This window comes from Haliotis cracherodii, unplaced genomic scaffold (genome assembly GCF_022045235.1).
Source record: "Haliotis cracherodii isolate W230 unplaced genomic scaffold, xgHalCrac1.p SCAF_7, whole genome shotgun sequence".
Taxonomy (NCBI): Eukaryota; Metazoa; Mollusca; class Gastropoda; order Lepetellida; family Haliotidae; genus Haliotis; species Haliotis cracherodii.
This window is the reverse complement of record NW_027266330.1, coordinates 16,978,163-17,050,251: the sequence shown is the minus strand read 5'-3', so window position 1 is coordinate 17,050,251 and position 72,089 is coordinate 16,978,163. Positions and strand designations below refer to the sequence as shown.

Genomic DNA, 72,089 nt, shown 5'->3' with positions numbered 1-72,089 from the left:
CTGAATCGCGACCACTGTATTGCGAGGCTTGGATACACCTTTAGTGATCAAAACCCAATGATGATGTTTATCGCTAAACGGATATTTCTTGAAAAAACACACTTTGTAATTTTTGTCATTACTGTTGGTAATATTCCTTATCGGCGGAGTGTGAATGAATTTAGATTTATAGTCAAATCGGCAGTATTTCAGCCATATCGTGACAATATCAAGTTGTACAGAAATAATGCATTATCATAAACTATAAAATATGTCGACGAGGGCAGTAAAAGCACTAGATTATTATAGTGTAGATTTAAAACTAGTATTTTACCATAACAATGTGACCATTCGGAACAATACATACTACAAATTGGCTAGTGATCACCAAAGTTAGGCCACCACACAAGGGGCCATGGGGACTTACGGTACATCTGCTTCCAGCATGGTACCCATCCTATCCACGGAATGGCTTGTTTTCCGTTATAAGTATTAGCACACATGCAGTTATCTTCGTTAATTAATCAGCAGGTGGCGATGACTGTAGAGTTAATCTGTCAACTCTGTGTATATTCCAGTTCTGATAGCCATGCTTGTGCGTTTTCTTGTGTTGTTTTACGCCGCACTTAACATTATTCCAGCTATATGACGTCGTCCTGTTAAGTGTTGAGTCTGGACCAGACAATCCAGTGATCGATATTGTGAGGGTTGAATCAGTTCGGTTCCTAACGGAAAAAGTTTAACTTGGGTTTAAGTGCCTAGGTCCCGGTCAGTTCGATATTCACAAAAACAATACAATTCCTTACTTATAATGCAATACTAGAATAAGGTTCGTTATAACCGACTATTCGTATTAACCGGCTATTCGTTGTAAACGACATCCGTAGTTGCAGTTGGATTAGGAGCGCTTGCTTTCAGGAGGGCCTTATGAAATTAGTATAAAAATAAATATTAATATTTCGCATAATGCTGACATTATTTGTTCGTAAGATAAAGAAATGGGATTTCAATGTGACGATTTCATGAAACAAACAACATTGTTCATCATCTAACACCTTTTCACTGGCGACACCTGTGTAACGATACCTGCGAAACACCTCTCAAGGGATGCTCTCCACACCTGTCTCGGAGCTGTGTTTACCTGTCAGTTTATTCATGAACCGCTACCGTATGTAAGTAAAATTATACTTATATATTTACTTGTACTTGATTGAAGTTGACGTGCTGGCAAGGGAGAGTTGACGTGTTAGTTACTTGAGCTGGAACTCGGCGCACGTACTTTGGAATTTGACGGTTGTGAAAAGCAGTTTCACCGAGAACAATGTTTTGCAAAACGGAAGTGTGGGACTAGATATTCTTCTGAGCTGATACATTTACCGCTTGTTTGTTGTTTAACTCCGCAATATTCCAGTTATATAACGAAGGTCTGTAACATAATCGAGTCGGGACCAGTCAATCCAGTGATTGGCATCACGAGCATAGATCGACGCAATTGGGATACGATGACATGCATCATTCAGGTCTGAGAGCCTGACCACAAGATCCCGTCTTTCGCCTCTTACAAATGGGGTATAAGGTCGCGTCCAAGATTATTGCACTTATATAGCGACGCGCATGCACGTGTGTGTGTGTGTGTGTGTGTGTGTGTGTGTCAGTGTGTGTGTGTGTCTTCTTGTACTTGTCCGGACTGATGCCGATTTATAGTGCTAGCCCACTGATATACCATGCCGCAGTTTAACATAAACACTCAGACACAGTAAACTGGCTCCGAGCCGACCAGTCCTTGTTTTAGCCCATTAATGCCGAGCACCAGACAGGGTAACAACAAGTACCATCTTTTAACGTCTTTTGGTATGACGCAGCCGGGGATCGAACCCCCGACCTTCCGGAAGCGGTTTCATCTTGGATGTAGATCAAGGTCACAATATTGTTTGGCTAAGTAACATGATGAAATTGTTTGAACATAAAAAGTACGTAAAATGTGTTTCACCATCAACAATATGTTAGGATTGTCCGTAGTCAGATTTATGTGACAAGACAACGTTCAATCACGTTTGACTCGCAATGTTCACTCTTAGCCAAAGATTCCTGTGGGATAGAAAACGTGAAACGCGTGCATACTGGCTTGACCTTTGAAGTACCGACGAACTGCGACCACCTGCCAGAACCTTCGCCTTGTGAAGCACGCGCAGCACGTGCAGCACGCGCAACACTTACATATTTTACCCAATCAATCACAAAAGCTCTTAACGCAAAATGCATTGGTAAACTTGCAGAAAACTACACTCTCAACCAGTAAATCAAATACGACCCGCATCATTCACGATCCTCACAGCCTCATCCTGCTTGTCGGGTCTGATGAAGGCGCTGCTCAGGACGAGATGGGGATGTTCGTAAATGCGCCCGTATCATTGACTAGATCGTTACGCGGCACGGAAACTGAAGGCGACAAATATTTGATTGTTTCAAAGTCGCGAGCAGGGCTTGGTGTGCGTGTGTCAGCGATACGACAGAGGGGCGGCTTGATCTGCTTTTTGCGTGCATTAATAAAATTGCAATTATTGCTAAAAAAACATAATCTAATATTTGTTTGCAAAAACATGGCAAATAGTCAATTGTTACACGACAGGTAATGAATGTGATGTATTACATGATGGAAATATAGATTTATCTGAAGGAATGAAACACAAGACAAAACAGACTTGGGTATGGTAAAAAATTGTCATTAATGATTTAGGATTAACAATGAATAGCTCTAAATACAGAGAGTATTGACATAAATGTATTTTTAACAAATCAAGGAAGAGGATGATACCATCCTTATGTCCTGCAATTGAAGCTCAACGTTTGAATCAGTGAGTGAGTTTGGTTTAACGCCGCTTTGAGCAATATTTCAGTTATACCACGACGAGTCGACACAATAGTTAAGGTATGCTCGACGTTTATCACTTTGGTGAAATCCAAGAGCTCTGGTATGGTGCTGATAAATCAAGAATTATTAGGGTTGATTTGGGATTCGAACCCTCGATTATGGGATTCTGGTTCGCCAAAGAGAGGCAACTCTTCTAATCGAATTGAGACTGACCGTATTATGTTTGTTGTTTAACGCCGCACTCAGCAATATTCCAGCTATATGTAAATAATCGAGTCTGGACCAGACAATCCAATGATTGATATCATGAGCATTGATCCACGCAATTGGGATCGATGACATGCTTCAACCAAGTCAGCGAGCCTGCCACCGGATCCCGTTAGTCGCCTCTTACGACAAGCAAAGTAGTCTTTTACGGCAAGCATGGGTTGTTGAGGATCTATTCTACCCCGGATCTTCAAGAGTCCTGACCTTATGACATTGGGTAGAAACAATATGAATGTAAGCAAACACGGTGTATGATTCAGAATCGATTTGGGGACATTCCTGTAACAAAACACGCATCACCATCAAATACTCACAATGTATCCACTCTTGTACGCTACAACTGTTATGTATGTGATATAAAGACACGTACGATGTGAGGAAATTGTAAAGGATGATATCATAAAAGTATTGCCCTTCTATCCATATCCTGATTGAAACTATTATATATTTGACGAAAGCCCCGGGCCTCATAAAGTCCAGCTCGATAACATGAACACATGAAACTGTCTCCAGTGAAAGACTCAATTTTACTATTTGTGGAATCAAAAGAAGGAATGTCATAACTTCTAAAACATATTTGCAATATCGCTTAGTTCATTAATATAAAACTGAATAATAAGTTACGACCTATTGGTAAATATCATCGAGTCTGATTCCATTGTACAGCAGATCTTTTAGATTCTGCGTTACGCGATATTTTATCATCCTGCTTTCTCAGTCAAGGACAAAAAAAGCCCAAACACGCTTCGATACAGGACGTGTGAGTATTCCCTATCACTTTAATTTGTCTTAAAGAGCCTAGTCAGAAGGGAAGTGGTCCAAATTTCATTTCCAAATTATTAAACTAAAAGCACTTTCATGCTGCAGCGATAATACGATGGTTTAAGAAATAAAAACCAGGTTTAAAACATGTTAAAACTTCGAGAGCGAAGTTGTTGTGAAGCACATTTTTGTCTTGACCTCATCGCCTATTGTTAACGGGCATTACGATATGACCGGAGGAAAATTGCTCGGTATTCCTCTATTTTTATTGCATCTTAAATCTACGAGTGCGCACATTACAGATATGAAAGGGTATAAAATCTTCTCTCAGAAGGATCCATGATTAAGACGTATCCATATTCGCAATGATTAAACTTGGGAAAATACCCATCACCTACTTGGAGCGAAAGAAACTTATTAAAATAACAAAACCTGTCGTCGAATTGGCTGGTAGCTATGGGGGGAATTGCTGGCTGTGATTTGGTACGTGTAGCGACGGCGGGGTTGTGTTGAGGCCTTGTCATAAACTGACGGCAAATATCTCATCTTCTCGTCATCTCACGTTAAGTCCACGAGACGTGAAGCCACTTGCAGGTTCTAATCGTGCGTGGATTGCGCATCGTTGACGTTGCTTCGTTATAAACAACGCGTTAATATGCGGGTAATTCGGATAAAACACACTAAATGGGTGACTTTGTGACCCAATGTCGCGGTCCCTGACTTTTTCATCCTTGGCAATCTCCCTCGACTTGATTAATTGCCCAGCACGCTGGATTAACACCAGAAATCACGACGGAGGACTCTAATACTCGATCTATTTATTGCGAATTCGCTGTCATCGCCTCTTTAACGGGGCGACCTCTGACCCGACAACGACCTGACATCTGACCCCATGTTTGTAAATGTTTTGCATTCTATTCTGTGTGAATCTCTTTTCAAAGGACTGGAAAACGACACGAAATTTATCATTTTGACATTTCAGCAACAAAATGCAACCCCCATTGTTCCCTGTTTGTGCATTTATGAGATTCTTTTGAAAATGCGCCGTGTTAAAATTCAGACTATAAAAGTACAAAAGGAGAAAATCTTAAGACCTCATTCCATTAAAAACACACTGATTTACCGTAGTGTTACAGCTTGATGCTAACGGTGGGGTTCGAGTACACAATTTCTCAACAAGGGTCTTAAAACACCTTCACTACTCTACTTTGTGCTCAGTGTTTAATCGTTGGAATAATAATTTCGAAACAAACCTGTTTCCAACGGAATGTCGCTTGTTATTAAAACTCAATTAGGTTTCTATTGTCAATATAAATTCTGACATTACGAGCAGACAGAAACCTGATCAGAACGCACGTACGCACATTCACACCGGCACATGTAAACATGCACACTTTAACATTTATAAATGAGATCAACAATGATGATCAGTGAGATCGAACTTCAGGCTTTGAAGCCGACATCTCGATTAAAAACGAATTAGAGATAAGAACCTTCGAAAGAAGACAGTACTAATACATTTTGTACTTTATCCCATTTCAAAAACAAAATACGGGAATAGTAAGTGTTTTTTTTGTTGTTTGTTTGTTGTTTAACGCCGCACTCAGCAATATTCCAGCTTTATGACGGCGGTCTGTAAGTAATCGAATCTGGAATAGACAATCCAGTGATTGACATCATGAGCATCGATCAACGTTATTGGGATACGATGGCATGCATCAACCAAGTCAACGAGTCTGACCATCCGATCCCGTTAGTCGCCTCTAAGGACAAGCATAGTCACCTTTTACGGCAAGCATGGGTTGCTGAAGACCTATTCTACCCCTGATCTTCACAGGTCGAATAGTAACTGAGTGAGTGGCACCTATGTTGGGAATCGAACCCTGGCTTCACCGTAAGGAGCCAACGCTTTTACCACTAGGCTAACCAGCTGTCCTCTGTGACTGAGAGGAATACACAGAAAGCGTTTTCTTACAGAAAACACTGTGTCACCCCCCCCTTGCCGAACAATAGAATCTAAATCATTCTGTCCCCGCGGTTCCCCAAGCCATAGGTTTGCTCCACGTTATTGTGAGGGTAACGAGACCCTTGACTTAATCAGAAAACCATATTATTGAATAAAGTGCAAATGTTATTGGTGAGACTAATGGTGAATACATGATCAAAGAGATTTGATCGTACGTGATTAATGATTCTCGTATGACAAGAGATGTTAAGAAGGATTTTTTGCAAGATCAGCAAATTTCAACAACTGCTTCAACAAGCACAGGTTTCATCCAATAACATTAAGCGCGATGATCTCTGATTTCAGGACAAGTATTGTATACTAGAAAGGCTTTCCACTAGCTTTCCCAGCAGTTTGTATCTTCCATTTTCTCGGGAAAAGCATGCTTCACATATTACACAGAATGGAGAAGTCTCTTTACATTACTTCTATAAGTATTTTACGGACTACAAACGTTTTTTCAGAATTCACATTTTCCGGCTTAACCGAACAATCTGAAAACAACAGTCACTGTCTAGGAACGAAGGAGTGACGACAAGTGACACTTTTTTACGGTTTTTGAACAGTTTCAAATGTTTCAATGTTCAAACAGTGTATGTCATTTTCTATCTCATGTTGCACTCGTGATATATTCGTAATGTTGTCCTTTTCAAGTGATAATGACAAAACAGACACATTGAATGTGGTCGGGGAATATGGCCAAGGAGAGCACTCTGTCTGTTTCAAACCATTAACCAGGCATCGTTTGAAGTAATATACTTCAAATATCTTTGTCGTTACTCGCAGGAGAAAAAGTGTTACACCGTAAAGTTGTATTCAGGATGTTAAACTTGACAATGTAATTGATTAAATTTTGGGAATAAGAAAAAAACCTACACATGAAAAGTTGTATACTAAATTGGGTTTCAAGCTTTCATTGAAGTCGAGTGATTTCATACATATATAACCGTTATCAGGTTGGTGATCAGATAGAGAGAGAGGGAGAGAGAGAGGGGAGAGAGGGGGGGGGGGGGAAAAAAGGGGAGAGAAGGGGAGAGATAGAGAGATGGGGGAGTGAGAGAGAGAGAAGGGGGGGGGGGAGAGACATGCTTGTGCGTAGGTGTATGGATTACAGAGAGACCGGTTTGGCGAGGGTGTGATGTGTACGTCAAATATCTATGTCAGGTAGACCAGAAAGGTTTTAAAGATGTAACTTAAGATAAAACATAAACACGTCACGAGTTCTATCAAGAAAAAAAATCATAATTTGATACAGGGGGCATTGTGTAAAACGACATCTTAGAAGTCCATGTATTCTTAACTAAAAAATCCATTTCAGTCCCAGTAAAAATACATACTATCATTCATAGACAAACACTGAAAATATAAACCGACACAGATTGGTCCAACATGATCGGCTCGGCTAGAGTCCGCTTTATTGAGGCGATTTAAACAATAGGCCACCACTGCCAAAACCTTCAAGAACTGACCATTGTTCTCACATATATCTCAACTCTAGGTTCATCAGATCTCCTCCACCTGACCTTGCGAAGCTTGTTACATAAAGCTGTCCGACCATTACTTCGGCCAGGTCCGTATCTTTATCAATTGTGAGCACAGCGGGTTCCACTCCCTGTTGCATGTCTTAATTTGCCTTAATTCGACAATACTTCAGTTTAGACCATTAACTGTGTGTTCATGGGGTACTTGGGATCACTTGCGTCGATATTGACGCGTTGGATAGTGTGGCAGTGGACACTTGCAAGTTTTCACGGATGGTAATAGTTTTGCGCAGCATGACGTCATCAGCCGGCACCTGTCAGACACGTGAGTGGACTGCCGATGTATGCGCGAACAGACTTAATTGCAATTTTACATGACGCGGGACTTGAAAACAGATGTCCTGGAATCGTGTTCATCAAAACGGAGGGAATATATCGGCCAAAGTGTTAATAAAAGACCACAGCTATTTAACCTCTTGACGGTTGCCAAACAGCGGAGACAACGCCAAAAGCAGTCGAGCAACTAACTCGGTGTCAGAAGCTGGGCGCGGACCTCAAAGAAGACAACTTGATCAGGACCAAAATAAAATTAGACAGCGAAGCTGTGCGGTGATAGGCCTTCAATAGCCACGTCTTGAGAAGGGAACGATTGACAAGGTCGAGGAAACTGTTTTGTACGCCAAGTTGGCAGACATCTTGGATTAGATGTGAATTTCCCGAGAGGGGAGAGCAGTGTTTAAGTGATCGCTGATTGCATTGCTTATCAGCCTCTCGCGCCCATCATGGCCGACCCGGAGATGTCAATTTCACTCTATCAGGTTTTCTGCTTTGTTACACTCCTTTTCTTTCTGTCGAGATTCCTCCGGCCCCGACTTAGGGACCTCATGACAAACACCCTCTCCCCCTAACACCCTTTCCCGACCTTGTGTCAACGAAAAGAAATTGCTTCATTCCATAAATTTTATTATTTTACGTACCATGTCCCCTTTCGTCCCTCCAATGTCAATCGGAATTGACTCAAGGCTGCCCTCACCGACACTGTCAATAGCACGGATTATTAATTTTATTCCCAAATTAAAATTGATGCAGAGGTAAATATTAGCCGAAAACGAGCCGAGCGGGACTGACTCGCAACGTAGGCTTGACAATTGGTTAAACAATGGCTGTAACTGTTTAATTCCTGACACTCTCTGTGGTCACAGAATCAATCTATGGCTTGTCCCTGTTTGTTCTAATCTCATTCGGTATGGCATATTCAATTACGATTGTGTACCAAATCCGACTACTTGCTACTGTTTAGATTTTACGCCAGAATGTTTATCGACTAGTCTCGGCTATCGCACAGAATACAAATGTTTCCTCAGAAAATGACACCTTATTCAGAGCGGTGAGTCCTTCACCGAGCACCGTGTTCTTTTCGTGGAGCTGGTAGAAGCCTTTGTCAACTAGGAGGTAACGACTAATCGAAAATCGGAGAAACAAACAAAAAGATCCCTTGACGTGGAATCCAGCTGGAATGATCTGCAAGTCGGATGGAATGGTTTTTCTTGGCATCACATCGTCTCTTGAATATAAATGACATTCCATTTGCAGGAAACGACAACATTAGACTTACGCTCTGTGAGCTAAAGCTGTCCCAAGTCTAGACCACATCACCAACAGGTTTACAATCCGTTTCGTTCTCAACGACCACGGAGAGATATATGGGAAGCCTTGTCAATGACGTCATTGCATCAGGTAATCATGTGTGTGCAATTTCCCAAAGAACATGGCACCAATGGTTTTGAAGGGTATACCAAATGTGGAACCCGTCTCGGTAATGTGTGTAAATAATTAAACCAGGCAGTTTACTTCGGAATATTCACGTAATCCATACAAAACGTACAGCCACGTATCGGGTCGAGGTTACGTTGCCCTGTAGTGTTTTTTCAAACGACATTACATGATGAGTTGACCTAGTTCTAAGCACTTGAATGAAATTGGCGCATGCGTCGTGTTTACAGTACCATCAACTGAAGCTTTGTGCGGCTCTACAATCAAAATCACCATTTCTTTGGCTTCTTGTGGGAAAAGGGGGCGTTCTTATGCTACCGCCTGCAAAATCGATGTACTTTCTAATCATCACCTCAATGAGTTTGAAACTTTGAAGGATTTATACACCTATCAAAGGCGTTTGAACACGCCGAACGTTCAAAGAAATGGATATTTTATTCACGATGAGGACTTTGTTGTACATACGACCTGTCTACCGGCTATCATCATGCGATACCTACTGTATCCAAATTACTCTATATCTGTTTGGCAGTCACTCAAAAATATATGGAAAAGTATAAAGTTTCAATTAACTTATATCATATCCAGAAATGTAGTATGGGAAAGAATATATAGACCGAAATGTAGAAATGTCAACAAAACATTTTTTGGATAAATTCTATCAAAGAGATGAGGTGAGGTGAGGTGAAATGGGATTTAACGTCGCGTTCAAGGTTATTGAACTTTTGGCGTGTGTGTGTGTGTGCGTGTGTGTGTGCGTGTGCGTGTGTGTGCGTTTGTGTGTGTGTGTGTGTGTGTGTGTGGCTGTTGTGACTAATGCCGGTTTTATAATGCTAGCCTACTGAGATACCATGCCACAGTTTAACACGGATATCCCACTCAGACTCAGTATTGTGACTCAGAGACGACCAGTCCTTGTTTTGTCCCCTGATTGCAGATCGATAGGCAGGGTAACAACAAGTACCATTTTTAACGTCTTTTGGTATGATACGGCCGGGGATCGAACCACCAACCTTCCGCTCTCCGGATAAACGCTCTATCCACTAGACCACAGAGGCGGTCGCGACTAATCGTGAGGAAAACTATTCGATAGACGTTTCGTGACTTCATTCCCAGGGAAGTAAAGCACTCTTTGGAAGAAATCAATCGAACTGCTACAAAGCTGAGAAAGAAATGCCAAAAATATCGAAGTGGCAGTGGGGTACTACCCTCGTGGTTAAAGTATTCGTCTGCCACGCCGAAGGCCTGGATTCGACATCTCACATGGGTACAAATTGTGAAGCCCCTTTCTGGTTTCCCCCGCCGTGATATTGCAAAACCATACTGAACCACTCGCACTCACTCAAGTGCCGAAGATCTCTTGTGACGTCATAACGATTATTACTGGGAAATGACGTTTTTTTATATTAAAATACGACAAATCAAATTATCCAAACCAGGATAAAGGGAAGTATTCCACATAAATCACAGAAGCCGATAAATTGTTTCATCCGTGCTAATGGCAGACAAGTCCTTGGGGATCCGATGCCATTTATTTCATGAAATAACCGGTCCCCTGGGATGCCGGCTGATCTCTGCAGACGTGAGTCAACTAAAACAATGAACTCCACCTCGCTCAGGTGTAACATGGCTTGCGACCCGAATAACTGACGCTGGTTTCGTTCTTGGGATCCGTTCCCACTTTTGAACATCAAAGGGAGGTAACTCTCAAATCAAGGGAGGCAACTTATTTCGTGTGTTACCTGAGCTTGTTTGAGGGAGATTAGAATTAGCGATTTTCTCATTTTACCCAGTTTCTCCCCGTTGCGATTTATCTCCTCCCTGGCCTTTCATCGCCGAGACTAGACCTTGATGTTTGGTGCACGGCCCAAAACGCTCGCTCATACATCTAATATGAGATTACGCTCTCGTGTCCGACTCGGCTGCCAATGTATACTAATTTCGCCATGGCTTTGAAATTGAAATAAGCTGACGGATTAATTTTGTTTTCTATTAAGAACAGAGGCGTGCTAACTACACGTGAATACCTGTCCAAAACACAATCAGAGATTAACAATGGTGGTCCCGCGGAGAACTGTCAAGACGGACAATAATGCTTTGTCCATCGTATCCAGCCGTAAATGAATTTTATAGACAGACAACACTGGGCAGAGAGAAAATCTCGACCCGTAACAGGGGGATGGTCAGAAAATCTCGGGGGGTCAGAGGCCAATTAATGCCGAGAGATTGGGCGAACGGTTCGTCAGCACATTCTTACAGAAAAAGCTTCTGCAGAAACAGGTCAGGCCGCGCACTATATCTCGAGCGGATGATTTAATTCCAGTATGAAAAGCTATCAGGATACTGATTTTGGGAAAATTCCTCCGCAATGGAGGATTACCTGTATACAATGGTGGTACGCTGCAAGGATGACTTGGTGGTGTCGGTTTCTAGACGCGTTTTCTTTGATGTTACCACGGAGCTGTTTAATTCTTTCCTGAACCCCCGTTTCCTCTTTCGTATTTGTGTGAATATCTTCCTTGTGATTTCTTATCCGTTAAATTGCACACAGAACGCAGATGCAAATATGAATTAATTCCCTCTAATCTGTTTGATTCGCAACGATAGAAATGAATTCATCAACGAGAATTATATCGATTTTTTAATCCCCGATAATCTGCAAATATTGCACGGATATTCCATCCGCTTCAACTGATATGGAAGATTGCTTTCGTCGCCGGCGAAGATTTAGTTTTGATCAGGTAAAAAGTTAGCAAATAGACTAAGTCTTAATTCGGGAAGTGTCATCATAAATTCTTCATCTAATTTACTAATGCATTGATAAGTGTGGCAATTCGATAAATCAAAATAAGTTATCCTTTATCGTGTATGCCTATGATATATATAACACCAGCATGAAAAGAATCTAAAATGCTTGTCGATGTTGTTTAATCTTCCACGGGGTATTACAATAATTTATATTGATTGTGATTAATAGAATAAGAATATTTTATAATAAAATCACAATAAATAGTTCGATGAGATACCTCGTTAAAATAACTGAAAGAAGTGTTTTCTTTGAAGATCTTTCATGATCATTTGTTATTTTTCATAATCAACCCTGCTGAAAAAATGAGAACTTTAGTAAACATATTCCTATTTCATGAAATTTTGAAACTATACATCACGCTTACTGGATGTCAATATGTTATGATTTCATTTTGTATTTTTAATTTATTGGTTGACTGACTACAATCAACGCGGATTTTGAATCAGTATTTCTGTTAATAAAATTTCGTATTAAATTACCAATATGGACGGTAATCTTAACAACAGGTGTTTGTGTAAACGATGGTATTACCTCGACCATATCGCGGTATTAAGTTACCTGCACGGACAATACACAAGCATACGTACATTTTCACATACATTTCACCAAAGTGATTGACACATAGTTGACAGCTCGGTGATAAATTTACGTCCTCAAGTCAATCACAATAGATAATCTAGTCTTTAGTTCTTTTCATCTATCCCGCGGTATGTATTTCACAATAAACAGATAATCGATCCGATTTTCAAACGAATACAAGGCATAGGAACGCAAGCAATGGCACTAGAAGCATGCATTTGTTTTGAAATACGATATTTCTTTCACTCGTCAAAGAATGGACCATGTCGATTTCATAGCAAAGGGAACCACGACGTATGAATGAACTGCTTTGGTTCAGCGATGAATGCTTGTAGCCGCTCAACGACTCGGCCAGATAAATTAGGCCGCGGTTGGGTTAGGTCGTCAATGGTACATCGCGTTGATGCTGGTAAGTTTCAGTTTGATAAATTTATTTCCCTTCCGTGTTCAGTTTGTTGTTTTTGGTGCTGTGATTGTTTCAAAGCTTGTTTTACCGTTTGTTTTTCGCATGCCGTTGTAACGTGTATTACCGATGATGAGGTCTTGAGTGTTTTCGTGAAGCATGTGTGTAGTTTGTGATTGGTTTGTAAAGTTTCAAACAGTTACAATACTTGATTATTTAGAAATAAAAATATTTGCGTGTATGTTCTTTTTGTAGGGAAATTTGAAAAGAATATAGATGTGATATTTACATGATACCTAAGGCTATAAACAGATTGCATTTTACATCACAGACAATGAACGTGAAATGAATGTAACTCGCACGCTCTTTTTTATTCTTTTTGTTAAATACCTTCACCGATATTCGATCAGAATTGTGAAAATATTTATGTCGTGTTTGGCAAAAAATACGATTTGTATCTGCCTAATTTGCATCGTTATCAATACATCGTTGCTTTTTTGTCCCCGTTTCAAAGGTTGTGAACTGATTGATACAGGACAAGTGTTCTATACGTATAAATATGTATGAAATACAATCTCATCCAACTGCATGTTAATGAATACTTTGTATAATAAAAAGTGACAGGTATAAAACAGCATAAGTTAACATAATAACGAACGACTGTCCTTATGACATAAAACACAAATCAGGTGATGTAGTGAATGAGACATTAATATTGAGAGCCACACTTATTTGATAAGAGACAAACTTTGATTCAGATCGATTTCAAAACAACGCTGATATAAATAAAATTTGAGAATCGATTTAAAGCCAAACCATATCCACATAAAAACAATACGCTCATCACAAGAACAACTGATCTTCAAATATCGTAAATATTGAAAATCGTTTGAAAAGAGGCGTTTAAAAACTTGAAATAAAATATCAGGTATCAACATGGTTACTAAATCAAGTATTAACGACCTATTAATTAACAGATTAATTTGGCATCAATGTGTCATTAAGTTTAAAAATATGGAATTATTAAATCATAATTCTTAGTTCGAAATTTATGATGAGCGACATCCCCAAAGGCTGTATGACTACCGTGGCATAGGACAGACTAAAGGTATATAGCATCGAGGGCAGTCAATCACAACCCTGTCGACCCCATGTTAACATCGGATGATGGGGGATTATTGTCACCTAGATTGTTTATTATCATCTGAATTGTTTTAGCAATTTCAAGGCCCATAAAACGGCATTATCGTTGACGTCCAAGAATAAATTTATCACAAATCATTTGGGAAGGAAAGTAGTTGAAAACAAATGGCTATATCTTCCCTAGGTTAGGACGTGAACTCTAGCTGTTCTCGGCTTGCGGAACATAAAAAAACATTATTGATCGAAATGCAGTTCCACTCATGTGAAATAAATATAAACTATTTTAATCTGTTTTTATGAAATTTTATTATATCCGAAAATAATATGTACAACATTGTTGCATGTTTCAAAATGTTATTACTTGAAATGCAACTTAATTATATATTATTCTGTTATGAATATGATTATTTTCCCCTTATATATATATATATGATATTTCAAACGTATATATTCATATATACAGAGAGAGAGAGAGAGAGAGAGAGAGAGAGAGAATGAGAGAGAGAGAGTGAGAGAGAGTCATATTCGACAATCATATACACGCGCCTCTAATGAATATGTGTATTCATTCATCATAAATCATATGTCGAAGATGTATTGTTGTAACGTTAGATAAATACTTTAAGCCCCTATCAGCAGCTTACAATATATTGACGATATTTCAAACGTTGTTTTAATTATTAACACAGGTACATAACATTCTGACAAACCAACGTCAATATCATCGTCTCGTCCTGTTTGCTGGCGTAAAACCGTGCAAATCAATATGAAAATAAATCTAAAATGTAATAAATTAACCCTTGTCTACACTAAGACACATGTAAGATAAAACAAATATATCTGGTAATTTATAAGACAAGGGGAGGGAAATCTGCTTCTTGTCAGTGTGTTGGTGTCTCACTGGCAGATTTACTCGCTGAGGAAAATGTCCCTGTCATATGAGTGATGATGTTAGACGCGGTGGCTCGTCTTGTTGGTAGGGGACTGGAATGCGTATGCTCCACCCCCTCCCCCTGGCAGCCGTTCGGCTAACGAGATCCAAATGGCGATCTTTATTAGTGATTCAAAGTTGGCATCAAAAACGCATTAATTCAAACCAACGCTGAAATGATATACGACAGTAATGTAGCTTACTCTAAACACCATTGAGGCGTCCGAGAACACTGCCAGTATAAGGCGTGCAAATTAATTCGCCATAATTCACTTTCAAATCTCGTTCAAACGTGATGAGACCAATGATCATGGGTAGTTGCATTGGGGTCTATTTCGGAATAATTTTAATTGAAATGGGCGCATCAACGAAGCAATTAATTCTTTTATTGCTCAAAGAGAACTCTATTTCGGCACGGTAATTGGGGAAATGCTTCACAATATTCAATAATCATAGGAAGAGGCCCTTCATAAGAGCGACACGTTTTTCGGGAGCTTTCCATCTCTGATCCCTCTTTGGCTCAATTGAGGCTAATTTACCATTTTCCTGATTCCACTAAAAATCGTCATTATGAGGAGTGGATTTAGAAACAAAAGCACGTGAGGTTCGCCGGTCCGAGCGCCAAAACACGTCCATCGGCACGAAGCACGTGGCACGTGCAAACACTGGATATATGCTGGGTGGGTTTGACATTTCTTCTTCTAGTATGGTAATGTTATCGGACGTCGGGAAGGATGTGGGGGATCTTTGATGGAAACCAGACGCGCCCCTTAAATCCCCCGATTTTCAACCAAACAACACAGTGATTCCCAAACTGTCCTTCCTTTTACACAAAGCAACGAATATGTTTGCAGATATGAATCATACTATGTTTAATTCCACTGATAATATTTACAGAACATTTCATAGCAGTATATCATTTTTGGAAAAATGGAATCATTTTCTGTATTATCTCTACAGAAGAGTGCAAATAAAACGAAATATGTTTCAAGAAACAGTCATAAAGAGAGAATATTATACCCGTCAGAAGAATTTTAATCACGTCGTATGATCCAAGGCTTTTTATTTGAATTATATGGATATTTGTCAGGATTGGGAATCAGGAAAATCAGATGTGAGAAATCAATACATTATTGTAGGCCCGCATTTGTATAAATAAAGATTTCCTTACAAGCTAATCAATAACTACACCTATGAGAAATAACGGTATTTCTAAATGTTTGTCATTTAAGCACGTGTTGATATTGATGTTAAAAAGAAAAAAAACACCTAATCTATTGTTAATATGCAACATGAATAGGTGCATCACCCTTTTACCTATGGTTACCTGGTACATTGGAGAACACAGTCCGATATGGCTGTAAATGGTGTCAAGTTTGTGACGAATTAAACCTTTTGTACTCCGTCAATGTCCTGCCACGCACATGTTGAAAACCGCCATTGAAGGGCTGAACATTTGCTTTTGAATGGCAATTATCACATTTAATAAATTCTACATCATTGACGACGAAAGAGTGGATGGTCTTAACAAAGAACGTTATGACTTACGTGTGGTTTCTTCCAAACCAGCCTTAATCCGGCGTAAGTTTAACTTTGCGTGAACGCTGGAAATTGTTTACTATAAACCACACTTGGTGGATGAACAATAATATAGAATATGAGGTAAAATATTATTGCTGTAAAACATATTCATTTCATTCAGTGCAAATTTAACAGCCATTTCCGGACACAAGTTTTGTTGAAATTCGGTATCTGTATTTTGAAATGTTCTTAACACAGCCATCCAAACAAGGGACGCCTTCCTTTTTGGTTTGTCCATGTCGGGGAGACAATTTATTAATTCTGTCACCTAGTAAACTGAATTATGATGTTGTTCGGTTTAACGAGATGTCATTTATCCGGATAGGGCGTCAAGGTTCAACATGCAATAACAGTGATAACTGTGTATATTGATGACTTTCTCCCAGGGTTGAACTGATACCATATTGCAATGAACGTGTAAATGAATACGACTATCGAATTACATATATTATTACGTATCACCTTTTCGACTCCAGCTTGCTCAAATACAAACACCACTTTAATAATACTCCGCAAACAGTGAGCGTGTTGGATTTCATATTCAATTATGCACCCAAAGCAAAATAACTGCATGTTCTGCAAATGATGTTTTTACTTCAAATATCTATTTTGTATTCGTAAATGAGGTTTTCATATTAACTGTTATTTACTCTTTTGTCATATTTGTACACGTGTTTCAGTAATTACTGTCATAACTTACACAGTTCATAAACAGGCTCCTGGCATTTGTGTTTCAATATAATGAGAACTGTTCCATTAAGTGCTTCATAATTATGTCTGAGACAGTCGCCAATCAAACAACGAAAGGTGTTATTTTTCTCCTAAGCCATAATTTGTTATCGAAAATCATTATTCACTAGTTTCAAAGTAAACCGATAACAAATATTTATCCCACCCCATGTGAATTTATGAATGTGAACAAATCGACTAGTAACACAGACACACACACACACAGAGACACACACACACAGACACACACACACACAGACACACAGACACAGACACACAGACACACACACACACACACACACACACACACACACACACACACACACACACACACACACACACTTACACACACACACACACACACACACACGAAACAGCTAATATCAGATCCCCACACCCTCTGATACGTTAAACGATGTTCAAATAATCATAGTGGAGGTCTGCTGGACAAGGGAAGAAACCTGTCGCCGAACAGATATTGTACACACAACCATGTCAAATATATACACTCATATCATGTACACACACGCACACACACACACGCACACACGCACGCACACACATGTCCTATTCGTCACCACGATCCTTAATGTTATTAGTGACACGTTCTTTTTGTCACCACTATCCTTAATAATGTTTTTAGTGACATGTTCTATTTGTCACCTCTATCCTTAATAATGTTATTAGTGACATGTTTTGTCACCACTATCCTTAATAATGTTTTAGTGACATGGTCTATTTGTCATCACTATCCTTAATAATGTTTTAGTGACATGTTCTATTTGTCACACTATCCTTAATAATGTTTTAGTGACATGTTCTATTTGTCACCTCTATCCTTAATAATGTTATTAGTGACATGTTTTGTCACCACTATCCTTAATAATGTTTTAGTGACATGGTCTATTTGTCATCACTATCCTTAATAATGTTTTTAGTGACATGTTCTATTTGTCACACTATCCTTAATAATGTTTTTAGTGACATGTTCTATTTGTCACCTCTATCCTTAATAATGTTATAAGTGACATGTTTTGTCACCACTATCCTTAATAATGTTTTAGTGACATGGTCTATTTGTCATCACTATCCTTAATAATGTTATTAGTGACATGTTCTATTTGTCACCATTATCCTTAATAATGTTATTAGTGACATGTTCTATTTGTCACACTATCCTTAATAATGTTTTTAGTGACATGTTCTATTTGTCACCACTATCCTTAATAATGTTATTAGTGACATGTCACTACACGTCTTTAACCATGTGTAAATAAACTATCTTTTACTAACCACACGATTAGCTAACTCACTTCATCAACTAAATCTGCATCCATTGTTTTCTTTAGTGTGAGTTTATTAAAGACAGTTAATAAAACAAAGTTGATATGCAATGTCTCAATAGCCACGTGTTTATCAAATACATTGACTAAGTTCTTAGCACATGACTACACAATGCCATTTAGAAAGTGGTCAAATGTAACAAATGTTAAATTTGGGATAACATTTTCTTAGTAAAGTACAGATTCTCGTACCTTTTTTAGGTTGAGTCCCGTCCGGGCTCCCATGGCCGAAAGCTATGACTACACAATGCCATTTAGAAAGTGGTCAAATGTCAGAGGGGTACTCAAAGTACGTGATCTAGACTACCGGTTGTCGGACTTTCATTTTAGTGGAAGCCTCGGTGGCTGAGTGGGTTAGATCGCTGACTTTTGTGTGCTGGCGATTAGGTGCCTCACTCTGGCAAGTGTGGGTTCGAATCCCGAACGGGACTACAGCCAAAAGTACGAGAATCTGTCGTTTACTAAGAAAGTGTTATCCCAAATATAACATTTGTTCTTAGCACATGTAAATCCAGTATGTCTTAACTCACCAAGTGTTAATCTAGTATGTCTAACCACCACGTGTTAATCCAGTACGTCTAACTCACCAAGTGTTAATCCAGTACGTCTAACTCACCACGTGTGAATCCAGTACGTCTTACTCACCAAGTGTTGATCAAGTTTGGCTAACCTACCACGTGTTAATCCAGTACGTCTAACTCACCACGTGTGAATCCAGTACGTCTAACTCACCAAATGTTGATCAAGTAGGTCTAACCCACCACGTGTTAATCCAGTACGTCTAACTCACCACGTGTGAATCCAGTACGTCTAACTCACCAAATGTTGATCAAGTATGTCTAACCTACCACATGTTTATCCAGTACGTCTAACCTACCACATGTGAATCCAGTACGTCTAACTCACCACGTGTGAATCATGTACGTCGAACTTATCAACTTCAATTAAAAAATCAAGTATATGTCCAATGTGTAACCACCCAAATTTTCTTCAAAACATGAAACACAAAGTTCTTTTTATCAAACATGTTACATTAACCAAGTCTTTATCCCATGTCTTACTGACCACGTATTACTCCAGCATGCTCGTCAAACCAGGTGTCTATCCAGAATGTCACACGATCCACTGTATAACAACGGGAACACATGCTGCATGCCAAGAATGGGCAATTCTAGCAACTATTCATCCCCAGCCGGTACAGCTTGGCCAATTGTACTGGTACCATTGGATAGGTCATGCCGCATGGTCGATGATAGAGCCAGGAAATAAACTGAATCTGCTAAAAGCTGTAAAAGACACTGTAACAATGGAAACAAGGTCAGCTGTATTGAAGTCGTAGGTTCATTGACAACTGTACAGAAGAATGTCGCGGTTGTAGGTATTAAATGGTTGTAGGTATCATCAGGACAATTTACAACCGTCATTCACAAATTAGGCCCCATCAATGACTTATGTTACAGTATAGGCGTGTGTATGGACGTTTGGGCGAGTGGGCTTCATTGAAAGTTGCCATGTGTTATAGAGGGTAATTTGAATAAAGCTTTAGGAAAGAGTTGGAATCTGAATTGAAGCTGTTATGAATGACATTGAATTATCACTGGAAAAAAGTCGAGAGAATCGACGTCGGTAAATATGAATAAACGTTAAACTTAGTTGTGGTTTCACTTTTTTGTATGTTTCGATGAAAACTTTGACAAAGGTATTTCCTGGTTGAGTTAATATTAAAAGAATGAATGATATTTTACGTCGAATTAACAAATATTTAAGTGTATCACACCGGATTGATATTACTGAGTATGGGCGACTGTGTTTGTTAAATATGTCATTATAACACAAAACACTGGAATAAAACAGGTTTTCTTATTTTATTAAATCACCACAGGCAATCCTAATTACATTCTCCTATAAAGCAAAACTATGATGTAAAAAACAAATTTCCTGATGTCAGCAATTTTATGTCGAGTAATCGGGTTTTAGAGATCAAGGTGACATGAAACCTAATAAAATAAACACATTTACATAATCTTAAGTTTGATCTTGTTACCCCATAAATGTGATTTCCAACAAAGGTGTAACGCCAGGTGTGAATATAAACACATATTGCATATTTTCTCATCAGTTATGTTATGATTATTTTATCACAAAAAATAAATCCCAGACCTGAGATAGTGCCTTCGATGAAAGGAGGCAAAAGTTTCATGCATATTGTACATAACCTTCAGCAACATCTAATCCGACATATCGACATATCCATGTTCGTTACACCTGACTTCTGATTGATAAATAAAGGCGAATTCTGTTGAACCACTACGACAAACACAATATAGACTTACTGAAGTTTGAGTTGGCACTATACTGAACGAATAAAGTTAGGGATCATGAATATCTTTACAGACATTTCTATGATATGTGTGTGTTGACTATCAAAACTCCCCCAAATATTCATGATCCCTAAGTTTTCTTGTTCAGTATACAGTCGAACCTCGTTCTATCGAACTCGCGGGGACCTGGGAAAAAGTTCGAGTTATCCGGGGTTCGAGACACCAGGGGAATTGTATGCTTAATGTGATAATTCGGACTCCCAAATCAGTTCGAGACACATCCATGTTCGACACAACAGGGTTCGACTGTATATAGTAACTGCAATACGGTTGCAATGCTATGGCTGTATTTTTACACACTCGCTTGTTTATCAAGCAGAGAAATGACATACTCCGAGCGTGTCATATATTTTCGGTATCAGCAGTTTAACCTGTAAAAATAATCAATTCAACGCGGACCCTGAGGTGATTGAAAATTATTAACAATTAGCAAACAGATGTCGTCGTACGTGAACCCATCACGCGTTAACTACAGCTGTATAGGTAGTCAACATGACATGTTGATACCCTGTTCATTGTGTCATTCCGAATGCCGTGGCATCTTTATGAGTGCAGTACACCGGACGAAATTGGCCATGAACCATTAATCAGAATAGATTAATCTCAATAATTAGAAATATTTCAAATTAAAAGATACGTCAATTATGTAGCTATCACCAGTATCCTTCCTGTTAAGTTCAACCTTGCCGTCGCTGATCGCAGTCGCTCATGGACTCTTCGCAGGGGCTCGGCCCTAACACAAACTGATCAGGGGAATTATCCGCAATTATGCCTTAAAACAAATCCTGGCCTAGAACTCGACCCTAGCTCCGACCCTTAATGTCCAGGGGATTGTACGGGGATCGCTAATTCTCTTAATGATTGATGTTTAGCATCGCCCTAAGACACACGGCTCTCAACAATCTGCCAAACGTCACTTCGTGTATTAAGCTAGTTTATTAATAGTTTCTCTAATAACCAAATCGCAATAAATTCGTTAACATGGTTCGCTGTCGACATGAGCTTGTCCAATCGCCAATGAAGGCTTCGAGTGCCTCACACAAGGGAGGAACACATTGATATGCATATTCATAAGTTCTTTTCAAAAGGTTAAAAGCACCTGTGTGCCTGGGAGATTTAATAAAGTCTTTCCAGCACAAAAATAGCATTTTTTTCTCTGAATAAATCTTTTTTGGTGAAGGGTTTTTTCATAAGGGACCCTCATATTGACTTGACAGTTGGGAAAATCGTTAATTGACGAAATGTCTTTCTAGTGACACCTGGTTGCCGGGGAAGATTAATTACGCCAAAAGTAATAATTATCATAGAAAGGTGTTGAATTCGTTGTGGCAGTTCTAAGTGGCTATTGTGAATATTATTCCCTTTTCTTTGCAATTCCAAAGATTTATCAGTGAGAAATACGAGTAATTATTATTTGATAAATCAGTCAATATTTGAATCCCAACGCGTAATTTAATCTTCTCTGAAATCAAAGAAGCCTTTTGTATACTTTATCGAATGACAAACTTTGCAGAAAGGTCTCACCTATTTAGATATATTTGCTTAACAAAACAACACACACTTTTAATAAATATCCAACAAACACTACAGCAAGTATTTTGTTCGTCCAAAAGAATCTAGTTAGATTCTGATGATGTTTTCGGAAGTCATTTGATTTGCTACTTTTTTCTTAATAAACAGTTGCCTCCATTTAAAGGGAGAGGAAATATAAAATCAACATTAACAACAGCCTGAAGCAAGAAAGTATACCACGTGTTAAAAATAAAGTCAGATATATACTTGTATATAAATTAAACCGGTAAAACCATTTCCACAATCATAAACATGTGTTTATGAACTACTATCAATTAGTGATGATACCAGGTGATGGCAAAAAGTTGGGTTATTCAGCTCCACAAGTAAACCCTTATTAAACACACGCAAAGGCAAGTCAAGTATTTACCTCAACACATCCTGGGACATGTAGTGATATTTCTTTAATACGGACACTTGAGTTTTAACGTGTAATAACACGATTCCGATATGATGAGGTAAACTATGTGTAGTGATGCGCAATATCCGGATGGATTTTTATTTATGATAATTAATAAATTGCGCCTTTATTATATGGCAGAAATTCTGCCGATGAGGTGGAAAGTGTGTGCAATGAGTGTACACTATTTGAATCCGAGCCAATTTCCGAGATTACATGAACGATGCTTATTGCAGCTGAACCTCAGTGGAAATCATGTACATTTCGTGTCTATTTCACTCTCACATAGCCTCTACATGCTACATACATTGCATTGGTAATAAATATTTGATATCGATTTCACCCAGCGTATCATTCAGAGCTGACGTACCCAACCTCTGGTACCGAACTCACCTCGGTAGTGTTAGCGAGTACTCCATGATTGATTGAAAAATATACCATACAGTGACTGTTACATTTTCTAGTTTCAGTATAACATTGTGAAAGGCGATAATATGAAATCAATAGCATTATATTGAGTTCCTGAAACAGGTGGTTGTCAATTTCAACCCACTGGAACATAGAGTTCACAAATTTACAACTATGCTTCTGACAAGTGCATGACAATAATACTGACCCAAATATGTATTTCAATTCAAATATATCAGCCCATATCAAATGCCTCAACTTGCAAAAAATCCAACATGTGTATACAAATAGCTTTGAAATAGGAGGCGTGTCCATTATTTGCACACTATAAACAAACAGTATAGTTCCTCTGAATATAATATATGTGCAAATACACAAAAACGACAATTTTCCTGCTTCCCTCTTTAGATCTTGCTGCAACTGATGGTTCAAAATTTAGTTCGATAGAGAAAAATGGGCGTGGAATAAAACTGCATAAAACAACTGTAACAAGTCGTATAAAAGCTATTTAATGTATTTTAGTCATCAACCCTTATTATACACACAGCGGGCATAATTAGCGTTTACATTTTTTTAAATATATCGATACCGGTGAAGTTAGCAATGTACATTGTGGCTAAAGATTAGATCTAAGCCATTAAACCATTTCCTGATCAACGTGTTTACATTTCATCTTCACGTGTTATTAAGGCATATATAATTAATCATAACAATTACTAGCGAAATTGTTTGTTTCCCAAGCGTAACGTTCCAAGGTTTCTGTCTGAGGCTAACGCTGGCATCAAATAAACCGTCTACACCAATTAACACGATCGATACCTTAACGGAATTCGCCAAACAGGAACTGAACTTACATTCGGACGGAAAGGGTGGGTGGGGGACTTTAGTTAGGGTGGGGGTGCATTGTACTTTGTCGGGGGCATGTACACAAGGCGATGGACATTTTTAGTTTCTGATAAACAGAATATTGTGATTATTGGGCCATACGAGTGCATGGACGGGCCGATATAACACGTTTATTTTCAGGGGCAGGTGATGTTATTATTAATAGAGGCTTATACAGTTATACTCGGGTACAAACGTGAGCTATGAAAGAGAATAAATGTTTGAATGAATATTAGCGGCATGTATGTGCACTTAAGTGTTCGAATATTGGAGGTGGTCAAAACTCTGTTGTCATAAACTGTCCTGTCGGCCAGATGGCAGAAAGCAGTGAGGTAATTGCTTGACGAAGGGGAGAGGGGGACAGGCTTACACATTTCGCGAGCACCTGGTGTCATCACTGATCCGTGTATATCATTTTCACCACTATTTTGCCTTTTACGCCCAATGGAATCTGTTTCGGCAGATAATCGAGTAAACTAGTTAAAAGAACAGAGCTTGTTGGTTTAAAGGCTGTTAGTTTACATTTTTTAAACCCTATTAAACGTTAATTGGTAAAGTTTAGATTTTATACCTAGAAGAACAAAAGCATCAATGGAGATTGTCGACAAGCATGTAGATATAGGAAGGTTTAACGATGTAACATTTGCCTGATTATATCGAACGATTCAACATTTTCCTGATTGTATCGTTAAAGACAAATGAGGATTCTGGACAAATGTCGGATTTCTTATTCAACAATACACGAAAGTGGTTTCCCAGGACAATATTTGAACATAAAAACACACACACACAAAATTCCTAACCTGATAAAGATCACGTTGAAGGCACATTATCCCCGTCTTAGTATAGAACAGCTTGAATTGTTATCCAAATTACAAAACAATATTTATTAGATAATTATTAATGTACGTACACTGACCATTACCGTGGTCGAATGCTGTAAATCCCGTACGTAAAAAAAACCCAGGAGTCAACAAAACAGTAATGTCCTTTGTTCCCAGCATTAACCGCCCAAAATGTTGCGGTTTCCAGACTAACAGGTGTCAAAACTAATGGGATTTAACTGAAGGGAAATCGCAGTTCGAAAACGAAACTCCCAAACGGAAAGAGAAACAGGGGAAATAACTCTCATTAAATGCCCGTATCAAGCCGTTAAAAAATCGCAATTGTTTTAAACTGCGTAGCTCGTTGCCCGGCATGATGTGAATTAACAACCACTGAAATAATCTCAAATAGTTTATGACACCAAAGAACCTACGGCTGTTGTGACGACAGGTGGTGCTTGTGATCAGTCTACAATTTGGCGGGAAACATCCCGTGGTGACGTCGGCAGCAGGTGTAGATTGCCACGTCGGGTGAGAACATTACGCTCATTTGTGGATATTATCTCCAGGACACTCCATTAACGTGATGTATAGATAAGGACTTCAAAAAGGTTTATAATACATAGATAACATAATGGCACAAGCAGATAAGCAATCTGGACTGCCAGTAATCTGATAGTGTGGTTGTGTACAGATGGTGAGAATAGTGTGAAGACGGAATATGAACTAGTGAGTGAGTGAGTGAGTGAGTGAGTGAGTGGGTGAGTGAGTGAATGAAAGGTGTTCATGCTGCAGTTAGAGATATTTCATGGAGAAGTGGCAAACGTCTGAAACCTGCACCACTTCGGGCTTTCCTCCCACATTAAGCCGATACGCCGTGATATAACTGGAATATTGTTAAAGCGGCGTTAAACCCAACTCACTCACTCACTCACTGGATATACGGGATTGGGATCCCCAGTTATATGCAAATCCCTTTAATATGCTCGAGATACCTTTATATATTCCGATATCCCTTAATAACTACCGATATATTTCAACATATCTCGATATCCTTTAATATTTACCAATATCCTGAATATTTCCCTAAATATCGAAAACCCTTAATACCTTAATGGATGCTGATATTACAAACTATAACGCACCACCCCTTTTCCTATCCCAATAGGCTTAATATTCCTCGATATTTCGGAATATTCCTACACACGGACATACGTCTGGTTGTGGCAATGTATGTTGCCTATAAACGGACAACTGTCTTGTGGCAATGGGCGGTGCCTATACACGGACAGCTGTCTTATGGCAATGCATGGTGCCTATACACGGACAACTGTCCTGGTGCAATGGACGGTGCCTATACACGGACAACTGTCTTGTGGCAATGGACGGTGCCTATACACGGACAACTGTCTTGTGGAAATGGACGGTGCCTATACAAGGAAAACTGTCGTGTGGCAATGAACGGTGCCTATACACGGACAACTGTCTTGTGGCAATGGATGGTGCCTATACACGGACAACTGTCTTGTGGCAATGGACGGTGCCTATACATGGACAACTGTCTTGTGGCAATGGACGGTGCCTATACACGGACAACTGTCTTGTGGAAATGGACGGTGCCTATACAAGGAAAACTGTCTTGTGGCAATGCATGGTGTCTATACACGGACAACTGTCTTGCGGCAATGAACGGTGCCTATACACGGACAACTATCTTGTGGCAATGGACGTTGCCTATACACGGACAACTGTCTTGTTGCAATGGACGGTGCCTATACACGGACAACTGTCTTGTGGCAATGGATGGTGCCTATACACGGACAACTGTCTTGTGGCAATGGACGGTGCCTATACATGGACAACTGTCTTGTGGCAATGCATGGTGCCTATACACGGACAACTGTCTTGCGGCAATGAACAGTGCCTATACACGGACAACTATCTTGTCGCAATGCATGGTGTCTATACACGGACAACTGTCTTGCGGCAATGAACGGTGCCTATACACGGACAACTATCTTGTGGCAATGGACGGTGTCTATACACGGACAACTGTCTTGTTGCAATGGACGGTGCCTATACACGGACAACTGTCTTGCGGCAATGAACAGTGCCTATACACGGACAACTATCTTGTGGCAATGGACGGTGTCTATACACGGACAACTGTCTTGTTGCAATGGACGGTGCCTATACACGGACAACTGTCTTGTGGCAATGGACGGTGCCTCTACACGGACAACTGTCTTGTGGCAATGGACGGTGCCTATACACGGACAACTGTCTTGTTGCAATGGATGGTGCCTATACACGGACAACTGTCTTGTGGCAATGGACGGTGCCTATACACGGACAACTGTCTTGTGGCAATGGACGGTGCCTATACACGGACAACTGTCTTGTTGCAATGGACGGTGCCTATACACGGACAACTGTCTTGTGGCAATGGACGGTGCCTATACACGGACAACTGAATGATTCTGACAATGGATGGTGTCAGAGAACTACCTGGTTATGAAATTGCAGCCATCTTTCAAGATGTCAGAATACATTGAGCTACATACCAAACTGCCATGTTGTGTTATTCCGGCGTACCTTTATATGATAAACTATCTACTTTTTGCAGGGATGGTCCCATAAACGGGGCTGGGTTGGGTGCAGTTAATGTCTAAGATGATTTTTTGGTGTATTAGTGTTGACGCAGGGTGTATTTGAAGTAACTATGGTAACAGTGTGTTCCAGCTCACGAACGTGAAGCCCTCTTGAACACACCCGACATTCATCTACCCAGGCATTGCCAGGTTGGAAGCTCTCTCTTTGATCCCAGCTCCCGCTCGTAAAGCCGATCATTAACGACAAGGCTACACTCATATCTACCGTACTTTATCTTTTCTTCTCCCAAAGCCTTGCAGATCATATCTCAGACGAAGTTTTAAGCCAAGAAAATGCAAATTCTTGATGTATGTTCTGATGTAAGTCCACATTAATTGCGTGACCCCTTTGAAGTAGGGTGGGGTAAAACACAACCTCCTCGTAATTGCAAAGAGAGGTCTAGCACACATCACCATCAGCAAAAAATAACCATGATTTATGATTTACACGAATGTGAAAAAGATTGTCAGGCTCACAGACGATATCAGCAAAGTGTTAAAACGCTGGGCGCATCGCCGGGGATATTATTAGAGCAAGCATATCATTAGATAACTACCAGATGTCAGGCTACAGAGGAGGGATTCATTCAGATGCGTTGATTGCAGATTTACACATGGATGTAAGTTTCTGTAGATGGCATAAACCATGCTGGTGTCGTCGTTCAGACGCCATGCTGTCCCCGTCGTCCCCGTGGCGGGGCAACTTTATGTGAGGACGGGGAGTAGACGGCAAAGAGTAGAGGAGGGTGATGTATGTACATGATAGCGCGGTCATGGGGATGGTGTATATTTCATGAGATGTGGTTTCATCATCTGTGGTATAATGACACACCCAGACGTGATGTATGTCGGTTTCATTGTGCGTTGACAGGTGGTGATGTTGGCCTTTTTTGAAGGGTGGAGGGAATAACGATGATAATGATGATGATTATTGAGTAATGATATTGATAATGACGTAGCTGGCTCGTTATTGCTTCTAGCGTCGCTCTGATTGTGACGTCGTTTCGGCTTTTGACGTCGCTCTTGCTTTTGACGCCGCACTATTTACGACGTCAAGACTGTTTTTGACGCTGATGAGCTCCTCAAATCAAATTTGAATCCTGCTTCAAAATACAACGTATTCAGAATTCAGTCCATCGTTCTAAATGATTTAAAATTCATAACCCTGAATAACTTCAAGTTTTTGAACGGCATTTATAAATGATACCAATGAGGAAGAGACTATATGGATGTCAACTTCTTTATTATGAGGAACACAACGTTTCGGAGTATATGCTTACTCCTTCATCAAGTGTACGATGAAGGAGTATGTATATACTCCGAAACGTTGTGTTCCTCATAATAAAGAGGTTGACATCCATAAGTTATCTTCCTTCTGAGTAACAAATTACTAAATCTTTCCTAGATACCCAAACCAAAGATAAAAAAGTAAACCATACATATCGCGTGTAGCCGTATATCACGATATACAGTGTCGGTCGCCGTAAGTGAAAGCGAAATACAAACTAAACGCCATAGACATAAGATATGTGTCCTTACCCACAAGTATAAACCCACACAATACCATAACGGCTCGCTTCAGTGTCCGCTGACACCATCGACGTTACCTTAACGCTTTTCCACAATAAAGATTACAATAGGCAGTGTAAAAGAGCCTATATTTTACAATTTCGTATTATATATACATTTACAAATTTCCGTTATCATGAAACACCAGTCTGCGTTTCCTTAAGTTGGCATTGTACCTTGTACTGAAGACCAACCACTATCACACAATCACGACAAAGCTTCGCACAATGACTTGTAAATAGGCGCTATGACAATCATTGCTACATCAGAAAAAGGACGATATTTTACAGGGTGTTTAGAGGAACCTACCCGGCCTCTACCCGTCCACCCTTTGTGTTTCGGCATCCGGGTGGAACGTAAGATTCCTGGTGTGATAATGACTAAGCGCGGCGTTCCGTAAACTCCAAACATATCATATATCTCCCCAGCTCAGTTTATGTCGGCGCTTATAATCTAAAAAAAATATTTGAAACTATTAGATTTGTCATTAAAACAGTACTGGGTCAATGGCTACCATGGGGTCATACTCTGCTAAAATAGTTAATGCATAAAATAATCTTACGACAACATAAAGTGTGGTGGAATATTGCCAAAAATGTAGAAGTACCCTTCAAGCATTCTGTAACTGGATATTAGGATTATAACTCGGGCAGCGATATATTTTTTATGAAATATAAGATGAAGATTAAGCATGTTTTCTGCGACCATTTGTGTTTTCCATTCTGACGTGATCTTAAATAAATATTTTATATCAAGATGTTGCGTAATAAAACACTGTTGGGCATCACATAATACCTAGCTGATAAAACATTAAATGTGTGGGCTGGGCACTCACTATAATGAAGCATCACTACCCTGCAAAATATATTCAGATACTACAAGTACATCTTGATGACAGCACAACTCACAGTAGCGGTAGTCTCATCACTACTAGAACAAGATGTTGTTACCGCAGCTACCTTTTTTCAGAACAAATATCACCGCTGGTGCTATTACTTAAGTAATATACATGCTGTTGTTACTACTTCTACAATTACTGTTATAACTGGTGATGTTCTGCTACTGTTACTAGTAACTCTGTTACCGCTGTTACTGCACCCCTGCAGATGCTTCAACTACTACCCCGACTCCTACATACTACCCCGACTCCTACATACTACCCCGACTCCTACATACTACCCCGACTCCTACGTACTACCTCGACACCTACGTACTACATCGACACATACGTACTACCTCGACACATACGTATTACCTCGACACCAACATACTACATCGACACATACGTACTACCTCGACACCAACATACTACCTCGACATATACGTACTACCTCGACACCTACGGACTACCTCGACACAAACATACTATATCGACACTCACGAACAAGATCAACACCAACGTACAACCTCGACACCAACTTACTTCATCAATTGAGGCCTACTTCTAATGATGCGACGTCATTGCTACAACTACTACAAAATCTACCGTAACCTTGGCACTACTAAAACCTCTTCAATTACTACATCTATTGCCGCTATTTCTACTACCAAATCCTTCACCACATTTGTCTGCAAAATATGTGTTCAAATAACCTCAGTCTTCTCCACAACTGAAGCAATTTCTTACTACAACAAGTGATGCTACCGGTGTCGAACATACCTGTATCGTTACACTAGCGGCAACTACTGCCACGACTACTGTTGTCACCACTCCTTGTGTTGCTGCTGCTGCTACTACTACTACTACTACAACTACTACTACTACTACTACTACTGCTGCTGCTGCTTCTACTACTACTACTACTACTACTACTACTACTGCTACTACTACTACTACTACTACTACTACGACTACTGCTTCTACTACTGGTACTGCTGCTACTACTATTGCTACTGCTACTATCACTACCACTGCTGCAACTACTACAACCACTACTACTACTACTACTACTACTACTACTACTACTACTACTACTACTACTACTACAGTGTCTAACACACATGAAGTCATTACACTACCGGCTACTATTACCTCGACTACAACTACCACCTTGCCCGACTACCGAGGCGGAGCTTTATGCGGCTCATTGTTTGCTCAAAGTCAGTCCTGATTCACACACCCAGGTGACAATGGCGGTCGTATTATATGACACATTAGAGACTCCGACATGAGTATATACATTATCACTACTTACAATTTCAAAGATACATTCAGGGTCTCCTTCTTCCTGGCACATTACGCGCGAGTCAAACCATTAGCCAGCAAACTGCTTAAGCCCACTGGCTAACGACATTAATTGAGACGGAACAGATTGGTCTGGACATCGTTGGGTCAACTTTGAGTTATATTTTCGCATTATGTGAACATTTCATGGAAACAACGTGTTTTATCAGAAGAGACTGAACGTCGGACCAGCCAGGTGCTTCGACAGAGGGAAACAATGTATCAACTCTTTAACCAAACAGAATTAAGACAAGCACGAACTTTGTATATGACGAAGAAAATACGAAATATGCTGTCATGATGTCATTTATAAACAACTGCGCTGTCATTAATTGGCATACACAAGACAGATTGTTTATTCAAGTCTCCCCCTGTATCAATACAGCAATAACCACATATACAATGTATAGCGAATTACACACACGTGTATAGCGAATTACACATACAATGTATAGGGAATTACATATAACTCGGGGCGAGTTCCAAAGTCCTTGAACATTGTCATATTGTCATATTGCTGACTACAACGACAAAACAAATATTCGACAAAGTTCGGTTACATTATAAAGTTACATGGTAAAGTTTATCGACTTTTACTATTAAAATTTGGCGCTTATAGGAGGTGGATAGTCTACACAGCATTAGTCTCTAATATGGCATCACGGAAGAAAAGCTGTGTTCTGTGTGTTGTAACACTCCGGTCGTCTAAAACCCGATACCTTCCACCTCAAGAAACACGGTCATAGAAGGAAGTCTTTCTTACACGGTCTTGCTGTTGTTTTTAGACAAAACAGAAGCGAAGAATTGAGACTGATGTCATTTGGGCTTTATCAACAAGTCGGGAAAAGTTTTGGGTTACAAAAACAAAACTCGGAGCGACTATCTTCTGGAATACGGATTCGGTCGGGTAGTTGCTAGTTTTATAGCCAATAAAGAGGCTGGGGTGGAGGCAGATTGAATCGCGCACCTGGGCAGTTCCTTTGTTCTGCTTGTGTTTCCCTTCAGGTATGCCCTGTTACCAGCTACCCGGCTTTCCCAGGGTAATATACCTGTTGATACCATGGCTGCGTTTCAAAGATGGGTTTCTTCAAAAAATGAGAACACGTTCTTCAAGATGAATTATTGTTTCAGGGCCGTGAAACGTTGATTTTGTTCCTTCACTTGGAAAGTTTTTAGATGTTGCGAGAAGGCAACAGCAAACACAATGTTTTAAATGATATGTATCAAATTTGTCAGAAGCAGGCATTTAAAAGATGATCTGTATAGGAATGTACTGGAATGCCAATGGGATTTTTAATCTCTTTAATGGGGTTGGATTTAATATGCCTTCAGGTATTGAGATTTTGATTGATACACTGCACATGTGTGCAAACAATAACAATAAGGTGTACATGTAAGGAGAATCAACAAGGTCTTATGCCTGACATACGAGGCCGACCCGTGAAGATCCGGGGTAGAATAGTTCTTCAGCAACCCGTGCTTGCCATGAAAGGCGACAATGCTTTCGTAAGAGGCGACTAACTGGATCGGGTGGTCAGACTGGCTGACTTGGCTGGATGCACGTCATTGTACCCCAATTGCGAATATCAATGCTCATGGTGTCAATCCGAGGGTTGTCTGGTCCAGATTCGATTATTTTCAGACCGCCGTCATATAGCTTGAATGCTTTTAAGTGCGGCGTTAAACTGGACAAACCAACACCTTAAAACACATGAGCGTTATGATTTTGGTAGTACTTGATGGACGGAGTGAAGGTTATGCATATTTTCACTGGTCATATACCTAGTAACAAGTCGGGTCCTCTCCGGCCATACTCGCAGCGATGAACTGGAACACATCAACGATAATATCATTGCTTGAGCAGGGAGTGAGTGAGTTGGGTTTAACGCCGCTTTTAATAGTATTCCTGTTATATCGCGGAGTGTCAGCTTAATGTGGGAGGAAAGCCCGAAGTGATGCAGGTCTAAGACGTTTACCACTTCGGCGAAACCCAGCACGGGTATGGTGCTGACAAACCTAGAAACATAATTGGGGCGAACCGGTATTCGACCCCACAATCATAGGTTTCTGGCGTGGCCAAGGGACGCAACTCTGCACAGCGAATCGCGGCGCCTTAGACGACTGGGGCAACCGTGCCCCCGCTTTAACAAAGTTACATTTGGGAATGGCGATATTTCTTCTAAGCATCTCTGACGTAAATAGGATCGAATGTTAACCGATTGGTTTAAACTCAGAATTGTGTGGCACGCACGGATCACCCAGTTATCAAAGTGCCACAATTCACCGTGCAGAGTTGCATCCCTTGTGCGTGCCAGTAACATATGGCCTTGGGTTCGAATCCCAGATTCGCCCCGATATTGATCCTTGGTTTGTCAGCACCATACTAGTACTCTCGGGTTTCACCAAAATGATTAACGTCTAACACCTGCATCACGTCGGGACTTCCTCCCGCTTGCACGCTGTGATATAACTGTTCATAGCAGCGTTAAACTCCACTCACTCACTCATCATCTTTTGTTCGTGATTCTGACGATAGTTCCATCGAGGGGTAATGTACAGATTTGGCATAAGTCACATTTGAATCATAAGTATGTATATCTTATTTATGAAGAGAAACAATGGGTATATCGTTCGTATATCTGGACAAAATGACTCCATTTACGAATACATGTACACAAAGGCCTATTCTGTGAATCAACAGTGAAAAGGACTCTCCTGTGGATATTTTAGTCAGTTTTATTTTTGTTTTTTTAAAAGTTTTGAACTTAAACATTATGCATACTGAGGAAACAGGATAACTCAGTTACCTTTTTACTTGTATACACACAGAGGGACATAGGGTGGTCTAATGGTTAAAGTGTTCGATCGCTCGCTGGAATATCGCTAGAATAGTGCTTGAATACTGCTTGAATACTGCTTGAATACAGCTTGAATATTGCTTGAATACTGCTTGAATATTACTTAAATATTGCTTGAATATTTTTTAATATTGCTTGAATATTTTTAAATATTGCTTGAATACTGCTTATATATTGCTTGAATGTTTATGAATATTGCTTGAATACTGCTTAAATATTGCTTGAATACTGCATGAAGCGGCGTACCTCACACTCACGATCAACGAAGAACCAAAGGCCGTGTCTCACGAGTATGTCGCCTGAACGCATCCCACGATACCTGGCATCCTCGCACCTGTTTGTACCTGTCCTGGTCTGAATTCTGACACGTTGATCTGTACTCCGACCTGCACGGACTGCTAATTCTCCATATTTATACACACACAAGCACACATTTTTATACACTGTTGGGGAGAGGACATCCAATGTTATAAATATTTACCGAAACTTCATCACGTTTACCTATCCATATTGATAATATGCGTCAAACTTGTGCTCCCGTAGGGGAATAACGCAAACATTTATATCAAGATATTATTTATATATTGAAATTAAAACTATAAATTGCATCACAGGGGGAATGATAAAACTCCCCGTCAGCCGCCTACCATATCGAACCTTATTAATACAAGTCACGCTTCAAGGCCTTCGTAGATGTACTTTACACTGGTGGAATATGCTTATGGACTTTTCACTTGCTTGAATACATTTGCTGGTATTTTTAGTGAGTACTTAAGAACATATATATAACCACCCGAATATCTTGATAACATCTTCAATAACATATCTCCCCTGTCCTAGATCACAATGTGTTTTTGATAGCCAAATAAAATGGCTGGTATTCACAAACATATTTTTAGATAACTGCCAAAATTTTACTTTTCTATTACAGTGCAAATATATGCATGTAACGTGATGAAGCGATTGCAGAGCATGCTCTACTGCAGAGTAATTTTTCATGTTCATATTCAATGTAATACGCAACTCTTAATAAGCGCATATTTGGCGCAGGGCTTTAAAGTCTTGTTAGATACACTTATAGTCAAAGATAAGTGCATTTATGTTCCTATTTATGATGTGATATTTTAGTAGCACATGCCAAATCGTTAAGTCAAAGATTTATAACGGACTGGAGTTTTAATGGACTAAACATAGACTTTATAAACATATGTATTTCTTAATATTGAAATTAACAAAATATCCAAACTTTTAATCGACATTTCTGCTTACCCGTATTTGTGATCCTTACACAAATTATGCGGATGTGTTCAATACCAATAAGAGATGTTTAGCGGTATAAAGGGGAGTCAGTGTGAGAGAGAGTATGATGGGGGAGATGGCGGGGGACACCAGACATGTCTTCCACAGTCTACCCATGTGAGAAAACGAACCCGGGTTATCAGCGTCACGAGAGAACGCTTTAACCACTAGGCTACCACCCCCCCCCCCCCCCTCCGATAGGGAGAGAAACTTGGAGGTGTGTCATACTCTTATTCACCTGACACACAACAACCTACCCTAGTCTGCCCTGACATGTTGTTTGTTGTTTGTTGATAGTTTCAAATCATCCTAGCTTCTCAATTTCAAATATCAATAACTTAGGCATCGTTACTTCTGACTGTGAGTATATACATCATCACTAACTCGTTATAACCGTAATTCAGATTTTCCAAATCATTATTACACATATGTTTTAGTGATCAATGCCACAGATTCCATTGAATCATGTCAATTCAACAATACCATTGAATCATGTCAATTCAACAATGTCACTGAATCATGCCAACTCAACAATGCCAATGAATACGCATCCGGACATATATACAAAGCATGACGAATGCACAGTAAATATTTACAAGCTCATTCAGCCAGATGCTTTCTGTACGATGTACCATGTCTAAGTGTTGGAGCTATTAATTACCCTTTTACACCTGTACTATTTTCTCCACCTGGCTTGATTACTAATGCAGCATTAGCGAGTTACCTCATACCGGAGATCCATTTCACTGTGCGATTCGTGATGGAGTTTCCGTATCGAGTATCGCGGAACTTGACAGACGAAGGGCATTGCTATTATCCAAGCAGAGTTTCGGTTACATAAATAATCACCCTATTAATTATAATGCAATACAATCCTTTATATGTCAGGTCATGTTCGGAGTCTATCCATACTCGATTCAGTACACACATATAATCATGTTCCAAACTTTTAGAGGGGTACGTGTAGTGACCATTATTTGTGTATGTTTTAATATTTTTCGCCTTATGTATCGGTTAAACGGGCTGTTGTTTAAAGTGGTTGTTTTTACACTGTCATGTGTTTTGCAGTTTGTACCAGCCAAACTGCCTGTTGATTTTTAGACAGGTTGTCTTTTAATGTCATGTTGTGTCAAGTACGTTTGTGCTTAACTGACTGTTGTTATAATGTCATGTTTTGTCCTATACGAAAAATTTACTGTCGCTGTTGTTTTAATGTCATCTGCTTTGAGCAGTATGTACGAGCCAAACTGCCTGTTGATATTTAAACAGGTTGTTCTTTTAATGTCATGTTTTGTCCAGTACGTATGTGCTTAACTGACTGTTGTTGTTTTAATACCATGTTTTGTCCAGTACGCTAAACTTATTGTCGCTGTTGTTTTAATGTCATGTGCTTTGTCAAGTATGGACGAGCCAAACTGACTGTTGATATTTAAACAGGTTGTTGTTTTACTGACATGTATTTTCCTCTATGTATACGTTAAACTGATTGCTGTTCAAACGTGTTGTTGTTTTGTCATGTTTTTTTCAGTATGTTTGAGCTAGACTGACCGTTGTTGTTTACACTGGTTGTTGTTTTAATGTCATGTGTTTTCCAGTATGTATGTGATATTGGTTTTCTGATAACCGAGGTGTGGATTAACGAGGGTGAACTTTAATAATGCAATTAAATGCATGTAGAATGTCTGGTGTTTAAATGGACTGAATATAAACTTTATACGCATTTGTGGATTAAAGAGGGTCAACTTTATAATTAATCTATTTGAGATAACCAACTAATCCGATACTTTTCGATAAAGGTGTTCTGATTACCGAGGTGTGGATTAACGAGGGACAACTTTTTAATGCAAGTGCTTGGACTACGCGTCTATACCATTCATTATTCACTTACTATATCACGGACACGCTTCACAAATTCAGAATAATATGATATTCATAACGCATATGTTATGTACATTAATTTCTCATATCTGCATATTTCGCATTTCGTATCTGGCTGGGTTCCCGAGGAATCCAAACTGTTAGAAAATTAATGTAATCAGTATTTAATACCTCTAAGGACTTAATGTAGAAGATCGAAGGCTATACCATGAGTATGTCGTTAAAGCGTATATGTCCCAGATACCATTGGAACAAAGGCCTCGTTATTTACACTAGTGTCGCGGGTTTAGATCCTCAATGAACGAATATGAAGCTATTGTTCAAGTTGAAAAGGATCACAAGAACACCGTTTCCATAGCCTGGAGCTGTGTGTCGAAACGGTGCCACCTTTATTTATATTTTATCAAGACCTACAAATAGGTATGAAAACAAACATTGCAAGCAGAGGCTATTTGCTCCTTGGCTTTATACCTGTGGACGAACATATTTACTATCGAAAATTCCGAAGTAAAATTTCCCGAGGCTTAAAATGAACCTCCGTTGGTAGTTGGTCGTGCTGGGGTCTATCTGTCCCCGGGGTATTCGTCGACACAAAAGCTTTTAAGCTGTTGTAATTTGGAGGAAACTCATATTTGAAGGGAACACGTGTATTCAATAATTGGCGGAGCCCGCGGCTTTCAGATACACCTGAACGGGTTGACATGAGAAGACTGTTGGTGGGAGATGGGTTGGGGTGGGATGGTGGCGGCAGAAGGGTGGGGGGTAGGGATGGGGGGTGGAAAACATTGTGGTCGTGTAGGAATAATTAAATGCCGCAGTTTTGCAATTTCATAAGTAAATATTGTTTTTGTTTGTGGAACGAAGCTGACATTATTGATACAGATGAGAAAAGATGTCTATCTAGGGATGGAGGGATTAACAAATTGATATATAATTTCAACACAATTTGATTTGTGTTAGGGAACCGAGCATATTCAAACCGACTACGTATTCTTAAACTGAAATTTTATCAAAACAATATTACATGTACACATGTTATCAGCATCATACACCATATAAACCAATGACGGTTGTGTATGCCTATATGTTGTGACTTATATATATACAATATGTAAAATACGTAACTGAATCGAGATTCCTTACTATTATTGAATTAATGTTGGCGCCATTATTTTGGCGACAATGGGCTGACAATGATATCAATAAGACATAATTTAAAATAGTTTTGAAGGAAAACATATCGGTATCTCTTTTAAATCAGTATCCAACATAATACACGTAAAAAAGTGTACACGACGCTCTATGTAAATATAAGACATAACCCTTCCCATAGTCATAACTGAATGTAAACGTTATGAAACCCCATGCCAACAGGTATACCATGCACTGCATGAAAACTGTTGTATAATGTATTCCATGTACATAATAGTACAATGTGTAAACACAATAATTGTAATTGCACAATAAATCACAACAATTGTACAATATACTCCAAGAAAACAATTGTATGATATTCTCCAAGAAAACAATTGTACAATAAACTTCATGAAAACAATTGTTCATTATACTCCATGAAAACAATTGTACAATATACTCCAAGAAAACAATTGTACACTATACTCCATGAAAACAATTGTTCAATATCCTCCAAGAAAACAATTGTACAATATACTCCAAGAAAACAATTGTTTAATATACTCCAAGAAAACAATCGTACAGTATACTCCAAGAAAGCAATTGTTCAATATACTCCAGGAAAACAATTGTTCAATATACTCCAAGAAAACAATCATACAATATACTCCATCAATACAATTGTACAATATACTCCAAGATAACAATCGTACAATATACTCCAAGAAAACAATTTTACAATATACTCCATGAGAACAATTGGTCAATATACTCCATAAAACAATGGTACAATATTCTCCAAGAAAACAGTTATACAATATTTTCCAAGAAAGCAAATTTACAATATACTCCAGAAAACAATTGTACAATATGCTAAGAAAACCAATGGTATAATGTTCTCCAAGAAAACAATTGAACAAAAAACGCCATGCAAACATTTATACAAAACATTTAACTGCACCAAACCGTTTAATCACCTTCCGATCCAAACATAACTTTAGGATGATAACAAAGATCCTGCACAATACATTTCACCATTTTATGCAACCAACTGACCAAATTTTTCACTATCCAAATCCGTAAACCCCAAAAGAATAACAGGCATAAACCCATTTAACAACTGCCTGGCTACTATACGCAGCATGTATACACACCAAGCTGATCAAGTTGAAGTCATTAAGGTTAACCCACATTATGGCTGTTTGCACAAATTAGGCGTACATATACCCTGGAGTCCATCAGGTGGAAGGATGGGTATTACTACCGGGGGATGGGTGTGGATCCTGTTGATTTGACCCAACGTCAAATTATGGACAGAGGAACACCTATGGTTGAGCAACAAAGGAATGTCGTCTTGCAAATAATTGCCTATTATTTTGAAATAAGCCCATTCACATCCTTCTAAGCTTGTCTGGGCATGCGTGAAACTTGGACCAGAAGGTCAGGGCCTGTGACGTGCTATCACATCAGATGGATCCCCCTGTCACTTACCGTGCATTGTTTGTCATGTTCTTTTAATTGGTATGCACGGCTTCAAGGTTAATGAAATAAATACCAGCTTTGAAAATAGATTTACGACATATTTGACAGGCGGCTTGGCTGAAACGCTCCATGTATCTGGAAATCCAATACCGGATCTAACTTGGTGTTTCCAGGCGCGATTGCATAAAGTGTACGACTAAGTGGAAGGCTACATTCTCAATCACATTAAACACGAACGTTGGGTAGATCTCCTAAGGTCTTCTCTAATACCACCTCTTATACCGTCTTAGGTAACGTCTTAAATTGTTGACATATAGATTAAAAGTACCCTGTTTATCGTCTTGATTAAAATTATTGCTTTTTCGGAGACGTACGCTTACTCTTAAAGTAGATCTTATCAGAGGTTTAGGAAGGAAGAAAAAAGCGACAGACATTTATTTCGAAGATGTTTTATATATGGCTGATTACTATGTTGAGACACTAAGGTTTCAAAAATGGGATGTGCTGTGTAGAATACATACAGTACTGCTCAAAACAAACATCCGCTCAATCGCGATCAAGGCGCAAAATGACGTTTCTTGTTTCTTGAGCATTAACAAAAGTATCAAGACCTTTACACGACCCAATCGACAAAAATGGGTGATTTGTTTTGAAAAGCGGTTTTTGTGGAATATTTCAGTCATGGAGCATCATGAGAATTTGTTGATTTCAGAAGTAGAACCCTCGATCCCTAAAGGAGGTTCTACTTCCGGAATCGACCCGTGAAGATCCGGGTGGAGAATAAGTCCTCAGCAACCCATGCTTGTAGTAAATGGCGACTATGCTTGTCGAAAGAGGCGACTAACGGGATCGGGTGGTCAGGCTCGCTGACGAGGTTGATACATGTCATCGTTTCTCAATTGCGTAGATCGATGCTCATAATGACAACAACAGATAAAGAACGTTTACATAAGCGCCACATAAGCGTGTCATAATACCATAGATCCACCCTGCGCAGAAATAGTGTCAAAAGTTATCAATAACTACGTTTTACAAGTAATAAAATGCCGAATTAAAAAGAAATCCATTTTTTCATTTCAATTCCACTTTTAATGATAAAGTTATATGAATTTTACATCCCATAAACTTCATCTGTGATGCACATGTTAATTGCACCTTTCAGAAATGCATCAGTAAGCCAATATATAGCCTTACCTTTGTAGCATACACGTGTATACAATGTGTTATTACCACCTCTGATAACTCGAAACGTTCTCCATCACTCGAAACATCTCTATGTTCTGGTTGAAAAACGCCGAACAGAGACATGATACAAACAGACAGAATAATATGTAAGCTTAAAAGTTTGAAATGCAAGGACAACAATATGTACAAGTTGTTTCGGGTGTACACTTGACACATATATGCCAGGAACTCGCATAATCCCCATTCTTCCTTCGATAAGCATCATCCTCCGTGTATAAGCGTACGCTAAAATGTGTGAAGAATGTAACAAGCCTTATTACTGTCAACTGGAATGAGACTCGTGTATTTACGTGCATTGTTCGTGTCTATTTCAGCTTCTGGCATGCCCCGTCCCGAGAAACCCCCCATCTCCCGACGCTGATAACATCTGTGGGCGAGAGAGAAGGGGAGGGGGGTACCCTGAAGGTCATGTCACCCCCTGACAGACCAGACCGGCGGACCTACCTGTAGCGTTCGAATTACTCCACGTGATTATAATCAACTGTCATGACAACCAATAAAACAAAGGTGTAGGACAGGTAGCCGACGTTGATTAGGGGGTAACCTACCTGACAGGTAAGATGGGGAAATGGGGAAGCCATATGGGATGATTTATGGGAAGGGGGACACACGATATCCCTGTGTGGGCTAACGGGCTGGCGTTGTTTTAAAAGTGGGAGGGTTGCCGGACATAATTATGCAATTCCTATGTGACAGGTCAAGTTGGATGGTCCACCCCATCTCTTTGCAACAGGTAATGGCGCCTTTCAATGCAACAGGTGGTAATTATAAGATGAGAAGAGATCTGCAAATTGCCTTGAAATGCCTTTAATTGTTACGGAGGCTTAAAGAGAGTCAGTTAGGAATCGTGAATGCCAAATAAAATTTCCTTTGCGCGTCCTTTGTCAAGGAACGTTTCAGTGTCAGAATTCAGAAAGACATTTAGCATAGATCCCATCTACCAAAGATGGCCATTTAAAATCAACACCATCGTCGACATATATTCATGTTCAGGTAAAGTGCATGTGTCCTTTGTGAATATTTATTGCCATGAAACCTATGCCAAAAATATTATATTTAGATCATGTAATTTGTATTTGATTAAATCCAAAAATGATTTAATGATTTACATTTCATAGGATATTAAAATTGCCGTCTTGTTTCCCGTGCAGAAAACATGTTGTTTCAAAATGGGGAAAACAAAACCGAGTTTTAAAATATATTTATTAATGTAGGATTGTATCGATCATGAAAATATGATATCAACAGTTATGACTCAATTTATCCAAACTCAGTCAGGCGGATGGGAAACAATTATGGCTCGTGCTGTGTTCTGTAACACGTTTACAGCAGATGCGGGCAAAACAATCACAGGGGTCTTCCATTGGCGATAGGGTTCTGATAGTACCATAATGTGAATTAATGTTTTAGGAAGTATTGAAACAAAAATCTTATCTAAAGCACATGGGCAGTTAGTGTTTCCCCGTCATGTTTATTCATGTACGTATCATATGAAATACCTTTGACAGAAACATGATGTATCATGAAACTGGATCATGTATCGATATGTCAAGATTCGATTTATTGTCAGTCAATATTATACTGATTTTATCTGTTTGATGTATGCAAGTACTTGTTAAAATATATTTGTATGTCTGGATTTTAGTGAATATAATATATGGGGAAGCGTTATTGGAAACAAAATGTTCCAGTGCAGTGCTGAGCAAGAGGTACATTGTTAACTTTGTTTCTGTATATATACTGGATTCAAACAATAAATTGGAAGATTAATCAGCTGAAAGCGTCTTAATAATTATTGGTCTATCTTTCTATAATGTACTGAAACACTTTGAAAACGCATTTTAGACTTTGTTGTAATAGTTGGTAAAATGACCACCAAAATGAAAGTAAGTTGTTCTGTGTATTTGGGCCTGGGGTAATAAAATAACAACACAACATTCAATTTTGTTTGGAGATGGACTTGTGCACACTTGTTTTTCTGATTAGAGTTAAAGTTGAGTATGCGTTATCAACGTTTTCAGTGTATTGATTTGTGTATAAGTTATTTATTCTTAAAATAATACAGTATCCATACGTTTGATAAAACCAAGACACACGACGCAAACCAGCTTCCTTACACATGTATAAAAGTCACCTTATGACATGCATGTTAAAACCACCCACTGACACACGTGTAAAAATCACCTATAAAACACGTGTTAAAACCACATTAAAGCCACAACTTTACACACGTGTCAAAGGCTCCTAACGGAAGACAACGAACGTCTTTAAGACACCTTAAGACACACGTGTTAAAGCCACTTATGAAACACGTGTTAAAGCCACACAAGTACACACGTCTTAAAGGCTCCTAACAACACACGTCTTGGAGTCACCTCATGACATACGTGTTTAAGTCATCTTATGAAACACGTGTTAAAACCCTCTCAAGAAACACGTGCTAAGACCACCTTATGAAACACGTGTTAAAGCCACACCAATACACACGTGTTAAAGGCTTCTAAGGACACACGTCTTAAAGTCAGCTTGTGACATACGAGTAAAATCACCTTATGAAACACGTGTTACAGCCATCTTATGAAACACGTGTTAAAGCCACACCAATACACACGTGTTAAAGGCTCCTAATGGCACACGTGTTAAAGCCACCTTATGAAACACGTGTTAAAGCCACACCAATACACACGTGTTAAAGGCTTCTAAGGACACACGTCTTAAAGTCAGCTTGTGACATACGAGTAAAATCACCTTATGAAACACGTGTTACAGCCATCTTATGAAACACGTGTTAAAGCCACACCAATACACACGTGTTAAAGGCTGCTAATGGCACACGTGTTAAAGCCACCTTATGAAACACGTGTTAACACCACCTTATGAAACACGTGTTAAAGCCACCTTATGAAACACGTGTTAAAGCCACCTTATGAAACACGTGTTAAAGCCACCTTCTGACACACGTGTTAAAACCACCATACCCTACCATACCCACCCTCGTGGGTTTCATCAAGGTGTTAGGACAACCGTTAATTCCAGCTGTACAGATTACATGTTTGAGATACTATTCAAGGCGGCATGTACCCATTTCACTATCTCTGTGCGCCCATACCTAATGAAACACTAACATGAAAAAATATCATGGAAAAGCGTTGGAAACTACGTGTCAAATTAGTACATATGAACATCTGAAAAACATTCTTGAAAAGCCTTTTACCGTATTTCCTATTGTAGTTTGAACATGGCATTACACCTAAATTAGATTTATATCACTTTGGTGAAACCCACGAGCACGGCTATGGGGCTGACAAAACTAGAAACTAGATTCGAACCCACATAGGTTTCTCTACGCCTAAATATGGGTATGCTAAATAATGGAATCAGCGCCGTCTTGAAACCAATCGTCGCTCTATCTCAGAGATATTGTCGAAGTAACGTTAATTGTAACTAACTCAGTGAAATCACTGGGCCACCACACTTCATAAACATGAGCCTGAAACAATTGGGTCACATATCAACTGGGCGAAAATACGTTTGTTTTCACCACTGGGCCATAAACATTTCTGTATCATATCGGCGAATCATAACACTGTACTAACACACGGCTTAATTGTTCAGTTCTATATTGTGTGAGAGGCAGGTTCTACAAGGAGAGCAAGATATGTTTACCCTTGTTAAGGGTTATTTTGTCTTTTATGACCAATGGAATCGGTTTCGCAGACATTCGAAACTGATATTTTCTGGCGTTCACGTTTCATAAAACCACTGGGCCACAATAGTGTACGAACATATGGTATGCACCATTGAACCATTGGACCTCAGAATCAGAGGTTTCAAATACAAGATTTAGACCTCTAAAATAATAAGAAAATCGTCTTCGCCGACCATGGGTTGACATGTTCTGTATTTCCATTTCCATTTTCCACTCCTTTCAAGAGGCGATATAAAACCATTTGAATGCATTATATCATGGCTCATGTACGATCATAGGTCACCCAATAGCCGGAATGGCTGCCATTATTTCATGAATGTGTAATCATTTGCTATATCCGTATAGTTAAAAAACACGTCTCGGCCAGAGTATGCGATGTCATGTTTAAGGATATCTCAACCATCTACCATGTGGCAATCTAGGAAGAAGTAGGAATGATAGCTTACACCACCTGTAGAAGCACGCTCGCCACATGTTATCCACTTATTGCGAGAGTTGCAGATATTAGATACAAACAGATGCTGATAAATCAATGAAGAATCGGCGGATTAAGGTTGTCATTTGTCCTGAACGTTTTTGAAGGACAATCTCATAAAATGGGATCAGTATCTGCAACAATGAGAACTTTGATATTGAAAACTACTTGTGCTGAAACAGAAGTTTATCTCCCGCAGCCGGGACACAACCTTGCATCTACCAAGCTTCTATAGCACCAGTTTATTGTTATTCCTGGCAGTAATGCCAAACGGTCACGGCGTGTGAAGGCTGAAATCAGGAACAATTAAAAGCATTAAAGTCTCCAAGCAGGTGCTTCATTCTAAGAACAACGAAGACCACACCAAAATAGTGAAGGTTTGCTTGTGCAAGAATGTGCATGGGGCTGTATGCCAGCTGTTGTCAACTCTCGCCTCACGGAGTTTGCTGCATGGCTGGAGACTCAGCGTCTCGGAACCATTCCCACTCAGCCATAGGGCTAGATATGTCACCGCGCACGATGCCACCTGCTGCAGCCGTGCTGACATATTTCGAGATGACACGAGGGAGGTGGTGAGCACAGATCATGCGTGTGTTGCAGGGTGAGCGGTGGACTAGGGAGTAGGGCATATGTGTAGGGTATATGGGCTGATGGGTGGGAATGTGTAGGGTGGTGGGTTTTTTGTGTCTCATGGCAGGCAACATGCTATAGAATGGTAACAATGGAAATGGTAAGGTTGATGGTAACTGATATGGTCTTGTGTACAGCAGCATATATTTTGCGTATGGAATGTATGTGTTCGCCGGTTGGATGTTCATTGACTCCATGTACAATTTTGTAAGACTTTACGTTCAAAGTTCATGGACTAAAGTACAATGTATATGGCCTAATGTACAATATTCATAGGCCCAGTGAACAAAATTCGTGGGCTTTAAATACAATGTTCATTGGTAATATTACACTGTCCATTGGTAATATGTACAATGTTAATGGTGATATGTACAATGTTCATGGTAATATGTACAATGTTCATTGATTATGCGTACAATGTCAATGGGTAAAATGTACAATATCCCTGCGCTATTTGCCCAGTGTCCATGGAATATGCCTACATAAGTTAGGAGCTGCACGTAACTTTTTAATAAACTATATGATCATTTTCAAGTACCAAATCTGCTAATTCAAGAACTCCATACTAATGCTTGTTGTGGTCACCGTCTGTATGTACACTGTGCACTGACTATTTATAAATTGCCCATGCAGCAGGGGGCACGGGTGGACCAGTCGTCTAAGTTGCGGCAATTAGCTGTGCGGAGTTGCGTCCCTTGGGCAGACCAGGAACCTATGATCGTGGGGTTGAATCCCGGTTTGCCCCGATTATGTTTCTAGGTTTGTCAGCTCCATACCCGTGCTCGTGGGTTTCACCAAAGTGGTAAACGTCTGAGACCTGCATCACTTAGGGCTTTCCTCACACATTAAGCTGACACGCTGTGACACAACTTGAAAAAACGGCGTTAAACAATACCCACTCCTTCCCATGCGGCATGTTCAGATATTCTCAACTGATAAATATACAGTGCAAACCGACTATATATCCCATCATACAATTCACCGATGAGCTGATAAGGTGCCTATTCACTGAAAATATTAAACGGTTTAAATTGGACGAACGGGGACAGTCTTCTATTGACGCGAGCTTCAACTAAAAAAATAAAAAAACGACAGAGGAATTTATTTGATTCATTACCTATTGCTCAGAAGTCAGTAAAGACCGTCATGCAGATGCTACTTGGATGAAGTAATAAACTATGTTGCTGATAAAAGAGGACTTGACCCTTCAACTGCATCACTCGACAATCCTGATTTAAACATAAACCACTCCTACGTGGATATGTTGATGGTGCAGATAGGATGGTGTTGGGAATATCGTTTGTCGTGACCAGGAAAGAGATGACTAGGTGGTTCAGGGGTTATAGTGTTTGCTTGCCCCTTGTCATCCGGGTTCGAATCTTTTAATGAGTATAACGTATCAATTGGTGCTACCATCCGCTTGTTAGTTTTGGAATAGTGTTGACACATATTTAACATCGCGTTAAAGACTATTGCAACGTAGATGCACGTTCGTGTGTGGCTGCTTGTACTAGCCCAGACATATGTAGTGATATAGTGCTAGCCCACTGGGAAACCATGCCGTAGTTTAACATGGATAGACAACTCAGGCGAAGTATACTAACCCGAGCCGAACAGTCCTTGTTTTAGCCCCTTAATGGCGAACACCAGGCAGGGTAACAACAAGTACCATCGTTTTACTTTTAGAACGGTCGGCCGGGGGATCCAACCACCGACCTTCCGCTTTCCACAAGACCACGGAGGCGGGGGACGGGGTGAAGTACGTGGAGTATTGGACTTACGAAAAGAAAAAAAATATGAGTTAGTGGGTTTGATTTTAAAGCGAAAATATTCCAGTTATATCACAATGTCAGCTCAATGTGGGAGGAAAACCCGAAGCGATACAACTCTTAGAAATTTACCACTAACTGAAACCCACCATCATTTTGGTGCTGACAAACCTAGAAACATAATCAGGGCAAATCTGTGATTCGAACCCACGTTTCGGTTAACATAGGGGCGGAAGAGTGATGAGTGAGTGAGTGAGTGAGTGAGTTTGGTTTAACGCCGCTTTTAACAGTATTGCAGTTATATCGCGGCGTGTAAGCTTAATGTGGGAGGAAAGCCCGAAGTGATGCAGGTCTCAGACGTTTACCACTTCGGTGAAACCCACGAGCACGGGTATGGTGCTGACAAACCTAGAAACATAATCGGGGCGAACCGGGATTCGAACCCACAATCATAGGTTTCTGGCGTGTCCAGGGGACGCAACTCTGCACAGCGAATCGCGGCGCCTTAGACGACTGGGCCACCCGTGCCCCCTGGAAGAGTGATGAAGAGAGTGAGTGTTTTTTTACGCCGCCTTTATATATATATATATATATATATATATATATATATATATATATATATATATATATATATTCCAGCAATATCACGACGGGGGACGCCAGGAATGGGCTTCACACATTGTGCCCATGATGTCGGGAATCAAACCCGGGTCTTCGGCGTGAAGAGCGAACACTTTAACCACTAGGCTACCCGACCGCCCCGGAAGAGGGATGGAGCTGATATGATGAGATGCTGATGGATGACTACTGTATGTGAAATATAACACTGAATATCACTGCAAATGTCAACAGCAAATACTACGCATTACATTTACTATCACTCTGCTTACGTCAAAACGTATCCAGACGTTACAGGTCACCCGTTGCGTGCCCAATCTTTCACAAGTTACACAACATCGTATCCAGACAAATAAAGGCAAAGAAACGAAAACATCACCATGAATAGACAGTGGGGCCGCATTCATAGTCCAAACCCCAGACGTTGTCATCACGCAATTGAAAATTCAATTCTCGACATTACATTTACATGAGAATGGCCGCCCAACTGAAGAATTGTATATACAAACAAACGCCGTGATATTATTCATAAGAACCGACCCAACATCACACCCTCACCGCAGTAGTATTGTCAATAGACACAGTCCTTGAATCCGCTCATACTAATTGCTACAGTTTCAAATCCAAAACAAACACACCGATGGTCAATATAAAATAATAAACGGCCTTGCTTCAGTTCGATGTCCTCGTACACACAGAGCCTAGACTTTCTTTATCACCTAAGTACTGTTATAAAAACAACCTTAAACGGCTTCAATAGAAAATCTGCTACATTGCATATATATGTCTTTTCACAAACGGGCATCAAACACAATAAAAAGTCATAGACTACTTCCAAATGAGCCTACCGCGTTGAAGCCCTTTGACTGTGTGAAATACACAAGAATAGGGTATTGAGACTCGGTGACAATGACACGTTTAACTGTAGCTCGTAAAGGCGAGAATTCAGCTTAGCTTTGTCCAAATTATGATCCAAACTGTTTTGAATACAGAGTGTTTACATTGACGATTATTAGCAATCTGTAGAGGTGTGATGACATATCGCCAAGATTCAATGACAAGCCTTTTCACTTGCTCATAGTTACCCTTCAGTATTCACTAAACAGCGTTGTATAGTCGTGGGTGTTTAACGATTCACTGTCTCTTATAGTGTTACCGTCTATTGTTGTAGGTATGCGTTAGTCCTTTAAGGGGCCCGTATCTCTACAGCAATGAGTGTGCCTTCCCGAAAGCCAACACGAGATAATTTACGAACGAGGAGGATTAACGTTCCATCAAATTGACAAAACATTATAATATCTTTCCATAAATATAAATATATTGCATAAGAATACCCCGTTCCTGTTTGAGATCTATCGAGTATGAAGATATTAACTCAATTTGGCGATGTTAACGAAGATAGACAGTCCTTGCTGTACCTGACGACACACATTTCCACTGTTTTTAAGAACCGATAACAGCGTTGAAGGGACTTTTTTCCTTCGCGCATGGATAAACTACGAAAACTCCCCATAATTAAACCGTGGCCTTATCACCTTTATCAGTGAAGCGAGGAGTCGGGTGTATTGTAAACTCGCGTGAGAACGGGTAGACTCCGGGCTCATGTTTCAGCTAGGAGGTATAACGAAGGCTAGGGCTGCAGCGGACTGATTATTGTCGGTCTCAGGTGAAGGCTTAAGCATTCCTACGTTGCTACTAAGGCATGTTAATTACCATTGTCTAAAGCCCAGTTTCGGCAACTTGAAAGAATGAGTGGACAGGTAAAACAGAAGCTACCTGTAGAGTCCCGGTCTCAAGGTCACGATATGATCTATTGATAGGGCCGGCTTCGGAACAGCGTCGTAAATCAGAGATCTAACTATCAAAAAATGCTTAGGTACATGGACCGGTCGTTTGCTTCAAACGTCTCTGGGAACGAGCAGTAAAAGTGTCGCGTTAACTATAAGAGTGTTTCGGTATTCCATGAATCACAATGGGCTAGTTTGTTTATGAATGTGTTGTCAATACATGTCATGTATCCACGACGTTTATGACTTAAGTGTACATATGCGTAGATGCAAAATGCACCTTTTTTCCCTAAAATACTTGTGGCATTCTTTGTTTTTGTAAACCATGTACTCTTATGAATAAAAGATGAGTCACCAATATTTCATAATAACTTTTAGTAGCCATGCTGTTGAAAGTCACTGGGATCTCGCCACATAAAGACTATGGGGGTTCCAGAGACAATACACTGCCGAGCAAAAGAAAGTATACACCCGTGTTTGACGGTGGCTAAAATTGAAACAAACAAGAATTGGTTATTCGATGTTGATGTATTCGATACGGGTATCATAGTTGTGTTTGGGGCACTTAATATTGCAGTGTTTCGGCGACTTATGTAACTTTTTGGTCAAATCCAATTTTCAAGTGTATACTATATTTTGCCGAACAGTTAAATGTATTAAAACATGTAAGCCATGTGAACGGCTTAGTGAATATTGTTTTATGTCGCATTACCAATATCACAGCAATACCACGCGGAATAGGTATGAAGGGCTTCACATTGTACCATGCGGGAATAGAACCCGGCCTTCGTTGTGACGAGCGGACGCTTTAACAACTTAGCCACACCCCAAATGGTTACTTTGAAACGCGAGTTGAAAGTTGCATAATAACACAAATATTTGCGTGACCTGAAACATTTCAGGACAACACTGTGTATTATGTTGGTCATAGTTTACGCCTACTTTAAACCGCATACAAATTATTACAAATTACTGTCTTCAGCAACCTATGCTTGCCGTAAAAGGCGACTATGCTTGTCGTAAGAGGCGACTACCGGGATCAGGTGGTCAGGCTCGGTGACTTGGTTTATGCATGTCATCGTATCCCAATTACGTGGATCGATGCTTATGATGCCAATCACTGGGTTGTCTGGTCCAGACTCAAATATTTACAGACCGCCTTCATATTGCTGGAATATTGCTGAGTGCGGCGTTAAACAACAAACAAACAAACAAAGAAAAAACAAATTACTGTCGGAGCTATGAAGTGTAACAGTGCCAGATGCATATTTATAGAAAGAATCTAATAATCAAAGCAATTACTATTGTTACTGTGCTATTGTTATTATCTAGCCAATTGATCTTTAATGTTAAAACATGGGCCAAATGTTTTAATGACATTGTTTTAAGAATGTCTGAAATGTGTTACAAATTGGTCGAATATCAACGGTCGCAGTACAAGACACGAAAATATGAACAATTTTATGCATAAAAAATTCTTTAATGTTTCCTCTGAGGTTTCAGCGGGACTTCTTGCTCCTTCAGCTGATTGAAGGGCAAGAGGTAAAGGTAGGTGAGACCACCGGATGAGGATGCAAGTAACCCCAAAGCATCTGCAGAAACAAAGATGTTGATGTCCTTTAAAAGCTTCATGTTTTCATGTCAAACCATCTTCTGAATACCAATCAAAGACTTCAGTATTACAAAGATTGAGCGCAATCGTTTGTCATTATGTACATAGTCCACATGTACCTCTGTCCGTAGGTGGCTCACAGACAGCTCCAGACAATCATTTTCCACATCCGCATCAGATGACACCGTGTTCCGGATTTCATCTGTAGGTGACAGTAATTTGATGCAAACCCGGTTTTCGGACCGCTATCAACCTGATCCCAACGCAAGATGGCGCTCCGGTTGAAGGAAGTAGTGCCATAAATGGGATAGCTGTAACCCGACATTGTCGTAATTGGCGGGGAAAATGTCGTCTGCTCTAATTGCTTGTCATTACACATGTGGCAGGGGATTAGCCAGGTTTTCCCGCCAAACTAATGCCTACGTGGAGTAGGAGCATCGTTGCAGCATATTGGATGTAGAGCATCCATAGGATATCCAGTCATAAATAAACTCGAATTAGAGACAAAATTCAATGAAGTTGAATCTGGCGGACTTCACAGACGGAAGTTGAACAACACTATTGAAAATCGTTTAGTTTTGAATAGAGGGAGGAATAAAAATATATAAAATTTATAAAAATAAATTCAAATCATTAAATTGCTCGAGGTTGCTGAAGCTTCACGTGCATATTTTTAATTTGCATGAGTTAATATTTGGTGATGCCTTGAATAAAAAAAATCAAAGTAATGGAGATGATGAAGGGGATATAACTCGTACGGGTAATTTAATCCAAGGGAGATAATGCCACAACTGGGCGGATAACTGGGCAAGTAATTTTGACAATTTCACTTTCACCTTAAATTGACTTATAACAATTATACGGGCAACTTTGTGGTTGTGCCCTGGCACTCCAACCAAGAGTATGTGTACTAACTGCCAGGAGTGTTTGATAAAATAGTGATCTCAGGCATTTTGTGCTTTTCATAATTGTCAGTAACTAAATATTAATCTAAGTCTGGATTAGAACTTTGTTTAGGCCATCAACTATCTTGTTGCAATAGAGCAATAATGAGTTGGTGTTGACTCCAGATTTAAAACCTTTTCCTAATTTCCCACCCCACTCCATGACCCCATTAAGCATCCCCTTACCCCCTTTCTGACCTCATTCCGCTTCTGAGGGGTCACAGAGTGTAATGAAAATTGACGAACGTCCAAATTACAGGTAAGGTCACCAAGGTAAGCCAAGCAGACGACATTTGAAAGACGGGCAGACGACAATACGGCATCACATTTACCTGACGACTCTCAATGAAAATGCTAAATTGAGAGTGACTAGGAATTGTAAAGAACGGCCCCAGTCCTAATGCGTCCGCATGAAACCAATAATCCCAGCGCATTTTAGTCGCGCTGCTTCGTTATTGTGGCGTCCATTGTGACTTGGGAGATGTATAGAAGAGAGTGTTGATATTATCGACGATAATCATTAGGCCCCTACAATAGTCGCATTGAGGCAGATATTAAATACACAACTAATCCGTTAATATTAAATTCTCCCTATATCTACGAGAGGGAATATTTCTAACGAACGCTGGTCGGCAATTTAACTTAGTATTATGAAAAAAGGAATTATTTCATCCTAAATCCGTGGAATACAATCACAATGGTTATCATCACACTACGATGAAAGAAACGCAACCGAGAATGTCACCATTGCAGCATATGTAATACTCTTTTGTACAGAAGTATAATTATGATATTGTATGAAACTCGTTATTCAACCCGGGAATCATCTGAATACACTCACAACAACTAACTCCTGTTAATGAATTAATTTCGATTTCTCTAGCAATAATCGTGCAACCAGTGAAATGATTGAAATTCTATATTATGCTGTTTTTATATGGTAGAAACAGCTTGGCACAATGGCGGATGGAAACAACTGCTATTTATGACCATATGAAGCACGACGTCCATGCAATATTAAAGACTTAGTAGAATTATCTGTGCGTTGAGTATTTAATTAAACAAATGTGCACTGATAGAGTCTAGTGAAACTAACGTTCAATTAAGCTCCACTTCTAAATAGCGATTCTACGACATGCAAAGTATCAAATATTTGTCGATGGTGTTACCGGACCTTGACCGAATTATTATTGATCATGCCACCTTGATACAGTTAGAATATTATTGAGAGCGACGTAAAACAACATTCACCCATTCATCCACCCATCCCTCCACTCACTCACTCACAAACACATACACTCAGGTGTCGTTGACGACAGATAACCTTCGTCGTGAACTATTAAGGTCTTTGATTTTATAGAAACATAGAAAAAAAGTCAGTGAGAATCGTTTCATTCGGCTTTTTCCAATATTCAAGCAGAATATGCAGGTATGCTTTACCACCCTTACGGTCACCCCCCCCCCCCCCCCCCCCCCCCCCGTCAACACAGTGGAGAGTGAGTGAGTGAAAGGGTGAGGGAATCGAACGTTTTAACCGCCCACCCTCCCTACCCTGCTTGACAGTCTAGTAATATGGTTGCCTCGAGGGTAAAGTGTTTCATTCCTACAGAAACGCACAACGTGAAGCATATAGTCTGTGTCCCCCGTCTCGATATGGCTACATTATTGCTAAAAGCTGTTAAAAACCAAGCTCAGTTTCTGTTTAAAACACCTGAACACAAAACCCTGTTTAACATTAAATTACAAAACAAACAATAAAGCTTTTCGTATCCTTCACTTATCATATGACATGTAATATTCATTTGTGTAAATTGAAACTATTTATTGACTTTACACTTATTAATGATGATACTGAGAATTAGTCTGCTATTTCAGCTCCTATGTAATTGACGGAGAACGTAAATTCGACTTCACATATCGCCAGCCCCGCTGAGGTTGATGAAAACAAAGCGATACACCGATTTTACAACCTAACAATCCTTATTTTCACAGGTAAATAAGGGCGATCCCGCATCCATCGAAATATGAGTATCGGTCTGGGCAAATGATATTTTCCCGGTCGCATATTCCAGGAGAGACTTAGCAAAGCCGTGCATCACTGCCTTCGAACAATACCTCTACGTGAAGGCTTTTAAATATTTAACCGAGGGATAATGGGAGCTAAATGCATTCCTAAGCCTCTCTCCCTACCTGCCTGTTTCTATTAAATATAATCTATAATCACATCCCGGGCAGGGCAGGTAACAATCAACTGAAACAATGCCAACGGAGCGTCTTGTTAAGGACGGATCACATCAACCAAATGTCAAAAACTGACCGGAAAATAGCTTTCCTTTTGTTGACGCACAATTAAGCCAACGCCAAATATGAACCATATAATATTAATGGATTAAACTCAGCGTTCGTTTTTGTGGAACTATTTAGTAATTAACATACGAAACATCAACTATTGTAGAAGACAAAGACAGTCGTGTCAATATAGAATTTCTGGTGATGATAAGTGCGTGTGGCAGGGTGATTGTGTACAAGGACAATTGTTGAAGTCTAAATTAGCTAACAAAGCTATTGTCACGATAAACGAGTACAATTAATCTGCGAGTTAGTGGGATTCATTATGAATCATGCATTATGAAACTGTTGAGGAACAGTGAATAATTCTAATTGCGAAATACTACAGAGAAACCGTGAAATTAATTCCCTTATGGATGACTATAAGCAACAGCGATGGGTTACAATAGCAACCCCGTGAATATTCTTTATCCTATTGTGTACCGTTATCACTGAACAGTGAATTGTAATTGCAACAGTGTGATGGTATGAGTGACGGCAAATGAATACAATTGTCGTATGGTTCGCATTGAAAACAAAAGGCCATCGTAAAACTACTCGTCAACAAATAGCACCTGCGTAATAGTGATCAAATCGATATTTTTTTATTGTCAGCAAGGCGCTAAATTCAAAAGTATAGTTCTCTTTTTCACTCGAAATATCTACAATAGAATCAAATCGAGCGTTCGGGAGCAGTGTTTGAGACTTCGAAAGTCACGATATGAACTTTTACATGTTATCTATTGTTAAAGGTAAGATTTAATGTTAAAAAATTGTATATAGTTAACAAGTAACTAAAATAAGACATTGTTTCAGTTGATGTGACATTAGTGAGAATCTCAAACTAAAGGAATTACGATATTTATCTGACTTGGAACGTTTGACACAAAGATGCAATGTTTATGTCGTTATGATATTCGTTTTTATTGTGTCTTAAATGTACCTTTTGTTGATGAAAGTTAACATCCATTAAGCATGAATCGCTTAGTTGTACGTTTTGACTTCTCCGAACGTTCATAAAGGGCACTGAAAGTCTACATGGAGGAAATGGGAATTTCCCAGTGTGTATTCGTGTCTATCAAAACTATCTTAGCGCTACGACTATCGTAAATGGTTTTATCGAGGTTACGACATTCGTAGCACTAAGATTACTTTATGGTAAGGAACCAAGTTTTCCGTTCCACTGTGGTAAACAGATTACTTCAACCCCAGAGAATAACCAGTCTAGATTATCTGCTGAAACAGATTCCATTGGGCGTAATAGGCAAGTTGTGGTGAAAATTATATGACACGATCGCTGAAAATCGCTAAAAAGGGTAAGCCTGTCCTGCACTAACGATGGAGTCTTATGTGATTGTTTTAGAATGGGAGTTACGCTTGTATTAATGCTAAGATGGCGTTGTGGAACGGGCCCTGGGCAGGAGATCGACTCCAGACCAAGACGATGCTGGACCTCGTTCCAGAAAGCGATCGTGGCGCGGAGGTGATCGCAACTCCCATATTAGACGTACGACTGTCGTAGCGCAACGAACGCTTTAAGAACGGGGCCCAGTTCATAGCAGATAGCATTGGGTTCGATTCCAGACCAAGTCCATGACGGACCCCGTTCCACAAAGCGATCGTAGCGCGGAGGTGATCGCAACTCCCATTCTAGACTTACGACTGTCGTAGCGCAACAATGGCTTTGTGAACGGGGCCCAGGTCACAGCAGACAACATTGGGATATGGTAACCATTGGCATTTTCATGTGTTTTGATTGCTCTCGCATTCTCATTCGGAGCTAACAGGGTGCTTCTCTGCCGGCATAAATTGTGTTCATTTGATATTCATTATCCAATGACGACCTATGTTATTGTGAAAACAAGCCCGAGGATTTCATCGTCTTGATATTCGTAGATAAAGCTAGAATCTAATCCTTCGTCCCAAGGGCTCTATTAGGCAACCTGGCATTGTCGTCTGCCGACACGCCATTGTCGTCTGCTCGCTAATTACAAATGGCCGCCAAGGAATCCTTGAGCAGGTGAGGCAACGTAGGCGCAACAGGACACTCGCGTTGCCTATCTAACCGACTTCATAAGATGCGAGAAGAAACACCCCTAATCCCTAATCATTATACCGTCCTCCGTGTCTGGCATAGGTGATAGTTTCCTTCAGATGTTGGACGAGACGATGATGGAGATCCTGCACCAAATTATTTGACTCCTCGGGGGTATTATCCTTGCACTGCCGGAACAGCGAGGAATAACAAACATAATATGTTCCATTACCCGAAACTCGTCGTTTAGTAATATCAGTATCACAAAAAACTTCAAAATTTGAACCGACTCTTGTTTCGTTTGGTGTTAGAATACTAAATACATTTTTTGAAATATGCGGTTTCGGGTTCGTTTTTGTTCTAATATGCCTCAATGCCTTACGTTACAAAAGAAACATTTTCAAATAAGATTTTATGGACACGCGTGTAGCATTTACAATACATGTGCGTGGGGTGTGGGGTATGAGTTGTGGGGTGTGGGGTATGAGTTGTGGGGTGTGGGGTATGAGCTGTGGGGTGTTGGGTGTGTGGTGTGGGGTACTAGTCGTGTGGTGTGATTGTGGGGTATGAGTTGTGGGGTGTGTTGTGTGTGGTATGAGTTGTGTGTGGTGTGGGGTATGAGTTGTGGGGTGTGTGGTGTGGGGTATGAGTTGTTTGGTGTGTGGTGTGGGGTATGAGTTGTGTGGTGTGTGGTGTGTGGTGTGTGGTGTGGGGTATGAGTTGTGTGGTGTGGGGTGTGAGGTATGAGTTGTGTGGTGTGTGGTGTGGGGTATTAGTGGTGAGGTGTGTGGTGTGGGGTATGAGTTGTGTGGTGTGTGGTGTGTGGTGTGTGGTGTGGGGTATGAGTTGTGTGGTGTGGGGTGTGAGGTATGAGTTGTGTGGTGTGTGGTGTGGGGTATGAGTGGTGAGGTGTGTGGTGTGGGGTATAAGTTGTGGGGTGTGGGGTATGAGTGGTGGGGTGTGGGGTGTGGGTAGCATTGAAGGGGTGACACTGTTCATTTTCTTTCTCCGACAGCCGAAATGTTTTTGGCCACACTTTTGTCCTGAACATCTAGCATGTCCATTTATTTTTTAAACTGTTTATTTTTACAAAATTCCGGGTTAATTGCATTTAAACTAAGCATCATGTGCAATCTCACATAGCATGAGAAAACATGCACGGCAGCTGTGGTTGCTGCGGGTCGTGATGTATTGCTCAACTCGTGACTTAGATTCCGTTCACTTGTTAATAATATTTTCCGTCAGTTTATCATATCTAGAATGATATGATAACCTCATTCAAAAGTTGGGTAGTGTCCATTAATTACCTCCCACTTGTATGTGTATTTAAATAGAACAAATTGAAGTTCATAAATAATGTTGGATACAAATATGAATGTTCCAATGTGGGGACTGACATTGCGCCTCTGAGTAACTCGATTGTTTACAGCACCAACTTTGAGGAATAAAAAAAGAGATCGACAAAAAAAGTTTATTTGCAAAATACTTTCAGTCTATCCGGCCACCCGCCCCCTCCGTCAACTTACCAAAACCACAGTTATTGAAAAATATAAAATAAAGTCGGCGACCTTGAACCTGTCAACATCGCAGCATGCTGCCAAGGTTTAAAACACAATTTCTCTCCCCGTCTACGTTTTAATCAATTGGTGGTAGCTAAAAACGCTTAAGTCGTAATTAAAGAGCCTAATTATCGGAATACTTTCAGCGTGTGCGCACATGCACGTGCAGCCCATGCGGTGGGTGTGATGAGTACCGTTTCAACACGTGACGACACCTTGCCCTTTCTCGTTACCTTTCTTATTGAAGTCTGACCTCGTCTCCATAATCCAGCCGCATGTTTAATATGAAGCGATGCCAATTCCAATTCACGAAAAGAATCGACCAAGCGACGCATTAGCAAGTTTCAATACACCGCCTCGTCACATTCTCTCCAAGTGTGTCTCCACGGGTTCAGGGTAGACTTGGCTCAGGAATGGCGCAAACGGGACTCAGGCACTTGTCTGCTTAATATTTCATGGCAATCTTTTCAACACTGTCAGCAAAGGCAAAATAAAAGCAACAATGGAGCTCAGTTATCAAGCTGCCCAGTGTCAAAGAGCCATTGATACAAGGGGACATCACGTCAATGGCCAAAATCGTTACAAGAACATCGCGGCAATATCGTGCTCATAAACAATGCGGCCCCTCCACGCTTCTAAACAACTTAGATCCCTTAAGAGCTTGCCAGTGTTATTTTCTATGCAGTACGCGATGGATCCTGTGTTTAGATCTTTCTCTTCTATGTCCTTCTCGGAAATAGGGTGTTAAAGAGGAAATAAAATCTACCTTTGAGCTTGAACAATTTACGATATTTGCAAGACGATGCTTGTCAAGATGGGTGTTTTCAGGTTTGAAGGAGTTTCGAGTATAGTACCTTGCTCAGACTGAAATCGCGTGAAAGACATTACAATTTAAAACTTCAAAATTCTTAACATACAGCTTACGATAAAAAAATGAAATCATGTGACAACTTTATTTCGAGCTTCGGGTTGAATCTTCCGGATTAGTGATACCATTAAATTGAAATTGGAAAACATCAATAAAGTAACACATGTTTCAAATACATGTCAGCATGGTGCCTTTAGTTGCCACTACAAAAATGTTCATTTCGTTTCGTATCTAATTTAATTACGGCATTCAAGCATGTCTGTTCCACCGGGTAAACATAAAAGTAGAACCGCCTTCGAAGTGGAACGAAGAGTAATGGTTGCACAGCTGTGACACTCCGCTAGTAATCACAACTAACTGGTAAAACTAGCCAACTGAAAATGTGGCAAACTCTGAAAAACTGATCGATAAGTGCACTTTTATTTCACCGATGCCCTTAATATTCCGCATCGGGCAAACTACACCAGCATCTACACCGTGCCCTCAAATACTTCTTATGTATATGCGAAGATGTCTCGATTGCGTGATCGTAATTTGAAATAAAGCAAAAGTGAACGCAATATTTAAGTTGATGTATGACTATTGTGAGACGAATGCTAGTTGCTAAATTACACGTGATTATGTGAAATTAGCGAGGTGCGTCCGACAATATAATTTGTATCTTTCACCGGACAATCGATGAAATATGAACGGAGGAAATTCGAGCGTTTAAGTCCTCAAGAGCAAGAGATTGTTTCTGACGATAGTTACAGCCTTGGTGACAGCGTGTAATTAGCCACTTTGTAATTAAACGTTTATCCCGTCATTATTAATTCCTTGTCAAACGGGGCATTCAGTTTCGCCAAGATTTGTCGCCTTTTTATACGCTCAGGCATGGTGAATAATTTGTAAAAAACATCCAACTTAATGCTGATAATACGTCACCTTAATGTAGGGCATAGGCATGAAGTGCATTTACTGTGTTATCAAAATGACGTAATTAGATCTGGATGAATCAAAATAAAAGTGAATTGACAATGCCTCTTTAATCTTTCTATATAAATGCTCGGTGGTATTACATAAATGAAAAGTTAATGGCCCATGGTACCTGAAATCTTAATTTACTATATTTACATTTACCTGCATAGATCCAAATGTAAACTTTAACAATTTACCTGTGCTTATTGTTAGGGGCAATTCCTTTCCCCCATCAATAGGCATTATACAAATCATCGTTCGTTTTAACTATTGTCATATACAAGTTTTATATTTTAAGTCTGTTGTTGTTCTTTCGTAAATCAAGCCACTCAATTAATTGCACCGGCGGATCACATTAACTATCAGTTGAGATACGCTGGATGCCCTCAGGACGTGTGGTATGACCACAAATGTGATGTAAAATTACAAAGTATTAGAAATACATTTCCAGAGATTAAACAAACTCTGTAATGGAATAATGACTTGAAATCCCACTCGTTATTTTTGTCTGAGGGTTGTGCAAGAGGATTACTACTAATCTAGCGCCGAAACAAGCGAGACGTGAAAAACCGCGCAGTTTGTATAAAGAAGAAAGGGAAAAGAAGTTATCCTTGCCAAAGGCACTTTTTGAACACGGGTAATGAGAGAGGGACTTAAAACAAGGCCATCGTGAAAGGTGAACTGTCTTAAAGGGTAGTATCAAGGTATAAGAGGGTGTCAGGAAACTCCAGGGGGTCGGGGTAAGGGGGAGGGGGTACGGAGGCACTGCAGGTGTGATTCTTGTCCTCCCGGTTCGTCTATTCATTCACGTTGAAGGGTTTGATGACTAGTGATCCGAGAAGACCCTCTGAGATCTGATGAATTCCAAACAGGTTGGAATTCTCTACCGGGGTGATGTTAAGAGTATTTGACAACCAACAATCGAGAATTAATATCGAAAAAGTGATCGTTTGTCACAGCATAAATACATTGGTCACACGGTCCACACGATCTTCTATATGAAACAGACGTAATGGAATAATCGTTATATATAGCTCATTCAGGATAAAATCACGATTTGAAATCTAACTTAATGTTAGCAAACTCCAAGACAATATTTTCGCAAGGAAATAAGCCAAAGTAAACGTCACACCATTAATCATATTTTGATGTGTCGAGATAGCGATGTATGTTCACATTAAGATAGATGTCGATATACATAATAATTGATCGCAAACTGACTCCAATATTAAAATGAGTCTTGATATGATTAAATGCCACAATCTGATTACATGTACATTAAGATGTTTGTCGAGATAGATAATTGTATTGCACAAACAGATTTATATTTACTTTAAGGAATATGTCGAACAGTGTTCTCAAACAGTTGTCATCACTATTTTGCCTTTTACAGACGATGGAATAGGCAGAGAGTAGAGTCTGATTATTCTCAGACGTTGACATTTTGAATTATACCTGCATTAAGATACATGTCAACATAGGCAATAATATATCACGCGTCGATTTACAAGTATATTCGCTTGGTATATGGTCGAGATAGGTAATTATATATCTTAAACTGATTTATACCGGAATTAGGATACGTGTCGAGACAGGCAATAACATATGACTTATTTAAACTCACATTATGATATATGTGGAGAGAAGAAACCTAGATCAAGAAACTGATTATTATGACATTGACAAGAAATACAAGTGTTTATTAGAAATAATCCATCTAAAAATCCTCTACCAAATTAATTGTTTCTTAATATCCGAGTTTAGCGACGTGGCAACTGGATTCTGTTTAACTGGACTACCAATAACCCATGGCTATTCTCCAGGCACCATAATGTACATGGAACTTCGTTTAAGTAATCTTGTGATTAAAAGACTAAATGGAAAATGAATATTTCAAAAATAACAAGTTACACGCACGCACCAGGTCGATGTACGTTGGGTGTTTACGCGCGACTGCGTCCATCTTACCTGAGTCACCAGGTATTTACCCCCTCCCGAGAGCCCCCCAATTACTGCCTTCAGGTTCCACAGGTGTTCGCTCTTTCGTTCTCAAACACCACCATCTTATGATGCGCTCTGACGATTGTACAGGAAATTATTATCGAAGATATTGTACAGGGAAATTTATATCAAACCAAGCGATAACATCCTTTCGGTAAATTACCTGCCAACTTTGATTCAAATATGTCAAATAAAAAGTGCAATTTACTTGTTTACTTCGCCTATTTAAGATATACGACCAATTCTTTTCAGGACATTTTTTGACGTTTCAAGTTGAGATTTTCAAGTTCTTATAGCAACAGTATTAATATTTAGAATAGGTGAGCCAAGTACATATCTTTTTGAGGAATTGGAGGAAAGAATTGTTTAAAAAGTTGAAAGAACACTGCTAAACACATTTAGTCTCTTTGACGTGAAGATGCGGGTGATTGTGTGAAAATCACCATTTGCCACATCTGACAATTTAGTTTTCGATGAATCTGAAAGAGTTGCTCTTTCGTTGTTGTCCTAAAGTTTCGAAACGGTAGTAAATAACTAACACACATTGACTAACACACGCTGACAGTAAGTTGCCACAACACCAGCAAAGCTGTGATAAGTAACGATTTGACTGGACAATTGACCTGCGTTTGCATGTGTTTGTGACGGGTGACACCGGAGGAGCAGGATATGCTTACATTTTAGCGAACAACTGGTATGATCACTACTGATAGTAATTCATAAACACATGCTGATGATATAGTCGAAATCGTACAAATGATGGCCTTTTGATTATAAAAAGGGGTGTGTCGCTTTTATTAAATGTTTTAAACATGAAAAAAACAGAAATGGATAAAGGTTACTGAAGCTGAAGTCATTGGGTTTTACAGGTAATACAATGATACATAAACAGAACTGTTTACAGGCAATACAATGGTCATATGGTTTAAGGTTCTTTTGCATTTCAATCATTGATAAAGATGAGGGAATAATGGCACCACCACACATCAACTGGTGGAAGTCAGTCCCGGGCCAGCCTTATTAGATGTTCGTGTTTATTATTTGAATTTACAGTCGGTGTTGGGAGGAGAAAGTTTGGAGTCATTTTTTGTGTAATGTTTGTAGCAGAGATTTTCGTGAGATTGTAGAAAGTGTTTTGTTGCTTTTATTTAAGGTAAATACTTAAGATAAATAAATGCAGTAAAGAGGGTTTGGGTGATCCTGGCAAAACTGGCCTGGTTAGGCTCATATTCTTCTTCTTCTTCTTCTTCTTCTACTTCTTCTTCTTCTTCTTCTTTGTAGTAGTAAGTAGCAGTATTTTGGTAAGAACCAACAACTTCTGTATGAAAAGTGTGATCATGCAGTCCACATAGTACTGAGCCCGTATAGAATACAAAAGACCATCCTTATCATCCCTTCAAAATATACCCAAATACGAACTTCTACTACATCTAGCACTGTATAAAAATGCGTGGTGTGATTGTCACTCTAATGATCTTCAAACAGACAATATGCATCTACAAAAAAGCCATTGTCTCACTGTGACAACAGTTTTATTAAAACTATCGGGAATAAAGAGTGTAATACAGTACCAATTATTCAACACACAACGAAACGTAACCAGCCGGATCCCATCGCTGGAATCCCTGCGGTGATTAATGAAATAGTATATGCGAGTGTCTTATTCAATATTAAACTCCAATGTAAATTATCCATAATATTCTCCTGCGTTTTACGCCTGAGATACGGATCTCATCCCAGGCTCACAACAACCGTTGGACAGTGATCATCATTACATTGTGGAGGCCTGTGTGCTACTGTCATGACACATTTATGGGATTTAAATCGCTAATCAATACACCGCGCAATTACGTCCACTTAAACTGTCAAGGGAGGTAACTCACAAGCACAGAGCATTGTCCTCTTTCCAGATGACTTGAACTCTTAAGTTGTCGGACTCTTGTTCTGTTCGGCTCGTGCTGTGAGGTTAGGTAGTGGTCTAGTTTGTGTGGTCTATGGATATACATGACATAAGACCAGATTAATCAGTCAGGTTCCTCACTGTTAGGAAACAAAGAAGAAAATCGCTGAAGACGAAGTTATTAAAAATATTCAAAAAAGTTCTGAACCGAAAATGACTTAATATCCCAAAATGGCTGGTAATGGAACGTAATTACATGTAGAGCTTTGGGAAGTATTTGCAGGGCAATATCAAATCTGTGTTGCTTAAATATCCTCGGGCCTTGTTGAAATCCTTCAAAGTCCAACCGAAATGAATACTTTGAACTAGAGGTCAGCTTTAAGGGCAAACAGAAAGGCTTATTATAGCTCAAGTGAAGATGAGTTCCAGAGGAATGTCTTATAAAGCTGGGCAAACATCTAACAGAATACCGGGAAGGGAAGTTAATGCTTTGGAATAAAAATTTTCGTGAAATTTCACATCTTCCATTAGGAGAGGGCCACTTCCGCTTCGAAGCGGCGGCCGCTAGGTCACGTGACCCTTCGTTGCCGCTCCACCTCTCTTCCGGATATTTCTTGATGGTATGTGAATAGATTCTTCAAAATCATTTCCTTCGTAAGAAGGGATTTCATGTAACTCTTAGAGAAATTACATCAAATCTCGGGTTAGTGTTTGTGCCCGCTTTAATTCTATCCCTGGGCTCGGCTAGAAAGGCTTCCGGGCTGCGGCCCTCTGTTAATTACTCCCCCGGCGTCTGTGACTACATTTCACATCCTTCTATCCCCCGAAAGATACTCACCCCAAATCGACACTCCGTCGGAAGCGTTTTTATCAGATATGCGAAGATGACAGAAAATATTGGCAAATTTTGGTTTTCGAAACAGAGAACATGGCTGAAAATTAGTTTGAGGGTTTTAGGCATATCCGGCTATGGGAAGAGAATCTAATGTCAGTGTATTCCACTGCTTCTCTCCGGCAACTGACACACTTCAAAGGAACCGCGACCCAGAAGTTGTTTTTTGTTGAAAATGAATTACAAAAAGTCTTTCATTGTGTAGATGTTTGCAAAAACTTCCGTTCGAAAGACAACCCCAATTTCCCACCTTAATCACTGTTGATGTAAGACGCGTAAAGAAGTAGGTCCGTGGTAGTAATTCGTTGCATATGTCACACGCGTAGGTTTGTAAAGCATGTATAATTATGTTCATAATGAAGACGAATCTTAAAGTTGAAGACGACGTTAGGTGAACGCTGATTGATCATCGCGGTTGCCGTATTTAGAAGTCTTTCCAATTAACTGTAGCGTCACGTGAAAACCGTCATTAAATCGGAGTATTTTTTATCATCTGTGACAAATAACCACGAGGCTCACGTGCATACCATGCAATATACCACATTCACGTGCATAAGGCACGGATTTGTTACGCAGAACAATTTCTTCGTGATGCACGTGCCTGTAACTGATTCAGTTTTGAAGTGTACATGTATTGCGCATTCTGACACCACGTGCAATCCGTGCTGAAGGAATTCGTTCCACAGCTCCTCCATCCAATGAAAGTCAAGACTGGTATAAATTGTGGTTTAAGTGCAATGTACCAACTATGGATATAATTATCCTGCGCAGCGTTCTCTTGAGTATTTATTATTAATACCAATTACGATAACGATATTTGTGTCTACTTTCAGAGTGATTTATAAAACAAGTCATACTCTGCGCTAAGTTATCAACCAAACCCATTGATGGGGAACATTGGCAGATCGCAACCCGAACAGCCCACAAAGGAAACCCAACGCTTGCTTGCATCGCCATTTCTTATGAATTAATAATCTGAAAACGTCAACCGACGTTGAAGCGTGACGGGAAGGTTTTAATTTATCAAGCAAAAGGTTCACTCGAGGTCTCCTTGTACCGATGCACCGTCCAACCAAGTACTGGGGTAAGCCACGCTGTAATTACACCAGTACCTGAAATTATCTGTCTTAATGCATAATTTGGAAATAGGAAGACGGGCTCACTGAACTGTGTGCTTGTGAATTGCCGTGTGTTTTCCACCCAGCGGATCTCTGGGTATCCAGGGTGGAAGGATAAGACACTGCGTACGCTTCGCTGCGCCCTTTGAGACAGGGCACAATAGGGGAATTGAGAAAAGTTGTAATCAACGTCAAAGGTGCCACTTACAAAGTGATGGAGATTGCTGCGAGATCTGACCCTTGACCTTGCCTCGTTGTCACCTGGCACAGCAGGGACCAATCGTCTTTGTTCTAGGGATCGTCACTAACTCCAGGGGGTCCATTTATTAATAGGTGGAAACTTTGGCATCGTGAGCTACCCTGTTCCCATGGAGAATGCTACCTGCCACACCGAGCTCGCTACCACAAACTTAAAGGTTTATAATTTCAAGAAAAAATGAGCTCATGTAACTATACTACAATCACTCATTCCCCCACCTGCTTAAAAAATCAACACTGGCGTTAACGCGAAGAAGTCTCTCGAACAGGTGAAAATATTAATATTTCACTAACCCACTTGGAATAAATTGTAGCAATATTTGACAAGTATCGGTAATCTTGTGGAGGAATATTTGGAAGCTGGCGGCTGCAATAATAAATGGTGAAATTCGAGTTTTGTTATTAACTTATCACAGAGAGAGGTGTTATCAAATTCAAAATGGCAAGTGTGTTTGCTGTTACGAAACCATGCATTGACCTGAAACCCAGTTGCTCAACAACAGGGGACATCGGTCATACGATAAAATGATAATAATAGCATACGTAGATAGTTATGATATTACACAACCGACATATCCCCATGGTATTATTGCACAGTCGATATGTCCCCTTATTCCTATTGGAGCCCATATTTGTCCATCTCGACATATTGTCATGCTGCTTTGCAAAGTCGACATGTCCTATTCCTACTGCAGTCAATATTTGTCCATTTTGACATATTGCCATGCTGCTATTGCAAAGTCGACATGTCCTTCTTTTCATATTGGAGTCAATATTTGTCCACCTCGACATGTTACCATGCTGATATTGCAAAGTCGACATGTCCTATTCCTATTGGAGTCGATATTTGCCCATCTCTGCATATTGTTATGCTGTTATTGCAAAGTCGACAATTTCTGCTTTTCATATTGGAGTCAATAGTTGTCCATCTCGACATGTTACCATGCTGATATTGTACATTCAACAAGTCCTCCTATTCTGTTGCAGTAAATATTCGTTAATCTCGACATAGCCTCAAGCGACCCAGTCGACATGTCCTCAATTTCGATTGAATAATCTGTTATGGAGTTATGCCATGCCGCGATGAATGTCACACACATTACATTATATAATATTATATATGTTCATATTTGATATTGTATTAGGTACCGTGGCTTGAGAATTTAATTTTAACCCTTTAACTCCACGAACAAACAATCCCCCCAAAACAACATATTTAACTGGGTTTTTTTCAAGTTGGCTTAAGATAAAAAATAAGTGGTCCACATTTGAATTTTTTTAAATTACTTTCAAAGTGGCATGACTGACAAGGCATCCACGCGTATGGTACAATTATTGGTATATGTGGATCGAAACAAATAACTAGTAAGGCTAAACGAAATGAGTCCACACCAGGGGGAGGTAACTCTTTAATGGATGTTTTCCCACCTCTTAGAGGTTTTATTATGGGTTTAAAGTTTTTAACGGTCGTGTTTAGGAATTCTTTACGTGTTGAGACAGATAATATATTATTTTAGGACAGGTATTTAAATTTTATTACAAACTGTTATGAGAGAGACAAATGACAGTTAGTCAACGTATAGATGACGGTAGAAAACTTATCCCCCAAGGAAGTTAAACAATGCCTGTCGGTCAGACAGCTAATGTGGAGGATTACACGTTAACTCAACCGATAGAAGATTAATGACATTTACATGTGTGTTAAACATTTATTCAAATTTCAAAATGGCCGCCGTGATAAACCCGCCAGGGGTCGCTTTGAGACGGCCATTACTCTTTAGGTGCGGGGTTAATATAAATTCCTGCACAGTAAGCTACTATAGAGGATGGGGTTTTTATCGATGGAGCTACCCAGGATCCCTGTATTTTTACACATTTGGTTCCAAGTTGTGAACACACGGGACATATTTATGTTGAGAAGGGACGCTGTTTTTTAGCAGTTTCGCATTATTCCCCGATTCAAACCCGTCCCAACAATAGCTGAAGATTTGTTCTGACATTAGAGTAGATTGGCTGGTACAAAAGGGACACATGTATCGATATAGGTTACACGGGAAACGCTGGTTTTATAAACACTTTACGATCGGGTTATGTTTAAATATCAAGCCTCAACTTCGGTTCTATATTTCGAATAACCGTCTTACGATATCATGTTTGTTTCCTTAAGATAACCATACCTTACTTAAAGCACTCTCAGAGCCGACACACGTCATTAAGTTGGGGAACTATTTGCAATGAAAATATAATCATTGCACCATTAACGTGACACTTATGGCAAATCATATGTTTGATCAGGTTTTGTGAAGTTGCTGTTTATGGTACTAATAACAGTTTGTGACTTGGGCTTATATTTCATTATCAGGTTCACTAGGATTTGCGGTTATTGCATATTATGATGATATTATAATATTTATTGCCAATTTTAATTAACAACGAACAAATATTGTCATTGGTGTAATGAGATATTGACCAACACAGACTAACACTAGACTCGAGGGATTATAATGGGAATATAATATTTAATACTTTTAAGTATATGCATGAAGGAAAATAAAACCTGGCTTTTATAAATTGATAATATTGATGATAAGATACTGTTGATGAATACCAAAACAAATATGATAAATATGTTAGATTTATTATATGATGTCTATAACGATGCTAATTAACAGTAAAATATTAACTTCATTGTAATAATACGTTTGATAATAGTAATCGAGTTTCTATGCAGGTCCTGTTTTGTTTTCAAATACTTAAAAAACTGTAGACTAACATGTACAAGTAGTATATGTGCTTTAACGTTTGCATACAAATCTACGCAGGGCTAATCACTCAGTCTTTACAAACATTACATCCGTGATAGAGTCTAGTACGTGTGTTACCTAACAAATGCCATTTACTATTGTAGCGCATGGTATTGTGATGGAGGTCACAGCAAGAGAATATTACTTCTAATTGTTACAATAGATTCTGTGTACGCCAGTCCCATAAACCATCGCACTGCAAGCCTGAGTTTTATCTCTCAATGAGAAACGTTCAGTAAACACCAGGAAGCTCCGGACTAAGAAAACTAAATGAAAGTTCCGAATGTATATAGTTACATATTGTACGGCAGTTATACCTACTCTTTGAAATGTACTATAGTGTACAATGTAAACACTATCGCGTTATACTAGTAGGTAATACCCCATCGCATAAGTATAGTACAAATGCAACATTTTAATATTTTTCAAATAATATTTTTCCCAACATAACACATAAACTTACAAACTCAAACGTAAACGTAAAAGAGAAGTTCTGCTTTCTGCAAATTTGAAATAGTTTTAAAAAGTAGATATAGTTACAAAAAATGTCATAAAATATATAAATCAATGTGCATCTTACGCCATTACACACATTGAATACTCTAGATTATTACTTGCAAAAACAATAGTATCGCTTAAGTTTGTATTGTTAATTGAAACAGATTTCTTTTTCTAAACGAATGATCATTTTGCATCAGTTTAACTGTGACATAGTAAACTGCCGATGTGAATGATTGCATTGTTAGCAAACAACCCATTCCACGGTATTGTATAAGTTGAATAATACACGATACACGTTCAATATTCCATTGTTTAAATGGACCATTAATCATGCAAAGAAATAAATCCTCCGAAGATTTACAGTAGTCAGGTTCATTGCCCACCGTGTATACAGGGAAGGTACAGCTCGGATGAAGCAATCGCTTATCAAATTGAAGGATAAATATTTCCAGTGGGAACTCGACGATAGTTTCATATTAATTTAATACAGAAACTGTTTAATCTATAAATGATATAAAATAAACATTTACTGCTGAGTTTATTATATGAAATGCTTTGGGAGTCACGGATCTGTAATAAACTGCACGATTCCCTGTTGTGCAATATTGTGAAGCATATTGAACACTGATATAATAAGACATATTGATATTGCATTGTAAATGAGGCACAGTTTCGTCACTGAAGTGAATATTGATTTCAGTTGTTGACAACAGCAAATATCAACAAAGATCAAACATTTGACTTCGGATCAGATCAGCTTTCGTGTACTGTGTCTTCATGAAAAATGTCTATTTGATGTTAGGAATATATATCAAATGAAAAACGTAAATCTTTACAAGTATATGGCTTGATATTTATTACACGAAGCAATATAAAAATAATAAATATGAAATATAAACGGGTTTTGAAAAATATAGATAACAATCACGAAATTGAGTTTATTAATATATAATATGTGTATACCTATGTCATGATATGAAATAAATGAATTATATGATATATTACTATATGTCATGCAAATTATACAACTATATACAAAAATACCATCGAAGCATTTGCATTAAAAATGTATTATTAATATATAGTAACTAACATGTTGGTTAGATTGTACATGGGTAAGCTTGCTTTTTTAATTAATTAAATTTCTAAATGAACGACCAAGTAATAAACATCATCTGCTTCATAGTTTCATTACTATTATTTTGGGAAATTCACTCTCAATAAATAATCCAAAATGAAAATATCAAAATGATAACTCAAAATTAAAACATGTTCCAACCGGTTAACCAAATTGTCGCACCTGGCCAAGTATCAATTTGCGTTGGCAATATACAAAATGGGAAACTCGAATATACAAATAATTTTCCAGCTCTACATGTATCAGCTAGAATTTGACGCACCGTTTCTAATCCTGTATCTGATGGTGATAAACATTCCACGGTGACAATTACATCGAAAATTAACGAACATGTTTATGAATTATGAAGCTTAGACTGTTAATACGAAATATACATACATACCTATGTCTACAGACAAAGTGGTTACAGCAGAGATACCTGTATATTATATTAACTATAACCATCGGTCGTTACTGGATTGACAAGGAGAAATACTTAATGTCTTGACGAGGAAAGATCAACCACAGATATCCTTCCTTTGTTTGTGTTGTTTCGAAGAGGAATTTGAAAAATTACAAAGCTAGCTCGTTATAAACAAAAGAAGGCAACTATTTCAAAGCCAGGATATGCATTGGTATGTGACAATCATTGAAGCTTCGTGAATTATGAACACGAATCAAACATAAATCCTTCTCTTATAACTTCCCTCAAGGCTCACAATTCATGTTAAGGAACATAT

General features: G+C 39.4%; 1 pseudogene; it reads right to left on the bottom strand.

The window, feature by feature from the left end:
* Nucleotides 1–26,443: 26,443 nt before the first annotated feature.
* LOC139448708 (uncharacterized) lies at nucleotides 26,444–67,018 on the bottom strand (annotated as a pseudogene).
* Between the last annotated feature and the right edge of the window lie 5,071 nt (nucleotides 67,019–72,089).